A 72,089-nucleotide genomic window follows, 5' to 3' on the forward strand; every position below is an offset into this window, starting at 1 on the left:
ATCAAGTCCATATTTAATACCCCAACATCAGTTACGCAATGCTACTGACTGTCTGTTATATAAACTCACACAAGAAAGCAGCCAGCAGGTATTTAGACCATCCTATGTATTGAGCGTCCTGGCCCACGCCTACTTCCGAATTAATACATTCAGCTGTTCAGTAAGAAGTGATCGCCACAGTGTCTCGTTAACTACACGTAACAGGCCAAGCGGAGTTTATGTACGGCATGAAATGTTCAAAAGCGAATGTTTTCTAAAATAAAGCGCTCACAAAGGTCAAACTTTCACAAAATCTCAATACCGTAGTCGCTTTTTGCTAACGGCACGATAACCGATCCAACACGCCAATTTCTTCATTTTGGTGCAAATTTGGTCACCGCGGTTTAGCGTAGCTGTTAAACAGAAGACGGCTTGCGGTCGACTCTCTCCGATCAGAGATCTGAGGCGCAAAGCCCTACTCGACCGCACGGGACATGTTGAATTGCCATTGGCTAGTATGTTAAGCAACCAATCAGATCATCTCGAGCACTTCTGAACTCGTGGTATTTATAGTGTCATCCTATCAGATTACAAGTAAATTAGACTAGAAATCTCGTAATTTCAAAACTAAATTAAGTTCAGTGAAAACAAAATACGATTCCTTTCCACAAGATAAATTACTAGTAAATGTAATACTCATCTCCACTTCTGGGAGCCTTTTACAAAATCCCCACTCGAACTTAACGTCAAAAATTCCCTAAAGCACAACAACTTTCTCATGCGTACATTTACATAGTTTTAATACAATATCACTTTCCTACTTTACAAATGTCCTCCATTCACTCTTTTAGTCCCTTCAAAATACGCACACAACCACTAAACGATGAAATAATAATTTTCCAAAGCACTTTTAATTACATCAGAAATCGGTGGTAATGAATGCAACAAAAATTCCAGAAAATTAGATTACGTGAACCTATTCTCCTGGCAGTAGTTTCAATTGATACTATAGATGAATACATTACAGTCAAACTTTTGTAGGCCAGTATGCCTCAGTTGCATGTAATATTGCGTTATATTGATAATTTTTACTTTTGGACCGTCTAACTGATAAACGAACAGAATTACTTTCAGTTCGAGAATGAATATTACCTTCAAAGTGATGGACTGCCCATGGGATCCCCAATATCAGGAACATTAGGAAACATTTTCATCAGTGATCTAGAAAATCAGATATTTGAAGAGATAACCACTAATGAAAGATTTAAAATCATTTATTAGTTCAGATATGTGGATGGCATTATTTGTGTGGTTGATGAGCAAAATGAAAAAGTAGATGAACTCCACTGGGAAATCAACAAAGCACATCAGAATATAAAATTCACTCTTGAAAAAGAAAAAGAAAATCAAGTAAATTTTCCTGATGTAACCTCAACAAAACAAAATGGTAAACATACATTAACGTCTTTAGAAAACCAACAGCCACAAACACAGTAATACATTCCACATCTAATCATCCACACAACCAGAAGCTTGCAGCACTAAGACGTATGTTATATACACACATAAAAAACGTTTTGCATCCCTCGGTTCCGAGAGTTGGAGAACCTGTACCGAAAATTGGAATACGGGTCAACACAAACATGATTTCCACCCTTCTTATTACTCATGGAAAGCACACATGGCATGTTGTACCACCATACACCGAGACCTTCAGAGGTGGTGTCAAGGTCCATGGTTCATGCAGGGCAGTTTGAAGCTACCCGTCTGATAAATCACTGTATTCTGCTGCGTGAAGAGTTACGTAACTGCCTGCTGCACATCCGCGTCTGACAGAGTCGTCGAGGCTCCAAGACCTTTTTTAAGTCACCGAAGCCAAGATAACTGCACAAAGAGGGATCAGAACTGCAAGGCGTGTGCTCCAGTGTCGCCCACTTGAGTTGATGAAACTTCTGCGTTACGAAATTTGCGATATGGGGACGTGCGTTATCATGAGGCAGCAGCACCCCTTGATGCAGTATTCCCAGACGCTTCGCCTTAAAAGCACGCCGTAATTTCTCCAGCGCTGCGCAGTATTGTGTCGAATCGTGAACAGCACGGAACTTGGCGCACCATTCCACAAGGTGGTTTTCGACATATGTCGTGCCACGTAAACATTCTTCATTCTGCAATGGATGTCTACCTACGTTTGTCCTTTGGCAGCCAAGAAAAGAGTTAAAATTCGTGGCGAAACCTTCAGTTCTCATTTATTTTGCACAATTCGATATTAGTTTCGGTGAATGACCATTATCAAGGTTAGCTGGCTCAACCGGCAGGAAAGTTATGTCATAATTTGAACAAATGTACACTACAGGCCATTAAAACTGCTACACCAAGAAAAAATGCAGATGATAAATGGGTATTCATTGGACAAATATATTATACTAGAACTGACATGTGATGACATTTTCACGCAATTTGGGTGCATAGATCCTGAGAAATCAGTACCCAGAACAACCATCTCTGGCCATAATAACGGCCTTGATACACCTGGGCATTGAGTCAAACAGAGCTTGGGTGGCGTGTACAGGCACAGTTGCCCATGCAGCTTCAACACGATACCACAGTTCATCAAGAGTAGTGACTGGCATATTGTGACAAACCAGTTTCTCGGCCACCATTGACCAGACGTTTTCAATTGGTGAGGCTGGCCAGGGCAGCAGTCGAACATTTTCTGTATCCAGAAAGGCCCGTACAGGACCTGCAACATGTGGTCATGCATTATCCTGCTGAAATGAAGGGTTTTGCAGGGATCCAATGAAGGGTAGAACCACGGGTCCTAACACATCTGAAACGTAACGTCCAATGTTCAAAGTGCCGTCAATGCGAACAAGAGGTGACCGAGATGTGTAACCAATGGCAATCCATACCATCACGTCGGGTGATACGCCAGTATGGCGATGACGAATACACGCTTCCAATGTGCGTTCACCGCGATGTGGCCAAACACGGATACGACCATCATGATGCTGTAAACACAACCTGGATTCAACCGAAAAAATGACGTTTTGCCATTCGTGCACCTAGGTTCGTCGTTTAGTACACCATCGCAGGCGCTCCTGTTTGTGATGCGGCGTCAAGGGTAACCGCAGCCATGGTCTTCGTGCTGATAGTCCATGCTGCTGCAAACGTCGTCGAACTGTTCGTGCAGATGGTTGTTGTCTTGCAAACGTCTCCATCTGCTGACTCAGGGATCGAAACGTGGCTGCACTATCCGTTACAACCATGCGTATGAGATGCCTGTCATCTCGGCTGCTAGTGATACGAGGCCATTGGGATGCAGCACGGTGTTCCGTATTACCCTCCTGAACCCACCGATTCCGTATTCTGCTAACAGTCATTTGATCTCGACCAACGCGAGCAGCAATGTCGCGATAAGATAAACCGCAATCACAATATGCTACAATCCGACCTTTATCAAAGTCGGAAACGTGATGGTACACATTTCTCCTCCTTACACGAGGCATCACAACAACGTTTCACCAGGCAACGCTGGTCAACTTCTGTTTGTGTATGAGAAATCGACTGGAAACTTTTCTCATGTCAGCACGTTGTAGGTGTCGCCACCGGCGCCAACCTCGTGTGAATGCTCTGAAAAGCTAATCATTTGCATATCACAGCATCTTCTTCCTGTGGGTTAAATTTCGCTTCTGTAGCACGTCATCTTCTTGGTGTAGCAGTTTTAATGGCCAGTAGTGTAAATTGCTATCTTAAGCCCACCATAGTTCGTAAAAAATTCCTCATAATAATAACTCTGTACGAAGATTTTCGTGAAGAGGCAAGTCCACAGCTAGTAGCCAGCGTATTACTAGCTAAAGATTTCACTTTGAATTTTAAAAATTATTTGGCGGCTTAATATCTCCACCTGCAAACATACAACAAAAGAGTAACAGCATATTCGTCTTGCCTGCACGCATTTGGTAATAACGTCTCCATTATTAATGTTTCCGCATTTACCGTACTCACATCGGAAAGACACAAATGCCACGCTAAACCCTTGCCTACATGCCGGCGCTTATATACCCTCATCAGAGTCGCGCGACGTTGCGTATACGCTGCAGCAATGCCCTCCAACAGAAGCATTCGATTGCCTCTTACACATCTTGCCTGGAGCTCCACTGATTGTTAGCATGGCTACAATTTTTTGTTGCTTCCCTTCGCGGAGCAGCAGAGAGGGGCACACCAACAGTGGTGCTCCCAGCGACAATACTTGAAATAGGGGTGGCACCACGTCGTCTTTCAGTCAAGTCCCAGTTCTGTGTACGGCATCAAGGTAAACACATCCGTGTGTTTATGGCTCCGAAGAGAGTAGACAGGCAACCCTGTCGGAGCGACATCAGCAACTGGACATTATAGCAGAAGTTGAAAATACCGCTTCGGTTGTAAGATTCTTTTTTATTTAGAACACGACCGGTTTCGGGGTCACCCATCATCAGATGTTATAACTTTGTGCTCTGACGGCCAGCGGCATGGTGAACGAGTACTGGACGCGGTGTTTCACCAGCGAGCACAGCACAGAGTGATCTGGGTAGGCCTACCTGTTCCTGGTGCAAACATATCATCAAATGGGAGGCCACAGACACATGCTATCGAAATGCCGCAAACTCTAGCAACCTCATTATCTCACTGTTGGCCGAAGGGGTAAGGTCTCTACTGGATATGGACCGAGTGCTCTGGCACTGACTAGTCTTCAACCTAGCAAAGGAAAAAGAAGCACTGTTTCGAATTCAGTTGGACATTCAGGAATTAGGAAAACAAAAGGTAGAAATGTTTTTAAAAAAATCGAGTAATGAGGACTGGACTTGTGGCACATGCAGAGGCCAATATTCAATGAACGAAACAGAAAAATAGGAAAAGAAACGATCACAGTGCTCATTCTGCTTCACTCCCTACCATCAACTCTCCCACAGCGAGTCTGCAGAGGAAGTATTTATATGTGAGGTCTCTGCAGTATCACCAACGATTTAGATGATACTGTTTAGGCATGAATGAGTAGGCTAGTTTTTAACATGTACTTTTAAATTAATGTGATTCAGTTCTTCTTTTAATTGTGTTAACTTTGAACCTGAACAATTTGTTATTTTTAACATAAATATGCAATTTTTGCTAATATTCTTGGTTCAGTAAGTTCCTTTTGAACAAACAGAGAATTTACAGCTCCATAATCGTCATCCAGCCGACAAAAAATAATAGATGAAGCTCATCAGGATAAAAACTACTATAAATGACTTATGCCGAAGCAGGAAAGCTACCACATCTAGGAAGCTATAGCATAGAACAAAAGGGTGATAAATGACCATACAAACACAAAATCTGTGCTACCTTGCTAAAAGAAACTAACTAAAAAAGTTATCCATGTATGCATGTAACTTTACTGAAATGCATACGAATTCACACACACACACACACACACACACACACACACACACACACACACACACATACAAACACAAACACACACCACAGATATCAGATACAGAAATGGGACAGTTGGAAATTGAAGACCACACGGATAGAAGGGGTAAGTCCATTTTATAGATTTTTCAGGAGAGCAATTTTAAAGTTTAAGATGTTGCAGTTTCACTGTTTATTGAAATATGCTCTTGTAATTTATCCAGTACATTCAGCGACCTTTTCTTTAGAATTCGAAAGAACGGAAAAAATATTACTAAAACTTGGAACCTGTATGTCTTTTTATCTGAACCTCTATTTTTTTTATTTCTTTGTATAATGCACTAATTAGATAGTAAAAATCAAAAAGTAATATGATATTGCGATGATACTTCACTATAAAATTTCCCTGCAACTCGTTTGACAAAGCTCTATTCATCTTTGAGTCTAGTCATTACTGTACAGGATGTTCATGACTAATCAGGTTTTAGGAACAATACTGTTTATCAATATTCCCTTTTTATTTTCATTGAACTCATGTAAATTATAATGATTAATAAGCCAATGTCACAACTTTTGTATCTTTAAATCACCTGGTATACAACTACCAACAATTATTCAATAAATGGTTACAACACATCGATTAAAAATATAGCTAATAGGTTGTAATTTCAGTTATCAGCATAAATCACAGTTATTATAACTCACAGTCTTCATTTCTCACTTTTTACTTACTACAAACAAATAACACAAAACACGTTTGTAAATTCACTGCCAGAAGGAATATTTGTATAGTACTCTTGGGCTCCTGTGTCACAGAACACCTTCAGTTCTTGCAGATCATGATACTTTTTCTCAATGATAGGTAGCAGTCCTGAAACGTTGGACATGGGGCCTATTATTAGCATGTTATCTCAATAGGTTAGTTATAATAAAGCAGGACCCACTATTTCACACACTGATATGATCTAGTTTCATTTAATTATTGTGACTAAAGTCTTTACCAGCCTACCTTCGTAACAGGGTGAAAAGAACAAAAACTCTCCTTCTGCAAGTTCTGGTGCATCTTCCATTCGCCCAGCAGGAGCAGTAACAACTGATGTGATCCAAGATCCATTGTAATTGTCACAGTGTGTGATAAGCCTTGGATGGTGACGTTCCATCTTCATCTCCTTATAATTCAAGATGGGAATGGATATTTTGGTCGGTATCTTGGTTGCAAGAAATCAGTCTAGTCACGTATCATTGAGCCATCAACTTCAACAATCTGGAAAGGAGTGGGTTTCACATGCACATCTTTAATTATGTCTGTCTAGTCCTTTGGCATCTCGGCTTTCATTTTACTTCTGATGAGGCCCATGTCTTTGTCGCTTACGGGTATGAATGTCCTCTTACTCGGAATGTCACACAAACTGATTCAAATCGCTGTGCATGATGGAGAAGATAATGGATGAACCTGAAAAGGCTGTAGTTTTTACTTTGACCACCACATGAGTCACAGAAGATTTCCAAATTTTTGACCTCAGGATCCAGAAACGAGGTAACATAGTGATGCAGGAAAGAAACTACTTCATTTGAACAATTCTTGCCTATAGTTTCAGGGTAAACATAAAACACTGCATTACTGTCTGAGTGTTGTATGTTAAATAAATATAGAGAAGCTGTCGCTTATAATAGAAAATGTTGCTGCTGAGGTTTGGAAATGGAAGATTTCGTTGGAGAACCATACATATCGATTCTGTGTTTGTAAACTTTCTGCTTTTCTGTCGAGATTGTCTTTTATGCTGATAGAATGCATCAATTCTACAGTGGTGCAGTTCATATTCAGTCTTCTCTCTCTTATATTGCTTTGAACGTCTGATCTTTCCTTTCCATCTGTTGTATGTGTGAGTTGTGCCTCTAGAGCTTTGAAAGTTACAGAAAACTTATCACAATTACTGCATGTATCACTTTGAGGAAAAGCGAATGAAATGATGTTACATGTAACCAAGTATGTCAGGACAACAGAAGTTAAAGAGGTGTAACACTGTATTTCTCTCATCCTTTTCAATCTCCACTGATGAAGATGTAATGATGAAAATTAAAAAAAAAAAAAAACTTAAGGAGTGTGATAAACATGCAATGCTGAAGGTTATCATTCATAAGTTTCATTGATGACATTGTGAAGGTGGCGAAGAATTACCAGATATTTTGGGCAGAATGATCACTCTACACAGCACAGAATATGGACTGAGAGCAAACTGAAGGAAGATGACTGGAATTAGAAATGGTATTAGTTATAAGCTTCACATCGAAACTGAAGACCACAAAGCAGAAGAAATGAAGGAATCCTACTACCTTAGAAGCGAAACATCACATGACAGGTGAAGGAAAGGCGATGTAACAAGCAGCCTAGCATGGGAAAACGAGGACATTTGTCTTCAAAAGAAGTCTACAAGTATCAGAAATTGATCTCATTTGAAGAAGAAATTGCTGAGAATACATTTAGACCACAGAATTGTATGCAAGTGAATCATGAACAGTGGGAAAATTGGAAAAGAAGATCAAATATTAAAAATTAGGTGAATTGAGAAGTTAGGGAATGAGGAAATTCTTCACAAAATCGGCGAAGAAAGGAACATAAGGAGAACATTGATAAGGATAAGGGACATCATGATAGAATAGGTGTAGAGACATCAGGGAACAACCACCATGGTACCAGGGTGTAAAAAGTATGGGGAAGACGAAGATTAGAAGACACTCAACAAATACGAAGAGCACAAGATGTGGATTTTACTCTGTCATGTGGAGAGGCTGGCACAGGAGATGAAATGGAAAAAAATGGCTACATGCTAGCCACATATGGATTTAATGATTTAATAGAATTGAATATATCACTCTTTAATACTGCTCAAGTAACTGGTGTCACACTCTAATTTTATTTTTTTCTATTTGCACTTGCTACCCATTTGTAATTAAAAATCCCAATGTAGATCAGAAATACTAGGTCAGAAGAAATAATTTTAGGCTGAATTTAAAATTCGGACTCCTGCTTGTCATTTCTTTGATATTCTTCTTTTTATTCTTTTATTTTTTCTTCTCTGATGGGCCAACTAAGGACTATGTGCCAGTTTCAGTTTCTTAGTTATTGGTCTTTTCTTTGCATCCAGTACTCATTCATGAGTTCACTACATTATTCTTCCTGTGTCCTGAACACATCATACAATTTCTTTTCACCCTTCTAACATGGAATGCTTCCATATTCAATACATTTTTCCTAAACTCATCTCTGTAAGTTTTTCTTCAGCTTTTATATTATTTTCTCTAGAATTTTTAAATTCATGCAACCAGTGTGTTGTTGTCTTCTTATCCCACACATATTTAAAGATCTTTCTGGTTAATCTCCAATCCAGCATTCGATATAAATGTCCAAAAAATACGAGTCATGTCAAAATCTGATGAAATCCGCTGGTATTCCTAAAAGACAAGATATATCTGAAATTGTATGGGGCAATACTAAAAATAGTACTTATCCTTCATCTTTAACTGTTCCAAGAAATTGTTCAAATTGTGATAGTTGGGTTATTCCACAAGATAAATAGAGAAACTGGAAATACATGCTCAAGTGGAAGCACTTAAGGTTCTCCATTCATAATCAATATTTACCATGTGATTCTGTAGATATTTCAGAATTTTAGTTGGTCTTATTATGTAAAAGTAAGTCCTGTAAAACCAACTCATAGAGCTCATACGTATGTTGAATTACAAGATCCTTATTTCATTGGATCTACTGTTGTGCCTGGAATATATAATGATATAGGTAAAAGTGGAAAGTTTATACGTATGTTGAATTACAAGATCCTTATTTCACTGGATCTACTGTTGTGCCTGGAATATATAATGATATAGGTAAAAGTGGAAAGTTAGGTGCAACCTGTATCACCTTGTGTCACAAACTTTGCATATGATATGGATATTGAAAAATCTGGATTTATGGGTAAGTTAAATGACTCTCACTTAGTCCTTGTTCACCATAATTTACATTAGGTGCAAATCCTCTGTCTAATAATGCTACTGGTGATCTTAATTTATATCTAAACTTTAAAATGATTTCTCAATAACTATGCAAATTTTGATTGGTTCTAATTTTCAAAAACAATAATCAAATAGATGGAATATCTCACAGAAATGAATTATGGTATGATCAAAGTCTTAAAGATTTTTGAGTTTTTTTATCAGTTTCATGTGTTTCAAATTGTATGTTTGGAACTAGTGTCAGTGCAAGTACAAGAAGAAATGCACATGTTGACTAGAGGGACTCCAGTATGTGTTATACCAAGAAAACATATAAAGAAAAATATTAATGGATCCACAACTGAATCTCCACCTCATGTTGTTAATAATGATGTGGAGATATTAGACAACTGAATAAATAAACTGTATTTCATTTCAATAAATTGAAGTCTTCAAATACATGATATACAGTGTTTATATTTATTTGTTTTTCAATTTTACGATTGTATTCCTTCTATATATAACTAACATCTTAACATCCCCTTTAAGCATTTCTAAATTTGCATGTGTAATATGAAGTGTTTTATTTAAAGTAAAATTGTGTTTATATTTAACTTGAGTATTAATTGGATCAGCAGTAAACACTGTTCTTTAACTTTCAAGTCATCCAAGCTAAAATTAGGATCATCCATTAAAATTAATGTCTTATTTGTACATTCTCTAAGACTAAAATTAAAATGGCTATTACTTTTGTTGGGTCACCCCATATTAACTAAAGCGCTTGGAATCATTTTTACAAGTGCTGGTTAGTGGGGTGCTCACCCTCCAATTATTTCCTTAGCCTTCTTTTACCAGTTGGTTCATTTAATAACAAGTTCATGCATAGCATCCCAGTCATTTTGAAATTAATGACACATTAATTCTTTCATAATATATATTGAGATTTCAGTATTGTTATAATAAGAACCAAAATCATAACAATGTGCTTTAAAATATACATGTTTACTATTTTAAAGATAAGCTTACATGTTTTCAATACTTCAGGAAGATAAATGTATTTAAATGGGTTCTAAAGCATTTCAAAACTTTTTTCACTTATAGAATGAAGATAATCTTCTGATATCCAGAACTTAGTATTATTAATTTTATTTAATGGACATACTACATTATTTTTAGAGATTTCAGTTTAAAAGAAGATAATCTTTTTTATTGTTGTTCTTGGAGTAGTTTGAATTCTGTCCAAATACTGTTGACTACTCACTTTGAAATTACGAATTGTTTGTGTCAAAGAATCCTATTTGTCTGGCTACTCATATAAAAAATAATTTTATTTTCCTCTTTCTTGCTTTGTACTATGCATTCAATTTCAAGTTTTGAATAACTGTAACATGATATAATACAATATTTGTTGTTCTTGGAATGAGGAACATATATAACCATTCTGTTTCATGACAAATACCAGAAATGTTTGTTTCTCACTGACATTACTGGCGCAGGACACTTCAATGAACTTAGGTCTCCCAATCTATTGTGGATATATTGTTTGTAGGAACATTTACATGATCCACAGTGTCTGTCACACACATGGATGATGTCCATGTGTTTGCTATGTTTGGTTTACAAGTAAACAAAAAGAAGTCTCATCTTTTGTTTTGTTCAATAAAATGAACTGAACTGTTCATATGACAATGATCACTGGGAGTCCACAGCAGGGGAAGTTTGGCCATCATGTTGTAAGTCTTTCCAGTTTATAGTTCACAGAACCCGGCCCCAAGTGGAGAAAATCTCCAAACAGGCTGGGAATCAAAATGATCCTGTTGCACAGCAGTCAGATGCACTGACCACTCAGCTAAGGAGACGGAATTCGTCCGATAATTGATCCTACACAGTACATAATGTTTTTCTATAAGTTTTATATTGGCCTTTGATGTACACTTGATGTGTCCAATCTGTTTCTCTTGTGAAAGAACAACAGTGTTCAGACAGAGGTTCTGCATATCTAAAGGTGCTGCATTATCCAATATTAAATTGTGAATTTCTAGTATTGTATGTCTCACACTTTTGCTTAAGTTTGTTGCAAACTCAAATAAAGTATTTATATATTCTTGATGACCTTTAATAATGTAACAATTTTACATAAAAGAGTGATGATATCACACACATTTTATAATATTATACTGTCTGGTTGATCGTTTTTTGTTGTTGAATTTCTTGAAATTGTTTTTGCTGATTCTTGTTGATATTCTGAATGAGAGCAATCACTAAATGAAATTACTTCATCAGACATATTTAAAAATATTTTTAAATAGTCTATTTCTGTTACTTTGATTTGGTTTTCCATGTAAAATTGTCTATTCAGCTCCTGTTGATAGTAATCTGTAGCAAATTGTTCATCAGTTTGTATATTAGAATTACAGGAAAACTTACCTGTATAAGGTCCCTTTACTTTTTCTCCAAAAATTGCTTTCATACACAATCTATAAAATAACAGTGAAGTTTTGCAAATTTGTATGTTGAATTTGTCTTGATTTTTGTGTATAATGGCCCTGAATAGGTCATGAACACATAATCTATTTCATGTACCATGCCTGCAATAATACTGTCATCATCAGAAGCAATTGTAAAATATCAGTAACAATCATCACAAATTATGTTAAAAGATAATGGTTGTCTACTTTCATCAATATGTTTCAGACAGTAAGTATGCTTCATGCTAGTAATTATCAGAGTGTAAAACTTGTTGTTATTACAATTTCCTAGTTTATTTCAGAAATTTTTCTGGTACATCCAAGCAAAAAGAAATTTTAAATTTTACCATCCTGTGTCGTAAGTCTCATAAAATGTTAAAAACACCTCCAATGTGAATTTGACCAATTAAAATACAATAAGAATTTATTTTTATATGGAAACATAATTTCTGCTGGAATGAGATTTGCTTTATGACACAGATAATCGTTGTTACAAGCTGTATATTTTAATGTAACATGTAAAGTAGTAAAGGAGTTTTGCTATTTGGGGAGCAAAATAACTGATGATGGTTGAAGTGAGAGGATATAAAATGTAGACTGGCAATGGCAAGGAAAGTGTTTCTGAGGAAGAGAAATTTGTTAACATCGAGTATAGATTTAAGTGTCAGGAAGTCGTTTCTGAAAGTATTTGTATGGAGTGTAGCCATGGATGGAAGTGAAACATGGATGATAAGTATTTTGGACAAGAAGAGAAAAGAAGCTTTCGAAATGTGGTGCTACAGAAGAATGTTGAAGATTAGGTGGGTAGATCATGTAACTAATGAGGAGGTATTGAATAGGATTGGGGAGAAGAGAAGTTTGTTGCACAACTTGACTAGAAGAAGGGATCGGTTGGTAGGACATGTTCTGAGGCATCAAGGGATCACCCATTCAGCATTGGAGGGCAGTGTGGAGGGTAAAAATCGTAGAGGGAGACCAAGAGATGAAAACACTAAGTAGATTCAGAAGGATGTAGGTTCCAGTAGGTACTGGGAGATGAAGAAGCTTGCACAGGATAGATTAGTATGGAGAGCTGCATCAAACCAGTCTCAGGATTGAAGACCACAACAACATGTAAAAAAGCATTTAATCCTTTTGATCATCATTAATAAAAGTTACTGTTTCATTTAAACATTATAATATGTTAATAAATTGCTCTTGTGGAAAATATCCTTCTTCTGAAGTACTTTCATCAGATCTATTAGGAGTCTCAGGCATTTGACTCACATTTCAATTGTAAATATTGTGAGTAAGATCTTCTAATACATTTGGATCTATTAGACACAATTGTATAAATTCGGTAGAGTGCTTAGTAGAATGCATGTCAGTATTACCACTATTAGTACCAAAGTCGTCCATTTTATGATCAAAATAAACTAGAAAATAAATTAAAATTTACCTGTTCGCATAATGTGAAATAATCATACAGTAGAAGTCATAAAATAAGATCAACTTACCCCTATGATCGTCTATAATAGATTGACAATTTCAGTAAACATTTCATGACTAATGTATCAACTGACACAATTAAACAAGTGCTCCACATAGTGTGAACAATTGTATTACTTTTTGAACATCTGTGTTTAATCAACAATAAAATAGATTTGGATTGGTAACTTGCCAATGACAACCCCAATTGGCCCTCAGTGGTATGACACTACGTGCAAAGCTCACTATGTGGCCAGTTTCTCTAAGACAGATTTAAATTCCATTGCATACCCTATTACACATAATGAGCTGTACCAGTAATGGCAGCCATTTCATAATTCTGGTTACTGGTTTGCCTTTGAAGATTCTGTAGTCATAAGTATCTGTTACATTTTCTTACAGATATGTGATTTCTTGAACTGCTAGATTTTGAATTTTATTTATCTCTAAAAGTATTTCCTGTTCTTTTTGTTCATCAGATTTTGGTGAAGAATTTATATCCAAACTGTCTAGAAAGCGTTTTTTTTATCAATATTATAAGTATTTCAGGTTACTTCAACTCAAACCTCTTATGTCACTTGTTGGGACTCCACAGAACCTTTTATCCCAGGGCACTGCATGTTGCAGTGGTGGGTTTTTCTTTCGAATTACCACCTGGAATAGTGCGTTAATTCAGTAGACTTTCCATACTGCATTTGAAATTGTATGAAATACAATGTTACGAATTTAATTCCAGGACATGATAAGACTGTTATTCCAAAACTGATTTTTTGTTTGTGGTGTACTACATCAGGCTCTTCCATTATCTCCAACACTGGGAATTCGAATTCTTCTTCCACCAGTATCCCAAGGCAGTGGCCCTTGCTGGATGTCTACTGTCTGGAGACAGATGGACCCAGATTTTCTATGAGGTCGTTACTCCCCTCCCCACCCCCTCCTGCTCCCCAATCACTTGTGACATGGGCACCAGATGTGGGACTGGTATTAGCTGAATTTGAATTTATTCTTCTGTTCTTTTTAAATCACAAGTTACCCCAGAAAATTATGTTGTGAGACATTAAGGAGTGGAAATATTAAAAGATGTTCATATGTTGATTTGTTTGTTTCCAAAATTAGCAAGTCTATGTAGAGCAGGAGTTGCTGAACTTAATTATTTGAGCAGCTCAGTAATGTATTAGTTCAAGATTTCATCAATATGCACTTTCCAATATGTTGAATGTTCTTCTGTATTTACAGCCTAATGCTAACTGTTAGTATTATTTGTTCTAATGAACTCATAAGGTACTGTCTTTTTTCTTAAAACTAAATGAAAGTTTAATAAATTCAAAGTAGGCTTTTACAGCTGCTGTTTACTGTAGTTAAAACTTCTGGGCTGAGAGGCCTCTCGGCCAAGAAACTTTAAATGAAGTAAGTAAGAATTTATTTTCAAAAAATCGCCCAATAATTGTTTGAAAAGTATTATTAACAACTTCTTCTGCTATTTCCTCTTTAGCACAATTGATTAAAATGTCTGTATCTGCAACAAATACAAACTCCTCTTCATTTACGCTAAGAAGGAGGTCATTTACAAGTATAAAAATGGGTAGTGGATACACTATTGTATTTTGTGGAACAGCCTTAATTATTTCTCCACAACTCCTACTATTTTCCCCCCTTCTCTGCGTGATTGCACATCACAACATTTTCCATTTCGTTTGTTATTATGATCCAAACCAGTTTGTAAAATCCTAAATTCCTTAAAAGCTTCAGAAATCCAACAAAAGCAACACCATACCGTGGGAAGAGCAGGCACCACTCACTAAGCTTGCAAAGACTGAACTCATAAAAACTGCAAAGAAATGTGGTGTGTAGCTGAATTTTAAATCAATTCATTTACTGACACATTAGGCTGATGAAACTGTGTTGTCTGCTAGTTAGGGCTGGCAGCTATCCAAATGTGTTCAGTACTAACAACTTTATTTCAGTTTCTATCAATTCAGCTGTTCTAGCCAGTTAGCTCGCCGAAATTCCTCTTACTGTACGCTAATAATACATCACATCATTCACACTAAGGTTACAATTTTGCACATAGCGAAACACATAATATGTTAAATAAATTACCAGTTGCAAATTAAAATTTTGTTTGTCTTGATGAAATTTAGATGGAAAAAAACGTGAAGCACTGGGACCATTTCAAATTAATACAATTAAACGAAACTAATGTTTTGTAAATATGCTCCTTTGATGATCACCTACTTGTGATTTGACTGCACACCTCGAAACCATAGGTGTCAGTTGGAGACTCCCTTTGTAGGATTTGCTTGATGGGTCACATTAGGCATTGCTGGTTGCCCAGTCATGGCAGCTTAAATTAAGGTCAATCACGCAACTGGGATGTTATCTACGACCAGATGGAACAGGTTTTCAGAAACAAGCAAACAAACTTAGTTTTTTGTCACCACCACCCTGCAGTCCACCTCAAATACTGTACATCATCATCAGCTGTAAGAAGCAGTGATGTAATTTTGGCTTAGTGATGGTTTTTCGCATGTGCAGCAATGACCAGCTGGCATCAGACACTGCGATAAACTGGACCAAGCAATAAATGATGTACTGTCTCACAGAGAAGACCCACGTCTGATGGTTTTAATTTACAAATATTTATTCAGTCAAGTCTGGAGCACTACAACAGATTTTTTGACAATATAACAATGCATTACTTAAGAAATATTTTATTTTACCTTTTCCATGCATGTGACGTTTTAAATTTCTTTTACCTTTATAATCAGATTCAGTAGCGCGTAAAAATAGCAAATTAAATATGAAATATGATTTTATTATAAATGAAATATTATCTGAAATGGTTAAAAACAATATTGTAAAATGTGTACAGTAGATACACTGCTAATGTCATGGACTTTGTATTGGGTTGAGTCAGTGAAACTGAATCGTTAAAATGAAATATTTGGAGTACAGACCGTCTCTGATAACACCAGGCTATTACAGAATTAGTACTTAGGTATGCTGACTCTTCAGGAGAATAGAAGGAAGATTCCTGTTTGGTCATAGCAAGTATAAGGAATACTTTCATCTGAAGATGAAATATTGTATTTTAGAATAATGGAACATTGTTGCCACTGAGCTACTACGTCGCGTTTGCAGCATTCAAAACTGTAAGATCGCATCACTTTAAAATTTCGATGTAGGAGGCTCGTCAGTGTTTTCACTCACTGGAAGAAAACAACTTTCATGCAAACTTTAATTATAACCGTCATTGTCATCACTGTTCTAAATCATGAAATAAAATCCATGTTAGATTGTGCTATATCCCAAGTGCCACACTATGAGAACTCTAAATTTAGTTTTGTAAGGACAGTAAATTTTACAGGCAGTAGCAACAAACTTTTACTTGAATTTGAAAATTTCTACTGTTACTAGTCACTAACTAAAGTTTGTGCAAGGGGGAGAAATAAGACTAAGTGTTAAAGTTGACATTTAAAAGAACTGTTGAAACCGCTGAATTGGACAAATCATAGTATATTTTCCTTCTTATTAACTAGTGCACATTAATTAATTTTCTGTGATTTTGCTAGTCGTTTTTGTCGATGTCCTGGCTGTTGTATTCCGGGGTTTCTGTGGCATTTTGCTGTTGCTTTCAAGTGATTAATGTTTAAATCAAATAATACTGAGAATGAATTTTAAATATTTGAAAAGGTTTGTGTATAAAAATTCATAATAGTAAAGGCATAGTGAGGTTACACTACACCATTGTTATCGCAACATCCATCTCCCTAGCTGAGTCGCCAGTCTGGCTGAAGGTCATGCAAAGGGCCAGGGTTCGACTCCTGGCTGGGTAGGAGATTTTCTCTGTTCGGGAACTGGATGATGTATTGTTCTCTTTATTATTTAATTACCATCGACGTGCAAGTCACTGAAGTGGCGTCAAATAAGAAGACTTGCATCGGGTGGCCTAACTCCCAGAAGGGGACTCGCGGCCGAAATGTGACATATGCACATTTTATTGTTGTGTAAGAGAGCATTGTGACCCATTTGGTTTTCGTTTGGTTTATAGTTACATTACCAATTCTAAAATTTTGAGTTAGATCTTTGATATCATAGATCCTGAGTGTTACTTGAACTTAGGTGTGATTACAACCAACAGCATTCAGAAATAAATTGTCGGCTTTAGGACTCGCGACCGAGTTGTTTCACTGGATGATGGCATCTTCACTAAACTGCAAATTTCTATAAATAGTAAATTCGGCTAACCTATCTCATCACTGTAGTTACATTTCTTTGCACTAAGTTTTAATTACAGCGTATTCAGTTGCATTTTCGGGCCTAGCTGTGCACTTTTCCACATCGCTTTGGTTAAACAACTCGTACTTTGGCTTCTATGCCTTTGCAACAAAATATGTATGCGTAATCACGGTCTATAACAGCGTATACCGGTCGAAGTTGGAGCTGAGAGGGTTAGAAGTTCTCAACGGTAGTGCAATTACGTCCTGTTATGACTTTCTTTTGATGATGATGATGATGCTTGGTTTTGTTGGGCGCACAACTGCGCGGTCATCAGCGCCCATACAAAGTCCCAATTTTTCAAACAGTCCAATTTCTTTACTCAGTCCAATTTAGCCAGTGTCACGAATGATGATGATGATTAAATGATGAGGACAACACAGACACCCAGTCCTTGGGCAGAGAAAATCCCCAGCCCGCCTGGGAATTGAACCTGGGACCCCGTGATCCAGGGGCAGCAACGCTAGCCACTAGACCACGAGCTGCGGACTTTCTTTTGATGAAACCACTTTCCTGTTGTATTTTCTCAGATGTAACTTTTACGTAGGTAAAACACATATTTTGAGAGATACAAAAATTATAAATCCTATCATTTTAAATACTGAAAAAAATATTTAAGTGAAAGCACAACACAAAGAAGCTAAGAAGGTGAGAGTGGCGATAGTGGATGAAGGATGATTAGGAAGACTAGAATTTAACGCCCCACCAACAACGAACGCATTGGGAACAGAGCACAGGTTCGGACTGAGGTCGGTTCTAGGCGCTTCAGTCCGGAACCATGCGGCTGCTACAGTCGCAGGTTCGAATCCTGAATTGGGCATGGATGTGTGTGATGTCCTTAGGTTAGTTAGGTTTAAGTAGTTCTAAGTCTAGGGGACTGATGGCCTCATATGTTAAGTCCCATAGTGCTTAGAGCCATTTGAACCATTTGAGACTGAGATAGAAAGGGGAATGTCACCAGCCATGAAAATTCAAGGGAAACATCTCTGCCTTCACTTCAGGCGATTTAAAGAAATCATGGGGTAGCTGGATCTAGGCCGCCTGATGGGCGTTTGAACCTTCGTCTTTCTAATACTGTGTCACCTCATTGGGTGATACTTAAAGAGTGTGCGATATAACTAAGGACACCTTAAGTAATGCCTTGTTATATTGTCACAAACTGTGTTGTAGTGCTCCAGACTTGACTGAATATATATTTGTAAATTAAAACCATCAGACCTGAGTCTTCTCCGTCAAACAGTGCTTGCACCCCATCCCGTGGATATGGGACAGCGGCTGGTCAAGTATTTCCTACAGAAAAATCACCGAACAGCCGTATGTTTTTAGAAGTTATTATTTTATTTACACGACCAGATCTGGCATCTCTTTAATGCTATCTTCATGCCCCTATGCACTTCATGTACAGAGAATTAGATACTTCGATGTATGCATAAATGGAGCCATCAATAACTGTGTTCCGTGAATTTTTTGCGGAGTGTGCACTTCGAAAACTTTACAATAGCTCCAAGTCTTCGAAAGGTACACTTCCCAAAAAAGTCACTGAATCTAGTTATTGACGATTCTGGTTATGAATGCATCGATGTATATGACTCTCTGTATATGGAGTGCATAGGGTACTGAAGGTCGAATTAATGAGGTGCCGAAACTGGTGGCGTAAATAAAATAACAACTTCTGAAAATGTACGGCTGTTTGGTGATTTTTTTTGTAAAGAACACCCAAAGCTGACACCGCAATACAGTTTCCAAAGAAACATTTGCTTATATTGCAGTATGAGTGTTCACAGTGATACCAGAAAAAACAGAAAAGATAGACAAAAAGAAAACAGAAACAGTGAGAAAATTTTTGAAACGAAATAAAATGTTCGCCAGCACAAGGAGAAGGCGAATTCTGTTGTTTAGAAATTTAGTGAGGAGTTGTCTCTCCTAATAAAATGATCAGTACGGTTTTGGAGCGTAAAGGAAGGTAGCTAGAGTGTGCAATAAACACACAAAGATATGACTTAAAAGGGTAGAAAGGCATCATTGTACAAAATAATGGCTGTCTCTGAGCACTATGGGACTTAGCTACTGTGGTCATCAGTCCCCTAGAACTTAGAACTACTTAAACCTAACTAACCTAAGGACATCAAACACATCCACGCCCGAGTCAGGATTCGAACCTGCGACCGTAGCAGTCACGCGGTTCCGGACTGCGCGCCTAGAACCGCTAGACCACCGCGGCCGGCACAAAATAATACTATTTTTACTTAATGTAATACGAAATTCCACTGGTGACTAAAAGTATCAGAAGAGAAAAGACTGCTTTACAGAGGAACTGAGGAGATAAAGAAAGATAGAAGATGAGAAATTGTTCAGAAACGAAAATGAAAGAAGACAATAGACGAAAATACCTGCATTGGGTCATTTTATGTCGTCCCTAGAGAGAGAAGATCGAAGTAATGAGAGGCGTACAAGGTGTAAACATTAACATTAGCACCATAATCTTTACAGAACAAAGCAGGAACTAAAACACTGGCAGACCTTCGCAGTACAGACCCCACACGTCAGTGAATCTCAGCCACCGCCCACGTCTCGGCACTCGTTACAAATTAACTGGGACCATGCGAGGCTGGCCACGTAACGTGGGGCCCGTTGAACGTCAGCCAACGTGGGGGCGCGGCAGTGTTTCAGACACCAGATAGCGCGGGGGGGGGGGGGGGGGGCGGGGGGGAGGCAGTGGCGCAGCTGGATCCGTACATCAAGCGAACCCGCATCGCCTGTGTCGCAGGCACCGTGCGAATCTACACCTACACTTAACTACAGTGCTAGCCATTAAACTGCAACACCTTGTAGGCGGCATCCAACTAACGCACACTACTGGCCATTAAAATTGCTACACCATCAAGATGACGTGCTACAGACGCGAATTTAACTGATAGGAAGAAGATGCTGTGATAGGCAAATGATTAGCTTTTCAGAGCATTCACACAAGGTTGGCGCCGGTGGCGACACATACATCATGCTGACATGAGGAAAGTTTCCAACCGATTTCTCATATACAAACAGCAGTTGACCGGCGTTGCCTGGTGAAACGTTGTTGTGATGCCTCGTGTAAGGAGGAGAAATGCGTACCAACATGTTTACGACTTTGATAAAGGTCGGATTGCAGCCTATCGCGATTGTGGTTTATCGTATCGCGACATTGCTGCTCGCGTTGGTCGAGATCCAATGACTGTATGACTGTTAGCAAAATATGGAATCGGTGGGTTCAGGAGGGTAATACGGAACACCGTGCTGGATTCCAACGGCCTCGTATCACTAGCAGTCGAGATGACAGGCGTCTTATCCGCATGGCTGTAACGTATCGTGCAGCCACGTCTCGATCCCTGAGTCAACAGATGGGGACGTTTGCAAGACAACAATCATCTGCACGAACAGTTCGACGACGTCTGCACCAGCATGGACTATCAGCTCGGAGACCGTGGGTGCGGTTACCCTTGACGCTGCATCATAGACAGGAGCGCCTGCGATGGTGTACTCAACGACGATCCTGGGTGTACGAATGGCAAAACGTCATTTTTTCGTATGAATCCAGGTTGTGCTTACAGCAACATGATGGTCGCATCCGTGTTTGGCGACATCGTGGTGAACGCACATTGGAAGCTTGTATTCGTCATCGCCATACTGGCGTATCACCTGGCATGATGATATGGGGTGCCATTGGTTACACGTCTTGGTCACCTCTTGTTCGCGTTGACGGCACTTTGAACAGTGGACGTTAGATTTTAGATGTGTTACGACCCGTGGCTCTACCCTTCATTCGATCCCTGCGAAACCCTACATTTCAGCAGGATAATGCACGACCGCATGTTGCAGGTCCTGTTCGGGCCTTTCTGGATACAGAAAATGTTCGACTGCTGCCCTGGCCAGCACATTCTCCAGATCTCTCACCAATTGAAAACGTCTGGTCAATGGTGGCCGAGCAACTGGATCGTCACAATACGCCAGTCACTACTCTTGATGAACTGTGGTATCGTTTTGAAGCTGCATGGGCAGCTGTACCTGTACACGCCATCCAAGCTCTGACTCAATGCCCAGGTGTATCAAGGCCGTTATAACGGCCAGAGGTGGTTGTTCTGGGTAGTGATTTCTCAGGATCTATGCACCAAAATTGCGTGAAAATGTAATCACATGTCAGTTCTAGTGTAATATATTTGTTCAATGAATACCCGTTTATCATCTGCATTTGTTCTTGGTGTAGCAATTTTAATGGCCAGTAGTGTAAAATTAGGGTGCTGTGTGATACGTGCCTCGATATTGAATTTATTAGCATTTCAGTGAAACCACCGTAAGCAGGTAGAAATAACTCCATCTCCGTTCTGTTTACAAGGAAAGTTCACGCAACGGGTTTATCAGACAAAAGTCGCATTTGTATGTTACTTGCTTCTGTGAAGACGGCACTATGCCTCGTGTACGAGACGAGAGAAGTCTATTAGCGTGTGCTAGGATTCGACAGAGCCTTGGGACGTCGCCTATTGGCAATGTGGTTTATCGTTCCGTGAAACGGGACCTGATGTTGGTTGGGAAACGTCGAATATCAAGCTAACATGGAATCGAAGCTTTACCGTAGTCAACTCCACACTGGATCTCAACGGGTCTATGGGACTGGCACCTGTCAAGACAGACGTAGACAGAGGTAGGGCAAAAATATTGAGTCACCAATACAAGACATTGCTTCTACGCCAAAGTGCCAAAAAACTGTAGTAGGCATGATTATTCAAGTACAGAGATACGTTAACAGACAGAAAACGGCGCTGCCGTCTGCAACGCCTACATAAGACAAGTGTCTGGCGCAGTTGTTTAGATCGGTTACTGTTGCTGCAATGGCGGGTTGTCAAGATTTAAGTGAGTTTGAACGTCGTGTTTCAGTTGCCACACGAGCCGTGGGACACAGCATCTCCGACGTAGCGATGAAGTGGGGATTTTACCGTGCGACCATTTCACGGGTGTTCCGTGAATATCGGGAATCCAGTAAAACATCAAATCTCCGATATCACTGCGTCCGGAAAAAGATCCTGCAAGAACGGGACCAACGACGACTGAAGAGTATCGTTCTAAGTGACAGAAGTGTAAGCCATCCCCAAAATGCTGCATATTTCAACGTTGGGCCATCAACGTTGTCAGCCTGCGAACCCTTCAACGAAACATCATCGATATGGGCTTTTGGAACTGAAAGGCCACTCTTGTTGCCTTGATGACTGCACGACACAAAGCTCTACGCCTCGTCTGGGTCCCACAACACCGACATTGGACTGTTGATGACAGGAAACATGTTGCCTGGTCTCGTTTCAAACTGTATCGGGCGTATGGACGTGTACAGGTATGGAGATAATCTCATGAATTTAAGGACCATGCATGTCAGCAGGGGAATGCTCAAACTGGTGGAAACTCTGTAATGTTGGAGGAGTGTGCACTTGGCGTGATATTGGATCCCTGATACGTCCAGATACAACTCTGACGGGTGACACCCATGCAAGCATCCTGTCTGATCACCTGCATCAACTCATGCCCATTCTGCAGTCTGACGGCTTTGGGCAATTTCAGCAGGACAACGCGGCACCCCACACGTCCTTAATTGCTAAGGAGTGACTCCAGGAACGCTTTTATGAGTTTAAACACCTCCGCTGTCCCCAGAGATGAACATTATTAAACATATTTGGGATACCTTGCAAAGTGCTGTCCAGAAGAGATCTTCACCCCCTCGTACTCTTACAAATGTATGGACAGTCCTGCAGGATTCATGATGTCATTTCCTTCCAGTACTACTTCAGACATTAGTCGAGGCCATGCCACGTCATGTTGTGGCACTTCTGCGTGCTCGCGTGGGCCCCACACGATATTAGGCAGGTGTATCAGTTTATTTGGCTCTTCAGTGTACATAAATGCAGATACTAGCCAAGCTGCAGGGAGCGCAGTCGTATTTGACTACGAACGACAGTTATGCAATGTCCTCATAACACTGCAAATGGTCACAACAGTGTTCTGCGTAGCTGTAAGTGCATTATGACTGAGCTAAGTGAATTCGAACCTAGCCAAACTGTTGGTGCCCGTATAGTGTGTGCGTCCGTAAGCAACAGATCCGAAGTGTTTCGGGTCTCAACAGGCACAGTTTCAAAGATTTATGCCGCGTACAGGAAAAACTGGGAGAATATTTTCAGCTAACACCCAAACCTCCAGATGTCAGACACTCAGATCGGTACCAAACATTGTATGTCGATAGAGTATTAACCAAAACACTGATTTAGTTCGTGCTATGTGCTGATGTCCAGTACAACGTGCGTAAACTGTAATTAAAAGTAATACCACGACTACGGAGCATATGAAAAGCGTATCTATGAGTAACTGTTTTGTAGATCTCGGTGAGCGAGTTGGTAGAGAGTAAAATCGTCTTATTAAAGGCTCCGCGTTCAAACCACACCGATAACAACTTTGTTTAACTGCTTACTTGTAAAACTATTATATGGGAGAACACCCGTGGCATGTAAAAGGACTGTTCGGAGTTTGTAGCAATATTCTATTGGCAGTCTGCTTTCGCTTCATTAGTTGAAGGTAGCAAACCCATAGAGTGCATTTGCATAACAGGTGTGGTTTTCTCCACGTTTTTATAATTCTCATCACCATGGGCCGACAATGGTTAAACTAGTTGATGGGCCCAGACCATTTGAAACTTCGACAAAGTTCTGTTTCAGGCACAAGCTTTCATTGTGCAATCTACAGTGTGGCTGCATAACTGTGGGGGTCATCAAATGTGTTTGGTGCACCAAAGCAATTTGCTTCGCACACTTCTTCGTTAGCAGCCATTATTGTGAAGTATTTGTTCCTGAACGAGCGACTCTCTCTCTCTCTCTCTCTCTCTCTCTCTCTCTCTCTCTCTGTGTGTGTGTGTGTGTGTGTGTGTGTGTGTGTGTGTGTGTGTGTGTGTGTGTTTGTGTGTGTGTGTGTCTGGGGGGGGGTCGTGTTTGCATTGATATTTGAATGTTATGTATTAATAATTGATCTTATTAGTTTATTTACTAATACAACTATTAGCTTTATTATTATTATTATTACTACTATTACTATTACTTCCGAACGTGTCATCCAATCTTTTCTGTGTTTTCCGGTTCTGTTTGTATATTCTGTGAAACTACAAATGTGCTCTGTAGTTTTACTACTTGCAAAAATACGAAGCGAAAGCCGACTGCCAAGAAAACATTGCTGTAATCTCTAACTATCCCTTTTACATTTAATAAACATGTTGTCCCACTTAACACTTTCAGGGATAATACAGTAAAAAGAATTGCCGTCATTGGAATTTGAACCCAGGACCGCAGGTACGTCCACTTCCCCACTGTGTTAGTTCTATTGGTCAATTGCGGAATAACCGTGCTGGGAGGCAGCCCGACAGCTAACACAAAGACTATGAATCGGCATGAAATTTTCGTAATGATAGATAATTACTACTGCAGCACTGGAATTAAAGCATGAATTCTTGTTGAAACTAAATTTGGTGCCATGAACAGTCTTCTTCGCAATGTAAGAAAAATACAATGCAACACACGAATCCTGCAGTCATGCAAACCGTATTTTGCAGGAAATTGGTGCTTAACAAAAATTCAGTTGTTCTGATTATTACATATACACTATGTGATCAAAAGAATCCGGACAGGCGCGCTTCATCGGTAATGCTGGAATTCAGTATTGTGTTGGCCTACCCTTAGCCTTGATGACAGCTTCCACTCTCGCAGGCATGCGTTCAGACGGTTGCTGAAGGGTTTCTTGGGGAATGGCAGCACATTCTTCACGGTGTGCTGCCCTGGGGAGAGGTATCGATGTCGGTGAGGCCTGGCACGAAGTCGGCGGCCGGTCTTTGTGGCCGAGCGGTTCTAGGCGCTTCAGTCTCGAACCGCGCGACCGTTCCGGTCGCAGGTTCGAATCCTGCCTCGGGCATGGATGTGTGTGATGTCCTTAGGTTGGTTAGGTTTAAGTAGTTCTTAGTTCTAGGGGACTGATGACCTCAGATGTTAAGTCCCAATGTGCTCAGAGCCATTTGAACCATTTTTTGAACGAAGTCGTTCCAAAACATCTCAAAGGCATTCTGTGGGATTGAGGTCAGGACTCTGTACAGGCCAGTCCATTACAGGAGTGTTATTGTCGTGTAACCACTCCGGCACAGGCCGTGCATCATGAAAAGGTGCTCGATAGTGTTTAAAGATGAAGTCGCCATCCCCGAATTGCTCTTCAACAGTGGGAAGCAAGAAGGTGCTTAAAACATCAATGTAGGCCTGTGCTGTGACAGTGCCACGCTAAACCACAGGCTGCAAGCCCTCTCCATCAAAAATACGACCACACCGCAATACCAAGGCTTCCGAATTTTACTGTTGGCACTACAAATGCTGACACATGACGTTCACCGGGCATTCGCCATACCCACACCCTGCCATCGGATCGCCACATTGTGTACCGTGATTCGTCACTCCACACAACGTTTTTCCACTGTTCAATCATCCAATGCTTACTCTCCTTACACCAAGCGAGGCGTCGTTTAACATTTACCGGCGTGATGTGTGCCTTATGAGCAGCCTCTCGACCATGAAATCCAAGTTTTATCACTTCCCGCCTAACTGTCATAGTACTTGCAGTGAATCCTGATGCAGTTTGAAATTCCCCTGCCATGGTCTGGATAGATGTCTACCTATTACACATTACGATGCTCTTCAACTGTAGGCAGTCTCTGTCAGTCAATAGACGATGTCGACCTGTACGCTTTTGTACTGTACGTGTCCCGGCACGTTTCCTCTTCACTATCACATCGGAGACAGTGGACCTAGAGCTGTTTAGGAGTGTGGAAATCTCGCGTGCCGACGTATGACACAAGTGACACCCAATCACCTGACCACGTTCGAAGTTCATGGGTTCTGCGTAGCGCCCCATTCTGCTCTTTCACGATAATACTTACTGAGGTCGCTGATATGGAATACCTGGCAGAAGGTGGCAGCGCAATGCACCTAATATGAGAAACGTATGTTTTGGGGTGTCTGGATACTTTTCATCACATCGTTGTAACATTTCCTAGGCCGATGAACCAACTTGTGACATCCCCTCTGTGGAATGACAAACCCTAACTTATGACATACTGGACCCCTTGGACTGTCTGGTACAGTACAGTGGTAGATTTACAGGGGTGCGTCGCAGGTCCTCTTTGTGATTTACCTGCGCGGTGAGCCAGCTGCGGTGGGCGAACGGTTCTAGGCGCTTCAGTCCGGAACCGCGCGACTGCTACGGTCGCATGTTCGAATCCTGCCTCGGGCATGGATGTGTGTGATCTTCTTAGGTTAGTTAGGTTTAAGTAGTTATAAGTCTAGGAGACTGATGACCTCAGATGTTAAGTCCCATAGTGCTCAGAGGCATTTGAACCATTTTGAACCTGTGAGGTGACAGAGTAGTCAGCCTCCGCACTTTGTCGATCTGTAATCTTTCCTGCCGTTACCTGCAGATCAGCCACTCGTACGTTATTCGGCACCCTGTGAATTCTGGACTTAGCAAATACGTAGAACTAAGGTTTCGGAGAGGAATTCCGGAGCTACTAAATAATGCAACGCAGCTATGATGAAAGCAATTATATTGTAGAGACACGTTGGCCTCAAAGTCCTTCGATACAATTTATTTCAAACAAATTGCAAAATCATAGTTTGCACTCCAGAATACAGCCAGATAGTGGTCAGACGGATATGCACCTCTAAGTGGGTTTAAGACCACTGTTAGATACCGATTGCATTTGGTTGTTGTCTCAATCAGACTCATCCCAATTGTGACCGTAACATAATTCACTCAGCTGCCACGTGGGTCTTTTAACGCACAAGGTGAGGACGTTCTATTACCGGATGCCTTGGAACTCAGTCGTCACACTTAATACCCCCCATAAAAATAAGCATGATTATGTAACCAATTGGTCATAATGATCATTGGCAGAACACAATAACAGAATTGCAATAGCAGGAGGAAGCACAGCAACTAACTTACCGTGTTCAGTAACTGTCATGCTGTTGCATGCACTAAGCTTTGCTCAATTGACTGTTTGCGTCTATGCCTCAGTAATTGTCGCATATTGAGATAAACATTCATTCACAGTCAAAATAACTTCACCACCTACGTGAACATTACTTGATCACAGTCTCATTCAGATTTAGCCAAAAAGCAAAGCTTAGTTGGTAGTCTTGCGGAAACGCAACTGCCGGCCATCTGTACTGTTCCCCGATCTAACTGCTAGTCCTCAACAATGGCGAGCTGTGCGCCCCTTCTCCCCCATAAAACCGCTTGGGGCATCAGCCACCATCTCTTCCTTTAAAACAGACACATTTTACCTTATACTTTCACTGTTGCTTTCTGCAGTTATACCCTTTTGATTTACCCTCTTCCGCAAATTTTACTCTGGCCCTCTGTTCTAATTTAATGTTTTTTCAAACGAACTACTTTTTTACCGTTCGGCAGCCTCTGGTCGGACCGGTCCATCTTCTCCATCCCCAAGAAATGTCCGCCTGTGAATGCTGCGTCGTGTTTCTAAGCTGCACCTGGCTTTTCTGGGAACTTTTGCCTTCACGTTCTTGCAAGTCACCGTGCTGGTCTACCGCACCCGACTCGGCTCTCATCGTAAACCTTCGGCACACTACCTCCGCTCTAACCGTCCGTCTGTCTGCCATCTCGCTGCATTCTAGTCGGCGCTCGCTTAATTAAAAAGGTTAGAACTTTAGTTTCATTGCCCATAAAACAACCTGTTTTCTCTCTGAAGCCACCTGATATTCTTAGCTATCAAATGGCGTTCTTAGAACCATTGCTTATCTGAAAGCATGGTCACAGCATATGCACAGCATATTGCCACGTTTCATAGAGTGTATATATTTAATACAAGTAACCATTAAGTTACGCTAACTTCTTAGATTACCTCTAATTTTCTGCGGTTGCCAATCATACAGTCCATCCATTAAATCTTGATGATTAACACATATATATTTTTATGTCCTGCAGGATGGAAGAAATTACTGCCTCTTCTTATGATTGCAGGTGAAAGTCATGCTTGGGAGTAAATCATGGCGTAATAAATGAAAATATTCTTGAGTTTATGATTGTTGTTGTTGTTGTTGTGGTCTTCAGTCCTGAGACTGGTTTGATGCAGCTCTCCATGCTATTCTGTCCTGTGCAAGCTTCTTCATCTCCCAGTACCTACTGCAGCCTACATCCTTCTGAATCTGCTTACTGTATTCATCTCTTGGTCTCCCTCCACGATTTTTACCCTCCACGCTACCCTCCAATGCTAAATTTGTGATCCCTTGATGCCTCAGAACATGTCCTACCAACCGATCCCTTCTTCTAGTCAAGTTGTGCCACAAACTCCTCTTCTCCCCAATTCTATTCAATACCTCCTCATTAGTTATATGATCTACCCATCTAATCTTCAGCATTCTTCTGTAGCACCACATTTCGAAAACTCCTTCTCTTCTTGTCTAAACTATTTATCGTCCATGTTTCACGTCCATACATGGCCACACTCCATACAAATACTTTCAGAAACGACTTCCTCACACTTAAATCTATACTCGATCTTAAACAAATTTCTTTTCTTCAGAAACGCTTTCTTTGCTATTGCCAGTGTACATTTTATATCCTCTCTATTTCGACTATCATCAGTTATTTTGCTCCCCAAATAGCAAAACTCCTTTACTACTTTAATTGTCTCATTTCCTAATCTAATTCCCTCAGCATCACCCGACTTAATTCGACTACATTCCATTTCCCGCGTTTTGCTTTTGTTGATGTTCATCTAATATCCTCCTTTCAAGACACTGTCCATTCCGTTCAACTGCTCTTCCAAGTCTGTCTCTGACAGAATTACAATGTCATCGGCGAACCTCAAAGTTCTTATTTCTTCTCCATGGATTTTAATACCTGCTCCGAACTTTTCTTTTGTTTCCTTTACTGCTTCCTCAATATACAGATTGAATAACATCGGGGACAGGCTACAACCCTGTCTCACTCCCTTCCCAACCACTGCTTCCCTTTCATGTCCCTCGACTCTTATAACTGCCATCTGGTTTCTGTACAAATTGTAAATAGCCTTTCGCTTCCTGTATTTTACCCCTGCCACCTTCAGAAGTTTATGATAACTCTTACATATATATTCATTTTTTAACACACATAGCATTCACAACACTCATTGTTGACGGATGAGTAAAATACACGTCCTTTTTGTGTGAGTTCTAAAACATAAGTATTCCCAAGCGAGACTGAAACGAAAGTTCTTAAAAAAATTGAATATTCTTCTGACATTGTTCTTTTGTTACAAAGATAATTTTAAAAGCCTGTCTTTGCCGCCTTCTGCGGCGGTATTACACACCACGGAAGCTATAAAGATCAATTACAGTTACGCTTTTCCTGTGGTCCATAGTTCTGGTATTACTTTTAATTAACGTTTACGCCCGTTCTGCTGGACGACAACACATAGTACGGACTGAGTCGGAGTGTTTGGTTGACACTCTGTCAACACACAACTTTTGGTGTGTATCTTAGTGTCTGTCATCTGTAGGTTTTTGTATAAGTCACAATGAGAACGGAAGTGTGCGTTGCTGGATCGTGGCAGACGAAAAATAAGTGGATGACATGAGCAGAAGTTACTGCAGAACTGCGAACGCAGTCAGCACAAAAACAACGCAAAGGTTGGTCCATGAGCAGGGAACCGCAGGGTGAGCTGCAGTTTCGAAACCATTCACCATTGATACGGATGTCCGTAACCGGAGAAAGTGGTGCGGAAACAATATAAGCTGGACAACGGTGAATGGAAGAAAGCAATTTGGTCGGATGTGTCTTGTTTCACGCTGTTTCCAATTTCCGTCCGAGTTTACTTTCAAAGAGTGAAATATGGCGGGAGTTAGGTGATTATTTAGGCAGCCATATCGTGGTATTCCACGGGCACTGGCTACTCTGTAAGGCCGCATTACTGCCAAGGATTACGCCACCATTCTGGCTGATCGGGTCTGTCCCAAGGTACAATGTTTGTTACCCAGTGGCGACGGTGTGTTCCGAGACGATAGGGCCTCTATTCGCATCGTTCGCCTCGTCTAGATCTGGCTTTGGGACCAAGAAGATGAATTGTCACATCTCCCCTTGCCACAATACTCACCAGATCTCAATATTATTGAGTCTTTGTGATCTACTTTGGAGAGAATGGTGCGAAATAGCTATTCACCTCCATCATCATTACCTGATGTTGCCACTATTTTGCGGGAATAGTGGTGCAAAATTCTCTTGATAACCGTGCAGTGCCTGTATTTATCCATTACGAGGTGTCTACAAGCTGTCCTGATTGTCAACTGCTTCCCTACACAGTATGTAATATTTCTGGCTTTAACAGCCATTATATTTATCCAACAGATTCTTTCCTCAAAGTAGTAGTGGTTGCAGTATTATGCATGTGATGTACTGAGTGGTGAGAGATTCCAGTAGCAGGCGGTAGCTCTCTCGCGGGAAACAGCACCAGAATCGTAGCCTGTGTTATTGGCTGTGCGCATCAAAATGCTTACTTTCTCTCGTTAATATTTTAATAGCGATGCATTAAACTTGCTTAACATTCCGTAATACGTGTCTCCAAATAGTAAGCTCTCACCCACGTATTTCGAAAGTCAGAATTACGTCTTAAACGAAGATCAGAAGTTAAGAACTGCATTTCGCAATACACAGCTATAACGGTAGATTTCATTAGAGACGATCGATGGTCTGATCGTAGACCGAAATCGATCGTCTCTAGCAAAATATACCGTTACAGCTGTGTACTGCATACTTTTTAAAGCTGTGCAACACCAGCCCCATAAAATACTTCTAAAAACAGAAGCTAAACGGAAAAGCAGACGAATATCTTCTGGTGTTTTCGGTGCTCCGTCTAGAGCGGTCTCCCGAGAGAAGTGCCTAATCACCTCGGAAGGGGCAGTCGTGGTGGACAGACGCATTGCCACGCGAGTGCGGTTGTATTTCAGTGTAAATTCATTAAAATGTAATTAAACGCCCCGTTTATCCGCAGAACATGACAGGTAGTTTAAATTGTGGAAAGAGCCAAAATAAGGGGCTGTCAGTTACACTCGAACATACAACTACATTATTTGATCAAACATTAGAAGAGCCAAAAAAAAAAAAAATTAAACACACAGTTTAAATTTTTGGGACTTAATTACCGGTTGAAAGCCACCTTAATTTAAAAACGGCTGAAGGCCAATAACTTAAACGCAAGCATAATCAGAAATTTAAAAGGCAAACCTTATCTTAAAAATAGTTCTTTAGTTAGGCTGAAGTAAAAAAGTTAAATTCAAATCGGCTAAAGGCCTAACACTTAAAACTCCATAACATTAATTTTTTTTAAATACCAAAGGCCTTACATGAAAGTTCTTTAATTTAGGTTGAAGGCCTTAAGAGCAAACAACTCAAACTCAAAATCGGCTGAAGGCCTAAGACTTAAAATTTTGCAAGATTAAAATTTTTAAAATGTCAAAGGGCTTACGTGAAACAGTACTTTAAACTATGCTGAAGGCCTTAAGATCAAAACAACTCTAATTTAAAAGCAAAACTGGCTAGAAGCCATACAAGTACAAACAACAAGAGCAAATTTAAAAAAATAGGGCAGTACACCCAAGGGAGCTCAGGTGTTCGAGGGTAGGCCTGGAATTCAAACACTAACGCTCGCTTGGGTGAGACAGGCAGTCGACCCAACCATTTTCAATCCGCTGGGAACCCAAGCGACAGACAGTCAACAGACCAATGATCAAGATCAGTTCCGCTCCACACTTGCACCAAAACTCAATCGATGCTAACAATGGAGACTGGAACAACAACCAGAACGGATCACAGACAACCCATAAGCCGGGTACGACCCAAATACACGTCGTCTAATCAGAAGACCGACCAAACGGCCAAGCAAGGTCGTGGCCTCTCAAACGTGTGTGTGCAATAGTGGAGCGAGTGACGGCTATCCTGTCCTTCCTCGCTACTCCACGCTAACCGACCAACTCAGAGCGACAACCTTTAAACAACTTGTCAGTCAAACCACATAAACTACACACAGTTTCACGAACACTTGCACGAAGAACTAGACAATGCTAACGGCAGTGACTGAGCAAAACAAGGACGAATCACGAGTTGGCACAGACAGCCAACCCATAAGCGATCGCCGGCCAAATATACGTCGTCCGACAAGACGACCGACCGACGTTCAACCAAAGTTGTTCCCACTCAAATCACGTATGTCGGCAATCATCGGCGAGTGATGGCTATCCGCGCCTCCCTGGCGCTGCATGCCCCACTGGTTCTACGACGCGACTGCGCCAACCGACCAACTGCTATACATTAGCACTAAAATAACTGGGCAGTGAACATCACAGGCTTCACGCAATTTCACCAACATTTGGACGAAGAACGCGACCAATGCTAAAAGCAGTGACTGCGCAATCACCAGGACGAACCATGAGTTGATACACACACCGCCAACCCATAAGCGATCATCGAGCAAATACACGTCGTCCGGTAAGACGATCAACTGACGATCAACCAAGACCGTCCCCAGCCACGCGTGCCGGCAACGGTCGGGCGAGTCGTAGCTATCCGAACCTCACTGCCGCTCCAAACCGACCGAACTCATGCCGCGTCCCAGTTGTCCGACTGCCAGGTCCGAACTCCACTGCTGGAGTGTTCCAACTGACGTCATCCCGGTCCGAAGTGCACTGCTGGCGCATTCCAACTCGTTGGACGACACACGACAACCAGGAAGTAAAAGCAGTCCAGCAAAGATAATACAGCAGGGCCTACATCGGTAAGCGCTGGTGCTGCCGCTCACGGACAGGCAAGGCAGCAACTCAGTGACACCAGTAAGTGAAAATTAACATGAGGCTGCAGTACGGTAAAAACAGGGTGTTAAATAAGAGATGGCATGAACACGAGCCACGCACGGCTCATATAAATTCATTAAAATATTACATCGGAAGTGGTCGTGGGCGAGAGACGTGTGTCTGATGCGATCGATCTTAATTTTGAGCAGAAATAATGGCTTTAGAACTGTTCCAGAACAAGAAACATCTAATCGTTGAATGATGTTGCTTCATAAAGTTTGTAAATGCGTTCATGACGTGTGACTAGTTGAAACCAGTAAATAAATGTTTGTAACCCGCAGTTCTTCATGTTCTGCTAAAAGAAACACGAGTGGTATCGCTGAAAAAGAAGTCAACAAGCCACTTACCTACGTAACGACAGATCCTCGCTAACGGTTTATTACTGCCGCAAGACAATGGATCTCGACCTACGTGTTGCTGTCTGCTCAGGGGGCATCTTTAGAAGACTGCAGGTTGGTCAGATCATTAGAACTCCATGCATTTCACTTAGGACAGAGAAAGCAACTATACACCTGGCGTGTAATGCATTCTCAGAACAAATGGGATCTTCAACACGTTATCTATGCTAACAGAGAGGAGGTTGAGGGAAGCAAAATCATACTATTCCTACCTTAAATCGGCATACGTACGGTAGTGGAAGTCAGTATAAAAGAATGGTTCCTACAAAAGCAATAGTACAATGTCTGTAGTACACTGTATCGATTATCATTTCCTGGCTGGAAACTGGTATAAAGGCACTCACTGTCCTGTTATGTTATTGCATTGTTAGTACTTTGACCAACCTCTGTTCTTCCTAATTACCTAAAACGTCCCTACCAAACAGAGGTCGGAGAAACGGTCACCAAGCAACGAACTATCAGTTTACGTGGGGGGGACACATGTCCACTTCTGCCGCCACTCACCCGGCATACTGGTTACTTCGCTAGTGAGTCATACAGGGAGCGCCACTGCTGGGACCAGCCCTTGCATACACAGGCAAGAGCCGATAGGTTGGAGCATTCTTTGTCAATAATCGCCTGACACAGGCTAAGCTAAGCCGCGACTTGCAGTCGACCAAAGCCTCGTGCCCCACTTGTGTCGCCAGCCGTGTCGCAAACTGAGACAAGCAGGCGCCATTTGGATGTATAGTCGACACACACTCTTCCCAGTTTAAAAAATCCACTTCATACAGTTCGGACACAGAGCTGCTTTTGGTCATTCACCTCAAATATCTCACACGAAATGTAGATTTCTCCCTTTCATTCGAGTTATTTCCGAAATGAGGGCATACACCCGTTTTCACAACAAATATTGTAACTTATTGTAAAAATCCTGTAACCATATTGCATAGGCTATATTTCCTCTAAGTATTCTCTCATTAGATAAAAAAATCTGTTATAATCCGCTTAGTATTTGTTACTTCCTGCATCACAGGACTAGAATGTTAAACCCATTTTTGGCTCATGATGCAGTACTAAAAGCATGCCTTACCTCCATCACAGGGTGCTTCTACACTTTCGAACCCCCTTAAAGAAACCGAATGTTTCGTCGCATATGAAGTCTTTTAAGGTAACAGCACAGAGAAGTTGTAAATATTTGGTTTTGTAACGTCCCTTAGAAAAATTATTGAATTACTGTGCTGATAAACCTCTTACATTATTTGATTTTCAAACAGCTGAGCAGAGCTGAACGTACTCAGACATTCACTAAAGTGACACACAATATTTTTAGCGCAACGCAATCTGACTTTCAAAAAACCCTACAAAAGAATGGCCCTGACTAAATTAACCTGTACCTTTCACAAATCATTTAACTCACAAAAATCTTCGTTACTCAGACTACTGCAATACAGCGAGCGCCACTACTGCCAGCTAAATAGAAGATTCAAACTACTGAAGGCACTAACTATTGATAGGCATAGTTAGCAAATGAAAGATTTTGATAGAGAACAAACAATGTATTTACCTTAATAGTGTTCAAAAGTCATAATATATATATATCAGTCCATGATATCCAATATTACAAATTTACTCTTTCTGATGGACACACGTCCAGATCATCCGCTCTCAAAATTCCGCCATCTCTCTCCCCACATCCACCACTGCTGGCGGCTCACCTCCAACTGCGCAACGCTATGCGCTGTTAACAGCCAACTGCCCAACACTACAATAGCAAATTCCAACAATGCCACCCAGCCACAGACTGCACACAGCACAGCCAGTGATTTTCATACACAGCGCTAGGTGGCGTTGGCGTTACCAGTATATAACCTAAACAGCCTACTTACAGTTTATACTACATATCAGATTATAATATAACAACGGATAGCTTTGAGAAATGAAACAGTGAAGGAAGCAGTGGATCAAGAAGATAAAAAAGCTGAGGGCTGGCAGAAATCCTTGGGTACCACAAGAGATATTGAATTTGATTTATAAAGGGAGAAAATGTAAAAATGCAGTTAAGGAAGTTGGCGAAAGGGAATACAAACACTTAAAAAATGAGATTGAGAGGAAGTGCAAAATGGCAAAGGAGGAATGGCTAGAGGACAAATGTAAGGACATAGAAGCATATATCACGAGGGGTAAGATAGATGCTGCCTAAAGGAAAATTAAAGAGACCTTTGGGTAAAGGAAAACCAACTGCATGGATATTAACAGCTGAGATGGAAAACCAGTCCTCAGTAAAGAAGAGAAGGCAAAAATGTGGAAGGAATATACAGGGGGTCTCTACAAGGAAGATGAGGATAATATTATGGAAATGGAAGAAGATGTAGATGAAGACGAGATAGGAGATATGATACTATGTGAAGAATTTGTCAGAGCACTGAAAGATCTAAGCCGAAACGAGGCCGTGGGAGCAGACAACATTTCATAAGAAGTATTGATAGCCTTGGGAGAGCCAGCCGTGACCAAACTCTCCCAGCTGGTGAGCAAGATGTATGAGACAGGCGAAATACCCTCAGACTTTAAGGAGATTATAATAATTCCAGTTGCAAAGAAAGTAGGTGCTGACAGGTGTAAAAATTACCTAATTATCAGTTTAATAAGTCACAGTTGGAAAATACCAACATGAATTCCTTACGGAAGAATGGAAAAAATGGCAGTAGCGGGCCTCGAGGAAGATCAGTTTGGAATCTGGAGAAATGTAGGAACACGCAAGTCAATATTCTCATAGAAGACAGGTTAAGGAAAGGCAAATCTATGTTTATAGCGTTTGTAGACTTAGAGAAAGCTTTTGACAACGTTGACTGGAACATTTTCTTTGAAATTCTGAAGGTAGCAGGTGTAAAATAGATGGAGCAAAAGGCAATTTACAACATGTGTAGAAACCAGGTATCATTAATAAGAGTTGGAGAGCATGAAAAGCAAGCAGTGGTTGAGAAGAGAGTGAGACAGGGTTGTAGCCTATCAACGATGTTATTCAGTCTGTATACTGAGAAGGCAGTAAAGGAAAAAAAGAGAAATTTGGAGAAAAAATAAAAACATTGAGGTATGTTGATAACATTGTAATTCTGTCAGAGAGAGCAGAGGACTTGGAAGAGCAGTTAAACGGAATTATAGTGTGCTGAAAGGTGAATATAAGGTCAACATCAACAAAAGCGATTCTCTGACGAAAGGGGGATTGAGAGGTGAGCTGTATATCGCTCCTTCTTAGTGTTGTGGGCAGACGTATTACAACCTCTCGCATACATCCTGCAAAGAGACTGCAATGAGATTTTTACTGGAAAACAATCAGTAGCAGACGTTTTGTCTCTTGTTTGCTCGATGAACAAAAGACAACATCCTTCCATGAATTCTATACACCTATAAATGGATGGAGTGACATCTTAATAGTTGCATTAAATTTACATTTACACTGTATGGTGTGTTGCAGAGTGTACCCTGTAACAATACTATTCACTCCATTTTCTATTCCACTCGCAAATAGAGCCAGGAAAAAAGACTGCCTGTGGGCCTCCATAGGAGCGATAATTTTTCATATCTTATCTTCGTGGTGAAATGTATGTTGGCAGCAGTATAATCCTTCTGCGGTCAGCTTTAAATGTTACCGAATTTAGAAAGTAATACGTAGTATCAATCTGATTTTTACAACTTCTCTGTACTGTTACCTTAAGAAATTTCGTATGTGATGAAGCATTTGGTTACCTTAAGAGAGTTCAAAAGTGAGTAAACATCCTGTGACATATGTAGAGGATGCTATTAGCACTCCATCATGAACCAAATATGAATTTAATATTCTATCCCTGTGATGTAGGATGTAAGAGATTAGACAGAGTTTTTTATGTGAGGGGAAAATACTTAGAGGAAACATTGCTTATGCCTCACAGGGTTTTCAGAACAAGTTAAAATACTTTAGAAATGTGAAAACGCTTGTATGCCCCGCTTTCCGCTGTCTCCGAAATTATCTCGTACAAAATGGAATAACCTACAAAAAATGGCTCTAAGCACTAGAGGACTTAACAGCTGAGGTCATCAGCCCCCTAGAACGTAGAACTACTTAAACCTAACCAACCTAAGGACATCACACACATCCATGAGCGAGGCAGGATTCGAATTGCGACCGTAGCGGTCGCGCGGTTCCAGACTGAAGCGCCTAGAATCGCTCGGCCACTACGGCCGGCGGAGGAACATTTTGCATGAGAAATTTGAGATGTATGGTCAGTAGCATCATTGTCTCGGATTGAGCAAAGTGTATTTTTTAAACTGGGAAGAGTGTACGAGGTGCGACAATAAAGTAATGAGACTGATTTTCTTTGCAAGATGTAGCAACCCTGCAGACTTGCAAAGGCACAATAACTTTGACCTTGGTCTATAAGCTGCTTCTAGTCGAAGTGGCACATCGGTGCAACTGCTCAGTCGTGAGTCGTGCTTTAATAAGTTAACACGTGTTTGTGTCTCTCGTCACGGAAATGGAACCGCATAATATTGCGCAACGGTATGCCATTTCTTTTTGCGTTAAATTGGGTGAGAACGCGACGACAACTTACGGTAAGCTTCCGAAGGCCTTTGGAGAGGAGTTTATGTCAAGAGCTCAAGTTTTTCGCTGGCATAAAATGTTTAGTGAGGGCAGAACGAATGTTGAAGGTGAAGACTGCAATGGACGACCATCAACCTCACGGATGGATGTCAACTTGGCCAGGGTGCGTGAACTCGTACGATCTGATCGAAGATTATCCATGAAAATGATTGCAGAAGAACTGAACATCAATCGAGAAACGGTTCATAACTGAAATGATAAGTGGATTCTACATCAAGATAATGCACCATCCCATACTGCTATGCCCGTACAGCAATTTTTAACCTCAAAACGAATTTCAGTACTACCACAGCCACCTTATTCACCAAATATTGCTCCGTGCGTCTTTTTTTCTATTCGCAAGAGTCAAAACGTCGGTCAAGCGACACAATTTTCAAACAACATAAGATGTCCAAAAAGCTGTGACGAGGGTCTTGGATTTCCAGAAATGTTACCATCAATGGCAGAAGCGCTGGTAAAAATGTGTGCAATCAGAAGGGAACTACTTTGAAGGAGACAACACTAAACTTGACTAAAACAGTAAGCAACATTTTTTTTTCACATCAGTCTCATTACTTTATTGTCGCACCTCGTATGTTGGCATGGAACTGCAATTGAAACTATATGAGCAAACCGTGCCTGATCGTCTTGTAGTGCTCCATGGCAGGCAGCAAATGTGGGCGTTGGGCAACTAGAAACCGTAGCTTAGCTTAGCCTGAGTCAGGCAGTTATTTACAAAGAATGCTCCAACTCATCGGCTCTTGCTGTGAGGAAAAGTCCCAGCAGCAGCGCTCTCTGGATGACTGGCTAGCGAAGCAACTGTAAGTAGGCTATTTAGGTTTTCTTATTGGTAACACCATGTAGCGCTCTGTATGAAAATCACTGGCTGTGCTGTGTGCAGTCTGTGGCTAGTTTGCATAGCTGTCTGCCATTGTAGTGTTGGGCAGCTGGATGTTAACAGCGCGTAGCGTTGCGCAGTTGGAGGCGAGCCGCCAGCACTGGTAGATGTGGGGAAGTGAGATGGCCGATTTTTGAGAATGGATAATCTGGAGGTGTGTCCATCAGAAACAGTACACTTGTAAGAATGGATGTCATGAACTGCTATATATATTATGACTATTAAGGTAAATACATTGTTTGTTCTCTATTAAAATCTTTCATTTGCTAACTATGCCTATCGGTAGTTAGTGCCTTCCGTAGTTTGAATCTTTTATTTAGCTGGCAGTAGTAGCGCTCGCTGTATTGCAGTAGTTCGAGTAACGAAGATTTTTGTGAGGTAAGTGATTTGTGAAATGTATAGGTTAATTTAGTCAGGGCCATTCTCTTGTAGGGATTACTGAAAGTCAGTTTGCGTTGCGCTAAAAAAATATTGTGTGTCAGTTTAAGCACAGTCATGTATAATTGGTCTAAGGGGACGTTTCATATGTCGACCCTTAGCCGAGGATACTTCACTGGAATCTTCTGATTTTTTCTTGTAGTTTGTGTAATTAGTGCAGCCTTTGTTTATTGTTAGAGCGTAATTCTAGAGAGAATTTCCTTTGTAGTTGTAGTTTTTCATTCTTGTACAGTAAAACAGTTGTGGCATGCATGTAGATTTGCACCAGGTATTTCGTAGCTGCGCTTGCAATTAACGAGATATTATTTTCAATGCTATGTTAATGTGTTTTCTCATTTTGCTATTCAAATTGTGCTTTTCTGTGTTGTCGTGTGAAAAATTGTGACAATAATGGCGTGTGAAAAACGTAACACTAGGCTCCAAAGTAAACTGAGAAATAATAGTGACGACGAGTGTAGCTTCAGCGCCGTCGAGTAATGAATTAACTAATGTTCAAAGTAGTAATTTGGTAATTGAGCATAGGGAAATGGAGCGCGCTGCAAATAATGGTGTAGGCAGTGAAACAATTAGTGAACAGGGAAGCATTATCGATCGATCGGTCGGCAACAGCTCGCCTCAGGAATCCGAAATGACAGGACACAATCTTGCAAATACTGTAGATTCGGGTTTTGCGTCCTCACCGATTTCTCAAATAAGTCAAGACACATTTTCTGCTTGCCAAATGTGAATGTTGCCGGTGCAAATGCACTGCCGAAAAGCATAGAGGAACAGATTCCAGACACTAATACATTATTATTGCAATTAATGCAACAAAGGAACAAAATCAGAGGCAAACACAGCAAAAGCTTCAAAAGTTAGACACAATGGAACAAAAGCTTCAAAAGTTAGACTCAGCGGAACATACGCTTGAACAAACAGGTGAAGATTTAACTACTGAGTTACATAAAATCGAATCGAAATGTCAAGAAGTCTGTAATCATGTAAAAACACAAATTTGTGAGCATTTCCAACCTATTTTTCCGCGGCATGAAAACACATTACAGAATCACGAATTAGCCGTAAAAGAACTGCAAACTATTGTTCATGAAAATCATGAGACCTTGCAAGCTAAAATTGAGTCGGTTGCATCTACCGATTCGGTTACGCAACTTGCAAAAACTCAGGAAAATTTAAAGGACCCAGTAGATACGATTTCCACACAAATGGACACTCTGAAATTTGGTTCAGAAAAACACATTGAGGAAATAAGTACACTATCGGATAAAGTAGCCGAACTTTCGGATCAGTTCACTAACTTATCTGCAAAGGTAGATGATGATCTGAATGACACAAGACCTGTAGCCATCACTGACACAGAAGAGTATGAACAAATGAAGAAATTCAAACAAAATCAGAATCAAATTAATACGCAACACTGTAGAGAAATCCGGGAAGTACAAGATCAGTTGGCACAGGTAATACAAGAATTACATATTTCAGGGGACACTCGCGCTCCAACGCGGGAAGAGGGACTTAGAAATACGGAAAAGTCACAAAATAATAACACAATACGTTTCGGAAATTATGAAAGAAATTGGCAAGGTGCACCAAATTTTGAGATGGAACCGCCGACACGACGTAACAGTGACCGATATGCGACCCGCCGACACAATGATTTTGACTATAAGCTGTTCATTACTACACATAAATTCAAAACATTTAAGAATTCTGGCAACGACATTCATCCACAAGCATGGCTCCATCAATTCTTTCATTGTTTTCCTCCCAACTGGTCATTAGAGCACAGATTAGAATTTATGTGTGGCTACTTAGAGAATGAACCAGCTGAAAGAATGCGATCGGTCATTCACGATTGTCACAGTGAAGGAGAATTTTATCATGCCTTCCTCTCAGCATATTGGTCTCAAGCTACACAAGACCGAGTAAAACATAGCATCATAATGATGAAACATTTCGAACAATCTGAATTTTCCAGTCTTGTGAAATATTTTGAAGACATGTTACACAAGAATCAGTACCTGTCAAACCCATACAGCCCCTCAGAACTCATCCACATTTGCTTAATCAAATTACCTGAACATTTATGACATATTATTTGGCAGGACGTTGCAAAGACGACATTGAAGCTTTTCAGGGACTGTTACAAGAATTAGAAATTGACACTGACAATCGCGGAACGCGAAAACAGGAACACAACAATTACAGGTCACATCCATCACAATTCCGCGATGACAGAAATAATAAATGGACACGACAAGGCTATTCTTACAACACAAATCGTGACCAAAACGGACACCACGCATATGACAACCACTGGCAGAATAATAATAGTTACAGAGAAAGATCGCATTTCTGTAGTAATGAGTATGACAGAGGCAATCATAGAAACAGACAATATGGCAACCAGAACTATTATTATGATGGGAGACAGAATAACTTCAGATGCAACGGTCCACCGTGCAGTGATAATTCATGGAGAAATTCTCCACCATTTAACCAAAAAGAAAGAAATTACAGGAACTACCGACATGACGACAGACGATATAATCATAACGACAGACCTGAACTGCGTCAGAACTGGCGGGATTTAAACAGGGCTAGGCCCTCTCGGCAAGGTGAATTTGTAGAAGTTAGGTCTCCTTACCCCAATAACGAAGCACGCCAACAAAGAGATAGCAGACAATGACTCGCACCCCAGGCAGCCACGTGCCCCGGCTGGCTCAGAGAAAAATAATATAGACGCTAACCTTGAGAAAAATTTAAGCATTCTTTACCGATGTACCATATACCACGTGATAATTCCATTGAAGCTGGATCTCCGCATTGTAGGACGAGTAAAGGCTTGCACCACATTTCACATGTAAAACCGTTTATTGAAGGATAATCTGCTTTTTAACTTAGTCTTTGCTATAAAATTTTTCACTTTACATTTCTAGTATGCTTTGTCAGACTTAGAATCTGTTAACATGCAATAATTTTTGAATTTAAATATCCAGTCAAGAACCAAGAGAACTTATTTAAACAGAAATTACGAATGCATTGTTATAGTGAACAGAGGACACGGTGTTATTGTGTGTGTACATTCTTGCTTGTTAATTGCACGATTATGTAATGACTATAAGGCTTACGTACTTAGAACATATACTGCTAATGAGATTTTAATGCAACATTTTGGTTTAGTTGAAAAGACATTCTTTATTTGAAGTACTTTCTGTGAGATTAAAGATGACTTAGTATTTGGTTTCTTTGACAGCTACACGATTTTATCACGACGCTACTAATGAGTGACCATTTACAATGTTCCTTTTGAGGAGTTTCTGTTTTATATCTGCACAGTTTTTCTGAATTCTTCTGGAAAGTAAAACATGTTTTAGTAGTAACTTTTGTGGTATAGCAACAATAAGACAGCCTTTTTCGTAGCACAACAATATGTTACATTATAGTACTTTCTTGATCACGGTAAGGTACGTAATAACTACGATATCTATACGCAAAGCATTTCACTTTCGTTTATGATGAGGTAAGTACATTGATTTCAGCAGAACTTTGCTTACAGAGGATGATAACTACAACACTTCCACAGAGATTATCTTACAACAAGACGCACAGTATAGCGCTACAGTACACTTATTTGAGTGATTAATTTTGTACTTAAAACATTTATTTTTAAAGATTTTTGAATTACAAAGATACAAAGGTTTTCCGTGATACATTTCATTCCATTGCTGTAATCTGTAACACCTGAGGGTATAATTACATTAATCCTCAGGGGGGTACACGCTTACTTTGTGTACCATGTGTTTGGCAACACAAGGAGCCCTAGCTAATATGGTATTTGCTTATACAACTTTACACATCGGTACCATATTTCTGTAACACAGAATTACACAGATATCTGATTATTTGACTGAGAAACAAACATTCTTTTTCCTACGTCAGTGACACATGATTACGGAATTACACAGTTGGATAACTTCACACTTATGAAATTGTATTTTGTCTGTAGTTTGTGAACTGTTCATATTTTTTCGGAACCATTGTGAGCTTTGAATGTCGTATTTGATATGGGATCATGATTTTTAAAGTACGTTTGAGGTAGATGACACTATTGACATGCGCAGAGAATTTTTTTAGGTTTTGAAACTATTGGAGGAAGCTACGACGATTTTGAGATTTGGCTGAGGTTTTATGATGTTATTATTACGATGACGATGTGTATTATGCTGTTGAGGTATGTTTATGATCAATAAGCTGATGCTACATGAGGAATTTGATTATGCTACGTATTTATTATGATGAAATATTGAAGGAGTGGCTACGAATATGTATATGTGTAATAAAGTAAGGAATAATGAGTAGTGGTTAGGGACTCTGGTTTGTGAAAAAGGATGTTGGAAACCGAGAATCGTACTTTAAGAGTTATGAAATGTGTTTATATGCTCTAATGTATCACAATACCATCGAAAACTTTTTGGACACTGTTATATTTTCAGGATTTTGTTTCTACACATTTGTAACGCAAATTCTCGACCTGTGAAAATGCTCTGTGATGACCTACCTACCAATATTCTTTAAAACTTCGACTGACTCCACTGTGGGTTTGCTCTGTTGTGGCCCAGTACCTGTCTGCATGTCGAGAGTCAGCACTGTCTTTCCGTTGGAAGGACAACACTACTTCTTCAAGACTGCATGGAAATCCACTGCTTCCATGTGCATTTTCTTTTACTGCTCAGACTTTGAGAAAAACACTGCTATTTTACTGTGATGAACGATCAGGACTGTCTTTATCGACCGTGAGAAAATTTTAGCTTTTGACCAATATTGTATCAATAAGTGTGTGCATTTGATTACTTTCTTATTGTAATTGTAAAAAAAAATATTTTAACAAACATGTATTGGCCAGTGCCCAAAACAATATGTAAAATTTTTTGTGGGGAGCATGGGGGCTATGTAAGTAGGCTATTTAGGTTTTCTTATTGGCAACGCCACGTAGCGCTCTGTATGAAAATCACTGGCGGCGCTGTGTCCAGTCTGTGGCTAGTTTGCATTGCTGTCTGCCATTGTAGTGTTGGGCAGCTGGATGTTAACAGCGTGTAGCGTTGCACAGTTGGAGGCAAGCCGCCAGCAGTGGTGGATGTGGGGAAGTGAGATGGCCGATTTTTGAGAATGGATAATCTGGAGGTGTGTCCATCAGAAACAGTACATTTGTAAGAATGGATGTCATGAACTGCTATATATATTATGACTATTAAGGTAAATACATTGTTTGTTCTCTATTAAAATCTTTCATTTGCTAACTGTGCCTATCAGTAGTTAGTGCCTTCCATAGTTTGAATCTTTTATTTAGCTGGCAGTAGTAGCGCTCGCTGTATTGCTGTGTTTCGAGTAACGAAGATTTTTGTGAGGTAAGTGATTTGTGAAACGCATAGGTTAATTTAGTCAGGGCCATTCTCTTGTAGGGATTACTGAAAGTCAGATTGCGTTGCGCTAAAAAAATATTGTGTGTCAGTTTAAGCACAGTCATGTATAATTGTTCCAAGGGGACGTTTCACAACCATTATGCTCGGTGAGTGGCGTTAGAAGTGATTATGAGTGTCAAGGAAGAAGATTCAATATAATGGGTGTTTGCACTGGATGAAGTATTCCCCCAAAGTAAACTGATCAGTTGACTGATTGGTGATTGTTTCTCCAACTTTTGAGTGTTTGGTATGGCTGGTGTGTGGATTCTGGAGGATGGAAGTGTAGGTGCCAGTGTGGTAGATGCAAGTGGAGATATCTCCCAACTGGTGCCCATGCGACGACATGATGATATGGCTGGTAGCGTGAGGATGGTTCCGGCAGATGGCAGACAGTGCATTCTCCACAATGGCAGGTGTGTGTGTGACTGGAACGGTTTTTTATTCAAATATGTTAAGCAGGAATGTGGTGTAGGAGGCTGCTTGTTATGTCAATCGTCGGTTCATATGAGACCTAGATATATTTGTGGTGGAAATTTAATTACTTGATTTGCCAAATGTTTGTGTGTGAGTCTCAAACATTGAAAATATGTTTTATAACGAAGGTGAATCATTGTAAAGTGGTGGTGAGTGTTTTAAATTATCAGTTTGACTCCTGTAAATTGTTAAACAGGTAATTTGATAGGGTAGTGCAAGTGGACTATTTCTCTCTATTTTTGATATCGAAATTGGGTCAGTTCTCCTTTTGTACTCAGCATTAGGCAATAGGAACACTGTGTTATGAAGAGTGATGAAAACCTCGGTTCGTTGGAGATCTTTGTTCACACACAAACAGGAAGAAGCCACTTGAGACAGACAGAGACAGGGAGCGAGTCCAGAATTTCCCAGTCTACAGAATGCTGCCACTTTATGCATTGTTGGGGCTGCTAGGTCAAAGAAGATTGACGTCTGGTCAGTGTTCGGTGGCATGTAGTACCGTGATCCGTCATTAGGACTCTGGGTGGTTTTTGGCCTCTGTGGCGGCGCTCAAACGACAGACGATACTTCTGGGGACTCCAAAAGGCAGCTACTATACCACACTTCGTTTTATTCCTCTGTGCTTATAGTTATTACATAATGGAAAGCATGGGTGAGGATGCAGCCATGAGCTCTACTAAAGAGTGGGTGCGTTGTCTCCTGAAAACTGATTAAATAAAGAATATACATCAACACATATTATTGACATTGATTTGAATTTCCTGTCATGAAATCCTTCCTCTCCAGCACAGATTAAATCTTTTTCCTACATTTCTTTCTGGGAGTGATAGGGAATGAGGAGCAAGGGTTGGTGGGGTGAGATGTCATCTAGAGGTGGTATTGTGCACTAGCTCAGTCGATCCCTGCACATCAAGATGAGCACGCACATGAAAATTTTCCAACAACACAACACACCAACGTGCAGCATTGTAATTATGTTTTTAGGACATGTAGTTTCTGAATGTGAGCTTTTTCTGCCAAATAAAGGGAGTCAACCCTTAAAATTGAATTTTGTAAATACACAGTATATCCTCTTATAAGTTTTTCATATTGCGGGGCCACAGTCATAATATATTTCTTTAAAGTCAGTACCGCCATTACAATGTTGTTTATTTACAGTGTTACATTAACATTCACACAATCATGATTTCGGCTTCAAAATGCCATTATGAAGCATTGTGAGTGCTATAAATTGCCTGAGATGGCATACTGTCGTATTAAAATACACTATTAGACACATATGGACTCTTTGACAATGTGTCTAGTAGTGTATTTCAATATGACAATATGCCATCTTAGGCAATTTATAACACTTAAAACACTTGATAATGGCACTTTGATGCCGAAATCATGATTGTGGAAGTGTAAATATAACACTATAAATAAACAAGTCTAATGGCGGTACTGATTTTAAAGAAGTATATCCTCTGCTATGTAGTTGCCATTGACTTCAGTCTCGTTTCGTGAGAACCTTCCTCTTCTGTGCAGATTGAGGCTTTTTACCATCAATTTCGAGATGGGGGATGGGGGAAGAGGGTGAAGGGGAGGGCTGTGATATTTCCCTGAGGGGGAGGGGTAATTAATTTATCGACTTAATTAGTTAGCCAACTAATTTCATATCAAAAGTGCACTTGAATCAGTGAGGGGGGGGGGGGGGGATGGGTTGGGATTTCCCAGAAGAGTGGCAAAGGAGGGTTGGGTTGTTTGGGGGAAGAGACCAAACAGCGAGGTCATCGGTCTCATCGGATTAGGGAAGAATGGGGAAGGAAGTTGGCTGTGCCTTTTCAAAGGAACAATCCTGGCATTTGCCAGGAGTGATTTAGGGAAATCACAGAAAACCTAAATCAGGATCACCGGACGCGGGACTGAACCGTCATCCTCCCGAATGCGTGTCCAGTATGCTAACCACCGTGCCACATCACTCAGTGGCAATGGAAAATCAGGTGGTGGATATCTGAGAAGGATGGATTATCCCCACAGGGTCATAAAACAACCTCCAGCGGGTCGTAAATTATTTAGCTTAAGAATTGGTTAAGGGAAGGGGTAGAGGTAAGGGGAGGGGGAGGATGTGCAAACCACTTAGCAGAACAATAGGTTAAGTTCATAAGTCAATCAGGTGTCACAATTTAAATAATCTGCATATTAACATAACATCTAAAGTATGCCAGAATTAACTTTTCCCTACTACTCACTATGAGTATAAAATGTGAATGAACGTTTCAGATTGCTAAATAATAACATAATTCAGTTGAATTAAATTCACTGAAATGATGTGAATAGAATCACAACACATTCAGTCTTACAGAATTTCTCCTTGTCACGTAAAGTATATCGTTTATAAGTTACTGACCTCCTACATGTGCCGAAATGTATGGATTTCTGTACTGCATTGTATCAGTGCGTCAGCACTGTGCGGCTTCGGTGTTTGATTACAGTGAGACATACGAGATGGAATGGCAATCCAGGAGAGCTTACGGGATGTAATAAGGTGGAATTACGAACGTGTTACATACAGGCCCAGTTCTGGCGGAAAGGATTTACGTTGGAAGTGGACACCGAATCAAATGTTTGCTAGCTGCACTTATAACGTGCCGCGATCGTAAAGGTCACACAGAGTCGCCTCGTCCTGCGAATATTAGTTTCCGCGGTTCCTATAATGCCTCTCCACGAGATGTGACCAGTAGCCGACTGCTTTGTACCATTTGCCTCCAGCTATGCAGCGACATTAATAGTGTAATGTTTGTGCCACATTTTGTTATAATTTTTTCACAAAAGTTATCAAATACTGCGCATTATTGTTGAAGGGTACACGCCTTCCAGTCTTTTATGAAGGACACAAAGAAACCGAGTGGCGAAGCTAAGATCAGAGAAGAAACCTGCGGAGGTGGAAAGCCAGAAACAAAAATTCAAACACAAACATGAGAACTTTTCTTGGTGCGGACAGAAGTGTAGTTGAATACATCAGAGAACGTGGGTCCTTTATGAGAGAAGCAGGTAGAAGATAGTGAATGGTGGAGGGCTGATACTGGCGAGATGTGCGACGGTGTAGCAACCGGCGAGTCTTAGGCGCACTCCGCTGAAAGAGGAATGTGACGCCCTGTACCAGGGGCTACCGCTCACAGACAAGTGCTAATTGAGCTCTTAGCACTTATAACTGACAGATTAGATGAGTAACAACGTCAGAAGTAAAGATGGCTTACATACGATGGCCGGCCATATTGAGGTAGGTGCCGCCAACAGGTTCAGAAAAGGCAACTGTAGCTTCAAAGACTTTGCTGGAAGGACGTATTTGTTAGCTACTACATTTCCTAATAATACGTCATTCAAAAAAAACAGGAAATCCCGATCCTTTACAGAATCGAACTTTCATATGTAAAACAAAATATCTGATTACTTTACAAATGAGTTAATGTGTTAAATATTTGATTTTAAGCATGTAAGCAAGAAAAAGTTTAGGAAACGTATGAAATTATGGCTAAAGTTCTTTGGAAATCGGTGCATCTCATTGTTTATGACGTGATGTGTGTCGTCCAATTATACTTCAGTGATATGTGTACGCCGGCTGCGGTGGCCGAGCGGTTCTAGGCGCTTTGGTCCGGAACCGCGCGACTGCTACGGTCGCAGGTTCGAATCCTGCCTCGGGCATGGATGTGTGTGATGTCCTTAGGTTAGTTAGGTTTAAGTAGTTCTAAGTTCTAGGGGACTGATGACCTCAGATGTTAAGTCCCATAGTGCTCAGAGCCATTTTTTTTATATGTGTACGTACTGTCTTCGATGTGTGTTGCGAATAGAATTATCTGTAAACAAGTAATAAATTAAAGTGAAACTTCCTGGCAGATTAAAACTGTGTGCCCGATCAAGACTCGAGTTCGAGTCTCGGTCGGGCACACAGTTTTAATCTGCCAGGAAGTTTCATATCAGCGCACACTCCGCTGCAGAGTGAAAATCTCATTCTGGAAACATCCCCCAGGCTTTGGCTAAGCCATGTCTCCGCTATATCCTTTCTTTCAGGAGTGCTAGTTCTGCAAGGTTCGCAGAAGAGCTTCTGTAAAGTTTGGAAGGTAGGAGATGAGATACTGGCAGAAGTAAAGCTGTGAGTAGCTGCCGTTAGTCGTGCTTCGGTAGCTCAGTTGGTAGAGCACTTGCCCGCGAAAGGCAAAGGTCCCGAGTTCGAGTCTCGGTCGGGCACACAGCTTTAATCTGCCAGGAAGTTTCATATCAGCGCACACTACGCTGCAGAGTGAAAATCTCATTCTGGGAATAAATTAAAGTGTCAAGCGTGATACTGGTTTTAAGCAAAAGCCCGTTTTTCCCGCATATAAATGTTTATGACATCATATCTCCTAATGTACAGTGTGAAAAGTGTTTAAACCGACAACCTCTGGGAGGTTGTAGGGGACATCAGAACAAATGTTTTTCCCTAATGTCATTTTTTTCCTATGAGGATTATTTAAACCGGTGGATGCCGTCAGTTGTTAGAGGCCGTATAACGATCTTCAGTTGTTAGAGGGCGTATTGCGCTGTTCAGTTGTAGGCAACTGCTGTCCACCAGCGTAGTAGTGCATTGTCTGTGTTTACTAATGGAGCGATACACCTGGAGTGAGAGCACTGATGTGGTTGCGTACGTAGCGCACCACAACGGACCAGCTGCACAACGGGTTTATCAACAACAATATCCTAATCGTCATATCCCGCATCATACGACCTTTGCTGCTGTGTACCAACGTCTGCGTGAGACCGGGTCATTTAGCAGATTACCTGGACAGGGACGCCGTCGCACGGTAAGAACGCTGCAATTTGAGGAAGCTGTCTTGCAGCATGTGGAGCAGGATCCTTCAATCAGTGCGGTTCTTCGTTAATGTGTGTGTCGGTATTGTTGGGGACTGTTTAATTGGGCCCTATCTGCTACCTAAGCCATTAAATGGCAGGCACTATTACAATTTTATCGCCAGAGCATTGCCAGAATTGCTGGAAGACGACCCGCTCCCTACAAGACAACAAATGTGGTTCCAACATGACGGGGCGCCGGCATATTTCAGTCGTCGTGTGCGTCGATTCCTGGACCGGCGGTTCCAAGAAACGTGGATTGGCAGAGGTGGTCCTGTACCATGGCCTGATCGATTCCCAAATATGTCCCCTCTGGACTTTTTTGTGTGAGGCTAGATGCGCAGCCCTGTTTACGCAACTCCTGTTGCATCAGAAGAGGATCTAGTTGCCCAGATAGTAGCAGCAGCAGGAACAATTCATTATACTCCTGGGGTTTTTGCCCGTGTCAGACAGAACATGATCCAACGGTGTAACCTTTGTTTACGTGTCAATGGAGGCATTTTTGAAAATGTACTGTAATTGAAACTGGGTTGTGGTAATGTGTTGTCTCTTGGTCATAAAAAAATGGAAAAGTGTTTGTTGGTTTAATTAATATGCCTCCAGAGAAATCTTCCTCTACCGGTTTAAATATTCCTCATAGGAAAAAATGACATTAGGGAAAAATATTTGTTTTGATGTCCCCTACAACCTCCCACAGTTTGTCGGTTTAAATACTTTTCACCCTGTATGCGCTGTACAATGATACAACTTTGGAGGCACATGCAGTAGTGTGTGGATACTATCTGCAAGCAGTGTTGCGAATAGAGTTGGTAGTAAAGAAGTAAATAAATTGACACGTCGTATCATATGCTAAAGTTTTACTGCATGAGCGCGAAAAAGTAGTAAACGACAAATTTTTTCACTCCTTTGACATGTTGTGGGGGGTGGATGTACCGGCGTAACGCTGAGCGCCGGCCCGCCAGGCGGGGACATTAGAGCATAGAGGGCTATGAGACGACGTCAGCCAATTGCACAGTGACCGACCCCTCTCCAGGATGACAACGCGGCGGCAGTGCCGTTTACACGAAGAGGACATAAGCGGCTGGTCGCGGCCTAGATCTACGAGTTCTACAGAAGCATCAAGACCAGCGACCTGGATAGAAGCATCCACTATTACTTAGCTTGTATTGGAATCGTCATAGTGAAAGACATTGATTACATCACATGTCGCCCTTTGCTTGCGACTCGTCAGTGTTTCTCAAAGTTACGTACTGTCATTTATTTTCTGTAGTGAAAAATTAACACCATTCGTTTGAATTGTTGTCTAGCGATCCGAGGAAGCTAGACATCCAATATTTGACGACCTGGTAGGGTACTATAGTGGAGGGTCTCACCGAGAAAAAGTTTCGTAAAGGTTTATACGTATGTGTAAAGTTCGTTGCATATCGCTCGGTACTGTAATTGTCGAGTCCTTGATGAAAAAATTCAGGGTATATCTGCGCTGTCAGATTGCTGCCCCAAGGAAGGCACATAGCGTTTCTAACTGTAATATTTTTACTGGGTGTTGTGTGCTGTCCTTAGGTTAGTTAGGTTTAAGTAGTTCTAAGTTCTAGGGGACTGATGACCATAGATGTTAAGTCCCATAGTGCTCAGAGCCATTTGAACCATTTGAACCATTTTTGTAATATTTTTCTTGTTGAGTTAAAGTCTTAGCCTGAGATTATACCTCTTAATGAGTAGATGATGACAGTATTTTAAATTGAGTCAGTAACTAAGCGAAATACCGAGATTCAGATTTTTGTTTCCTTCGGAAGCCGTTAGAAAGAAAGTCTGCAGCTGATATTGCGTTCCGGGATGGCGGTTTAGCGAAACGCTTACTTGAACTGCGACTTTTTTCCCTTGAGTTACTGTAAATTACTGCCTGTAACTTCCTCGCAGATTAAAACTGTGTGCCGGACCGAGACTCGAACTCAAGACCTTTGCCTTTCGCGGGCAAGTGCTCCACCGACTGAGCTACCCAAGCACGATTGACGCCCCACCCTCAAATCTCTAATCCTGCCAGTACTTCGTCTCCTTCCTTCCAAACCTCACAGGCGGAAGTAAAGCTGTGAAGACGTTACGTGAGTCGTGCTTGGGTAACTCAGTCGGTGGAGCAGTTGCCCGCGAAAGGCAAAGGTCCCGGCTCGGCGCGCAGTTCTGATCTGCCAGGAAGTTTCATATCAGCGCAAATTCCGCTGCAGAGTGAAAATTTTATCCTGGAAATTAGTGGCTGTCCACATAATAACCTTCCTTCTAGAGAATTTAACGGGGAACGATGACAAAGCATGTAGGCAGCTGCCTGACGTCATCTCGGTGAACTCAGTTCTACAAAGACATCACAAGTAAGTGGCGTTCCCAACTACACGGAATTGTGATCAGCATAATTCCAAAGAGTAGACTTCATTAGCACTGTCACAGTCGCAACTTGTTGTTGAAACGCAGATAGTTAATTACTATATTCTTATTAATATTGTAATACAACACTGAGAAGAAACTTTGATTTTTCGTTTGTTCAGATACTTGTTAGGATCGATTTCTCCCATGAAGCTGAGAGCCGCTATCAGCGTTGTTGGTCAGAGCTCAGCTGAATGTGGAGCATTGAAAGGAATGATTTTTACTTTGTTTTGGCCGGCCGGGGTGGCCGAGCGGTTCTAAGCGCTACAGTCCAGAATCACGCGACTGCTACGGTCGCAGATTCGAATCCTGCCTCGGGCATGGATGTTTGTGACGTCCTTAGGTTAGTTAGGTTTAAGTAGTTCTAAGTTCTAGGGGACTGATGACCTCAGAAGTTAAGTCCCATAGCGCTCAGAGCCATTTGAACCATTTACTTTGTTTTGCGACATGTCTGTGTTATATATGATCCTTCCAAGTGCCGTCGCAGCGTGTAGCAAAACGAGGGCGATACGGGAGTGAGGGTTGACAGGCCACAGTTGGCAATTGGGGTTCTGCTGTGGCAGTAAGTTTTACGACCGTGGTAGCGGGCAACATTTCGGAGAGGAATGAACAGATGAAAGAAAATGAAACGAGAAAGTTTCTCGGGTCGATAGCTTTAATTTTGCGACTGTTGGATGATAATACTGAAGCTGACGCGATACTATTAAAAATGAAGTACGATAGCGTAAAAATTATTGCGCACTGAAAGAAAGAAATCTTTTGTGATAACTAGCGCTCGGTCATTACAGGCTCGCGATATAAATATCCCAAGTGTTAGCGAACATTGCACTACGCTATTAGTCTGCTGCAGAGGTCACCAGACTTTTTTCACAGCAGGCCGGATAACTGGCAAAATGACGAGCGCGCACTGCATCATCATTCTGTACAGTGCTTAAAAGCCAGAACCAAAGCTCCGGGGAAAAGGGCGAAAAACTAAATTCAGCGTTCCATGTTAATCATGGGTGAGTGACATGTAATGCACGAAAAAGGACAATTAAGAAATTTAGTTATTTATTTATTTATTTACTAAAATGTTATCAGAGAAGGCAGCGTTAGCAAAAATATAGGTACGTCAGATCTAGTGCGCTTGTATCCGAATCTCACAAATAAAGTACCAAAAACCGTTGGTTATATTTGTGCAACTGACGTTTGGCCTTCTAGATATCAAATGGTTCAAAGGGCTTTGAGTACTATGAGACTTAACATCTGAGGTTATCAGTCCCCTAGAACTTAGAACTAATTAAATCTGACGAACGTAAGGACATCACACACATCTATGCCCGAGGCAGGATTCTAACCTGCGACCGTAGCGGTCGCGCGGTTCCTGACTGAAGCGCCTAGAACCGCTCGGCCACAACGGCCGGCTTCTAGATATCGTTTGGTTTGGTATTACTGCACTAGTCGAAGTAAATGGTTTCAAATGTAAGTTAGACATCTCGTCCGATATGCTGACTTCACATACTTCGTTTCTGAAAATGACTGCTTACAGACTAAGTTGTTCAAAACACTGAAAATACCAGCAGCAAATTTCTTCAGTTTCAGAAATACAATATAGGTACCTCTGGTAAAAACCAGAAAGTTTTCTTTCTCTGTGCTTCACTTTCAACAAGGCATTTGTTTGCAAATCAATGAGCTCTGACTGTAGATCAACTGCCGTATCATCCAGATTAGAATCTAATGGATTCTGGAATAGAAGAACGTCGCTCTCAGTGTTATCAAGAACCGAAAATCTCTCAAAAAAATTGCTTCTTCAAGTCACGAATATGTAGCATGTTGGCGGCAACACAAATTTAGAAACAGAACTTATTGATTTGCTGAAGTATAAACGAAGTCGGCCACGTCGTTGCTCGAAAGAAGCTAGGAAATCTGAGTAGTTCGGATTCCGCTGTACAAGCTCCAATATCAGGCTTAACGACTACACGTAGTCCTAGTAACACCAGCAATAAAACAGACACGTTTCGTGCTAAATACGTTCAATGAAGCAATCTCGATTACCGTTTGCGCGTCGGGTGAAATGTCGTATTTAGCACGAAACGTGTCTGTTTTATTGCTAGTGTTACTAGGACTACGTGTAGTCGTTAAGCCTGATATTGGAGCTTGTGCAGCGGAATCCGAACTACTCAGATTTCCTAGCTTCTTTCGAGCAACGACGTGGCCGACTTCGTTTATACTTCAGCAAATCAATAAGTTCTGTTTCTAAATTTGTGTTGCCGCCAACATCCTACATATTCGTGACTTGAAGAAGCAATTTTTTTGAGAGATTTTCGGTTCTTGATAACATTGAGAGCGACGTTCTTCTATTCCAGAATCCATTAGATTCTAATCTGGATGATACGGCAGTTGATCTACAGTCAGAGCTCATTGATTTGCAAACAAATGCCTTGTTGAAAGTGAAGCACAGAGAAAGAAAACTTTCTGGTTTTTACCAGAGGTACCTATATTGTACCGGGCCATAGTTTGAAGACCCCTGGTATACTGCATCCACATATACACTGACGAAAAGAATTGAAGCACCCAGAAGACATGGTGGATATTAAACACAACTACATATACGTCTACACCATCGGTGAGAGAGTAAATGACTTCAGTTACAATTCTGCAGAGTGTACTACACTGAAGCGCGAAAGAAACTGGTATTGGCATGCGTACTCAAATACAGAGATACGTAAAGAGGCAGAATACGGCGCTGCGGTCGGCAACGCCTATATAAGACAACTGTATGTCGCAGTTGTTAGATAGGCTGTTGTCGTTACACTACCAAGTTATCGTGATTTAAGTGAGTTTGAGCGTCTTACTATAGTTGGCGTAAAGGCGATGGGACATAGCATCTCCGAAATAGCGATGAAGTGGAGATTTTCCCGTACGACCATCTCACGAGCGTACCGTGAATATCAGGAATCCGGTAAAACATAAAACTTCCGATATCGCTGCGGCCGGAAAAACATTCTGCAAAAACGGGACCAACGACGACTGAAAAGACTCGTTCAATGTGACAGAAGTGCGACCCTTCCGCAAATTGCTGCACATTTCAGTGCTGCGCCATCAACAAGTGTCAGCGAGCTATCCATTCAACGAAACGTCACCGATATTGACTTTCTGAGCCGAAGGCCCACTTGTGTACCTTTGATGACTGCACGACACAAAGCTTTACGCCTCGCTTGAGCCTGTCAACACTGAAATTGGAACGTTGATGACTGGAAACATGTTGCCTGGTAGGACGATTCTCGTTTCAACTTGTACCGAGCGGATAGACCCTGCATGACAGCAGGGGACTGTTCAAGCTGTTGGAGATTCTGTAATGGTCTGGGACATGTGCAGTTGGAGTGATATTGGAAATTTGTGGTAAGTTCCGTGGGACCAAACTGCTGAGGTCATCGGCCCCTAGGCTTACACACTACTTAGTCTAACTTACACTAACTTACGCTAAGGACAGCACATACACCCATGCGCAAGGGAGGACTCGCACCTCCGACGGGGAGGGGGGGGGGGGAGCCGCGCGAACCGTGACAAGGTGATCCAGACCGCGCGAACCGTGACAAGGCGCTTAAGACCGCTCGGCTACCTCGCGCAGCTGGAGTGATATGAGACCCCTAGATACGACTCTGACAGGTGACACGTACGCAAGCATCCTGTCTGATCACCTGCATCCATTCATGTCCATTGTGCACTGAGACAGGCTTGGACAATTCCAGTATAAAATGCGACACTCCACACGTCCAGAATTGCTACAGAGTGTCTCCAGGAACGATCTTCTGAGTTTAAACAGTTCCGCTGGTCACCAAACACATTACTGAGCATATCTGGGATGCCTTGCAACGTGCTGTTCAGAAGAGATCTGCACACCCTTCTACTCTTACGGATTTATGGACAGCCCTGTAGGATTCATGGTGTCAGTACCCTGCATTTCCCTCCAGCACTACTTCAGACATCAGTCGAGTTCATATCACGTCGTGTTGCGGCACTTGCCTGCTCGCGGGGCCCCTACTCGATATTATATAGGTATACCAGTTTCTTCGATTCTTCAGTCTAGTGGAGTGGCAGATATTCAGGGTGTATCAAAAGTGGCCGAGCGGTTCTAGGCGCTACAGTCTGGAACCGCGCGACCGCTACGGTCTCAGGTTCGAATCCTGCCTCGGGCATGGATGTGTGTAATGTCCTTAGGTTAGTTAGGTTTAAGCAGTTCTAAGTTCTAGGGGACTGATGACCACAGAAGTTAAGTCCCGTAGTGCTCAGAGCCATTTGAACCATTTGTATCAAAAACAATCATCCGATTTGGCACGTCTATATTTCTCAAACTAATGAACATATACAATGAATTTTGTTTTTCGACGAACGGGAAACTCAAAAAGTGTTTTTTCATACCTGTTCTTATGTGTTCAATACGCCCCCCTTGAAATCCACGGCATATGTCAATGCAGTATTCAAATTGTTCCCACATTGCAGCGAGCATTTCTTGAGTTACAGCTTCCACAGCTGCTGTTATGAGGTATCTCAGTTCATTCATTGTTGTTGGTAAGGGAGGGACATAAACAGAGCATCTTATAAACGCCCACGAGAAATAATCACATACAGTAAGGTCCGGTGACCTTGGAGGCCAGTAACGTAAGGCTGAAGCATTTAGTCTAGTGCGACCGATCCATCGTTCAGTAACCCTTTGATTTAAAATTTCTCGCACTTCCAGATACCCTTGGGGCGGTGCCCTATCCTGCTGGTAAATGAAGTTGTTCGAATCAGTCTCCAACTGTGGAAAAAGAATGTTGTCAAGCATATCGAGATATGTGCTTTCCGTAACAGTGGCGGAAGCTTTCGACGTCTGTGTCAGACACTCGGGGATGGGCCGGCGATTTTCCTTTGCACAGCCAACCTGTCTCCCGGAATTGTTCGTGCCATCGTCTAATGCTCTGTGCTGTGGAAGGATTCACACCATACCCAGTATGAAAGTCACGCTGAACAGTTATTACTGACCCGCACTGCGCACAACGTGGAACACAAAACGCTTTCTGTTGTCCCGACACCAATTTTACTACAACTGAAGTGGGCGCACATTGCTGCTACCTAGCAGGAACAGTGTAAAACTCGAGAGTTTGCTCTTCTCAACAGTACGTTGTTCACGCACGTATCTCAAATAACATAATACTTATGACTTTTTAAAAATCCGATGATTCTTTTTGACAAACCCCATATAGCGGGTGCGAGCAGAATCAGTCATTGAGTATGACTGTGAAGGGCACGGAGATGCTTGTTTTCGTGTGAACAGGGTTATCAGTACCTGATAGAGTTTGAAGAGGCCTCACTGTGGTATGCACTTGGCCGGCTGTCGAACCATACTGTAGCTAGTTTTATAGGGCATTCGAATGTGATAGTGCTCTGACGTTGGACTTCGTGATGACAGACATAATCGTCGTCAACGTTGCGATCGACTTAGAACATTCTTTTTAAAAAAAATAAAAACTTATTATTACGTTGAATGAATATCTGAACTGTGTAATGGGTACTGAACTCGAATTATCGTGTAGCGTGTCGTAAGTGCAAGTGGTGTGCTTACTCTGTGTTATAGTTAGCAAAAACTTTATATGATTTGATTGGGCAATGCAACTCCCAATACCAATAAAGAAATACAGTCACTGCAAAAACACATTCAGCCCCTTAGGCACTGAATCCTCTGCCCCTGTTCAATACTGATAACATTGGTCCCTGTGCGGATAATAAATTAAATTGTCTTACCTGTAAAGCAGCAACAGTGGAACGCGATATATTCTGCTCTCTCACAAAAAATACAAATATGCTAGCTACAGGTTCAGCGATGTGCAATGCTGGCTGTAATACTTTGAAATTGTTTTGGCTGATAAATGAAAACAAAAAATGGGAGTTAACAGCTGAGGTCATAAGTCCCCTAGGAGTTAGAACTAATTAAACCTAACTAACCTGAGGACAGCACACACATCCATGCCCGAGGCAGGATTCAAACCTGCGACCGTAGTAGAAGCGAGGGTGCAGACTGAAGCGACTAGAACCGCTCGGCTACATCGGCCGGCTAAATGAAAACATTTATGAAAAATCCAGCTTCTTTGAAAAACATATGACGTGGACAGGGAGGCGGCACTGATTATGGTGAATTAGTAACACTGAGTTTTTTGAGCAAAATTATACTGCAAGTTAAGTTTGTCTTTTCAAAAACATCTACAATTGAAGTTACATTACTCTCAATTGATTCACAAACAATGAGATTTAAAAAGCAAATATTATCTAACCTCAGCTAATCCAACATAAATGAAAATCATCAAATTACATATAGCTGTGTTAACAAATCTTAGAATCATTACAAAAGTGAAATATGTAACTAGCCGTTTTATCAAATCAGTTTACGTACATTCTGGGGTTACTCAACAATTACAAATTATCAGCTAACTCATCTATGCTAACGCTCTGGCATAACAAAAATCATAATTATTTAACATCTTTACCTTCCTTGTGTGACGACTTTTGCTTACATGCTCTCGTAATTCCTACATTAATCTAACAGTTGGTGGTATCAACAGCACACAAAAACTGCCTACTCCATCGTCTGTCGTTCAGAGACAGCTACCGACAACTGTGCGCCAAGCACACTCTTACTCCAGCACCTCAATCCCAGACCGGAAATAGTATCTTTGGCTCTGCCGCCGTGCGCAGTCAGCAATCCGCTTTGTAAAGCCTATCAGAGACATAACTAGTTTATAATATCATAGTTTCAGTTTATATTCGTGTGCCACATACAACTGTGCCCCAGGTTGAGCGTATTGAAAGAAAGCTTAACCGCAACAATGAAAAAGACGAATTTGACCGTGTACATTCATGTTCAGAAATCATACAAATTTGTGGCGTTTAGGCGATTTCCCAAGAGAACAGTACCACACATTCAGATACGACGATGAATTTCCGATGTGGTGCAATAGAGAACAATCTGGTTCATATAGAAATGGTAATTCCGATTACAAACACTTTTTGACAGTACATAAATTCAAAGTTTTCAGGAATTACTGTGACGAATTCACCCCCAAACGTGGACTGATGAATTCCTATAATCTTTACCACCAAACTGGCCAGTTAAACTCAAATTAGAATTTCTCTGCAGTTATTCGAAAAATGAACCTGCGGCAAGAATGCGCTGATTGCCATATTGTAAATTATTTCTAACATGCATTTTTGTCAGCTCACTGGTCTCAGGCCACACAAGATCGAGTAAAACATAGCATTGTAATGACTTTGCGCAGTCTGACTTCTCGAGCCCAGCAAAATACTTTCAAGACATGGCACGCAGAACTCAGTACTTATCAGACATACAGTCCGTCAGAGCCTATTCGCATTTGTTTAACGAAGTTACCTACACATTTGAGACATATACTTTTTGCCGGCAGATGTAAAGATGACTTACAAGCATATCAAACATTACTGCAGGAATTGGAATTGGACAGTGCCAACGGTTTAATGAAAAGACGCAATACCAATCACAATATGATGTATGACAGGTGTGACATTTTTGCATTACGTGAAACCAAAAACTATAGTTACTCGCATAACAAACAAAACTACAGAAACAATCAAAGACATCGTCCGTATGACGCACAGTTATCGCAGGTGAGTAATGACTATTACGATACCGGTAATTTCCGGAGCTCTGACTATGAACATAATTACAGACATCACAGGAACTACGCTAACGAACTAGGGGTAACCATATATATCATAGCAATCAAATTAGTCACAGGCAGTACCCTCACACAGGTAATAATCATACAGATTCTCTTAGATACACTCCATATAGATTGAGTCCGGAAAATACATGGAAGAACAACAGTTATGCAAATAGAAACTAACACAGTCAACACAATCACATCATAATTCACATTGGCAAAATTCTGGAAGGGCAAGCCCAGATAGAAATAGGTGAAGTTAGATCACCAAATCCACGAGATAATCAATGACGAGGAAGCAATACAAGACAATGACTCGCGGTTCCGCCAGCAGGCAATTTTATGGATCACACTAAACACACCGCTGTAGAAACTTTGGACTTAGTGGGTTTTGAAGACATTAGAGAATTTTACGGAAAGAGAATGGTGTAGTACATCCCATAATGAACATTTCAGTAGGCAACAATATCCTTCCCTCTGTCCTTGACTCTGGTAGACCTATTTCTGTGGTCAGTGACACTGCATTCTACAGATGTGTGACAACAGATTGTCCGACTTTACCTTCACGTACGATTAACATACAAGGAGCGGTTTCTGGAAAAAGTGTTCAAGTAAAGCATCAAACCTACAGGGTGTTTCAAAAATGACTGGTATATTTGAAACAGCAATAAAAACTAAACGAGCAGCGATAGAAATACACCGTTTGTTGCAATATGCTTGGGACAACAGTACATTTTCAGGCGGACAAACGTTCGAAATTACAGTAGTTACAATTTTCAACAACAGATGGCGCTGCAAGTGATGTGAAAGATATAGAAGACAACGCAGTCTGTGGGTGCGCCATTCTGTACGTCGTCTTTCTGCTGTAAGCGTGTGCTGTTCACAACGTGCAAGTGTGCTGTAGACAACATGGTTTATTCCTTAGAACATAGGATTTTTCTGGTGTCGGAATTCCACCGCCTAGAACACAGTGTTGTTGCAACAAGACGAAGTTTTCAACGGAGGTTTAATGTAACCAAAGGACCGAAAAGCGATACAATAAAGGATCTGTTTGAAAAATTTCAACGGACTGGGAACGTGACGGATGAACGTGCTGGAAAGGTAGGGCGACCGCATATGGCAACCACAGAGGGCAACGCGCAGCTAGTGCAGCAGGTGATCCAACAGCGGCCTCGGGTTTCCGTTCGTCATGTTGCAGCTACGGTCCAAATGACGCCAACGTCCACGTATCGTCTCATGCGCCTGAGTTTACACCTCTATCCATACAAAATCCAAACGCGGCAACCCCTCAGCGCCGCTACCATTGCTGCACGAGAGACATTCGCTAACGATATAGTGCACAGGATTGATGACGGCAATATGCATGTGGGCAGCATTTGGTTTACTGACGAAGCTTATTTTTACCTGGACGGCTTCGTCAATAAACAGAACTGGCGCATATGGGGAACCGAAAAGCCCCATGTGGCAGTCCCATCGTCCCTGCATCCTCAAAAAGTACTGGTCTGGGCCGCCATTTCTTCCAAAGGAATCATTGGCCCATTTTTCAGATCCGAAACGATTACTGCATCACGCTATCTGGACATTCTTCGTGAATTTGTGGCGGTACAAACTGCCTTAGACGACACTGGGAACACCTCGTGGTTTATGCAAGATGGTGCCCGGCCACATCGCACGGCCGACGTCTTTAATTTCCTGAATGAATATTTCGATGATCGTGTGATTGCTTTGGGCTATCCGAAACATACAGGAGGCGGCGTGGATTGGCCTCCCTATTCGCCAGACATGAACCCCTGTGACTTCTTTCTGTGGGGACACTTGAAAGACCAGTTGTATCGCCAGAATCCAGAAACAATTGAACAGCTGAAGCAGTACATCTCATCTGCATGTGAAGCCATTCCGCCAGACACGTTGTCAAAGGTTTCGGGTAATTTCATTCAGAGACTACGCCATATTATTGCTACGCATGGTGGATATGTGGAAAATATCATACTATAGAGTTTCCCAGACCGCAGCGCCATCTGTTGTTGAAAATTGTAACTACTGTAATTTCGAAAGTTTGTCTGCCTGAAAATGTACTGTTGTCCCAAGCATATTGCAACAAACGGTGTATTTCCATCGCTGCTCGTTTAGTTTTTATTGCCGTTTCAAATATACCGGTCATTTTTGAAACACCCTGTATTTAGACTTTTTGTGTCAAGCCTACAAATTTTCCATGAATTTCTTGATTGTTCCTCTATTGTCCACTGAAGTAACAGCACGAGTAGATTTTCGAAACAAATATAAAGTTTTTCTGAATTTCAACGGCGCCGAAGTAGGAATGTAAGTGGAAGGTAAGTCAGTTTCGTTAACATTTCAAGACTGGATCTCAAAACAAGGAGAAATAAATTGTTTATGCATTGGAAATTCCATACGAGTACTTTCGTAAAGACACAAGGTCAATGTGTGCACATACCTTTTACGGTGAAGTGTATCGCGAAATCGATATACAGACTCTCATTCGGGATGGTTGGCTGCGCGAGAGGGGCAAGGGGGGGGGGGGGGCAAACAGCGATGTTATCGGTCCCATCGGATTAGGGAAGGATGGGGAAGGACGTCGATCGGATAAAAGAAACTGACAGAAATGATGTTCTTGACGTTCTGGGCACACATTCAACTGTTTTTACACAAAGTGCAGGAACTATTAAGGGTTTTCAATTATTTTCCAGGTCAAAGAGTGCAATAAATTTTGCATTAAACTGTACATGATTCCAGCTTGCTACAGAGAAAAACTGAAGGAAGAAATTTAGTCTGCGCTAGAACAGGGAATCATAGAACTCGCAGTAAGTTCATTAACATATTGAGAAGAAGAAAGATGGCTCTATCACACCTGTATTAGATTCTAGACACACTATCACTTTCACAAAAACAGGCAGACCACAAACATTAGAAGAGCTTTTCCAACATTTATGTTCTCTGCAAATCTTCTGTAGACCTACGCTAAGTTTTTGGCAAATGGAGTTACACCTAAATTGTAGAAAATATACTGCTTTCTTATGTTTCGGTGTGTGTTACCAGCTTCTTAAGTTATCTTTTGACCTCAGCATCTCGCAGGTGTCTTCATTCGAGGTTTTAACACTATTTTACCTGACTATGACTTCTTGAAAAGACACATAATATCATACGTTGACAATATACTGACAGCAGAAAAATCTTGGTCACAGCATAATGTATTTTGAGAAGCTTATTGTGCATATTTGAGAATTCGGGAATCACTCTCAACTTAGAAAAATCAGAGTTTGCAAAAACAAGAGTGAACTTTCTTGGTCATATAATTCCATCAGAAGGTACTGAACCAGACACAGAGAACTTGAAGCAATTAGGACATTCCCCACTCCTACAACAAACGTCAAAATCGAAGTTTCCATGGTCTGGCAAATTTTTGTTGCCTTTTTTTAAGTATGAAAATTCTTGCTACTCCTAAATTATGTTCACTTACTGGAAAAAACACCAGTGGCACTGGGATGAACAAACACTGTTAGAGTTTAGCTGTTTCAAAGATGCACTATTTGATGTTCCAGTACTGGATCATCCTGATTTACCTCGACACTTTAGCTTATCAACGGACTCGTAAAAAATTTGGCCTTCTTCTCATCTGTTTCAAGAATTTGAAGAGGATGGTGTACTGTGCAGAGAAGTGAACTCTTTGCCAGTCGTCTATGGTCTAAATCTGTAAGAAACTGTTTTGTAACCGAGTTGAAAGCATTGAGAATTATTTGGGCATTTTCTATATTTCGGTTGTTCTTATTTGAGAAACATACTAAGATGTGCGCGGATCGTCGAGCACTCTAACTTTTAATGTCATCTAAACTAAACCATGATAGTTTGAAACGATGGGATTTGTATTTACAAGAGTTTAACTTCACTATTCTACTCATTCCTGGTACTCAAAATGTTATAGCGGATTCTTTATCCTGTGCTGATATTTGTTTTGTTAAGAACGCTTCTCAAAATGATTTGGAGAAAAAATTCAGTTTGTTGTATATACGAAAGGTAGCATTTCCAGACTTTATCTCTTTTCTTCTTTACGAGAAATAGCACAGGAACAGGATAAAAATCCTATCTGGAAAGACGTAAAATGTAAATGCTATGACGAAAGAAACCAAGCAGTAAGACAATTTTATTTTGTAACTAACAACATTCTTTTCAACAGATGTATAGCAAGTGACTCACTTTGGGTTGCGTGCATACCTGATGATTTTGTAAATAAGCTTATTTGGTATAAAGTTCTCAGCCTTGCTCATTTTGGTCCAATAAAATGATTTCACCAATTCCGTACCACATGTTACTTTAATAACATACAAAGAAGACTACAGAAAGTGTTAGCAAAATGCAGAATGTGTCAGAAAGCCAAACCATTAATTATTAAACATCGAGCACCATTATTTCCTATAATTCCTTCTAAAATAAAAGAGTTGGCTGCAGTAGATCTGTTAAGACCTCTTGTCAAATCACTCAGTGGATTCCCATACATTTCTGTTGCTGCTGAACTGATTTGAAAATTGGTTTCATTCACTTCTTTACGAAAAGCTACAGTAAAACCAGCATCCAAAGCCTTTGTAAATAATTTTCTACAAGAAATTGGTCACATTGATAAAGTCATTTCCGACAACAGTCCACAATTTCGCCCAAATATTTGGTTACCCACTGTACGACGTCACAAAATTAGACCTGTTTTCATTTCACTCTATCGGCCTGAGTCCAAAACTTCAGAACGCGTTATGCGAGAAATTAACAAGCTGTGCAGAATATATTGTCATTATCAGCACCAGAATTTGGACAATCACATTCACACATTCCAAGAGATTGTCAGTGAATTACCACATGATTCCACATCGTTATTTCCGTTACTTGTACTCAGAAATCAAGAACCACCAGATCGTATCAGGGAGTTAATACGATATCCAGCTTCGAAATATTACGACATAAGGAAGTAGCAGATATTGCACTAAACAATATCAAAAACCCTGCCCGAACCAGATGAGGATAGTCTGCTTTGACTTCTCTGAACACTTGAACAAAGAAGACAACACGTGACTCTCAGATTTCACAGATCATTCTGTAGACACCTTGCCTCCATCTTGTTCAAACCAGTCTGTAGAGGCTCCTATGCCCAAGGATGCCTTGTGACTCTCTGGCGTCATGGAATTTCTTGTGAATGGAGCATTCTTACAATTTACCCACCATACCGCTACTGCTGCGAGCTGGAGCACTGTCCGCTATTTTCTGCACACAGACAAATTACGAAATTTTCTCGGCAAAACTATTGTGTACAGATCAAAAGAAAACATACTTCAGTAATATTGTACTCGTAGTTAAACCCTGCAAAAGAGGTCTACAGATGATGAAATATGGAAACTACAACCAAAGACACTTCTTCAATTACACTGCTCTGCTACTGTCAGTATGAAACCGATCCATAACCGGGCTATATCACCACATACCATACCAATGTAGTAAACACAATTCGTATCATGAAGCATATAAAATCATCACTTCTGCAACCTGCATATAGTTATCGATCACCAGACATTCGTACAAACAAGATGAAGATAGACAGATAAAAAAAAATGCACATACATAGTCTTTGCAGCACTAAATATTTCCCATGAGGTCAGTCGGTTATCCACTGTGACCCCGCACACGCTTGCCTGACACACGATCAGAGAGCCCTCAGTGGTCTGCAGTCACTCTCCGAACTGGTGTACAAAAGCTAGGCGGCTTCCCCGTCACCCCACCCCCACTACCCTGGCTCCTGACGGAAAGGCGTAACTGTTTCTGGCGCCATCCTGCATCCTTGCTTGCTGCCATGGTTTCTACAGACATCTTCAGACTCTGGGATTATAAGAACATATGTGTTTTCTCATGGTTTGCTCGAGCATCATCCACTTGCGCGATAGTTCTCCATATAAGCCACATAGCAGTATGCTACCAATCACTTGCACAGTATAATTTCGAAAGGTAAAGAGTGAAAATTATATCTCTAAAAACCCAAAACCTTAGCGAAGTTTAGCAAGGTGGGACATCCTGCAAACCACCGAGTAACTAAAAACTTCTCTTGTCTGCGTTGATCTTTATGCGAAAACTCGAAAAAATAGAGGAAACTGGAACTCATCCTTATACTTCGCAAACGTAACTAAGGTGTTTCTCATGCCCAGAGAACCAGCAAAGAGTCCACCCGTTTTTCACCATCTAGATGCACGTAACACACATCACAATCGATGATCTCTCCACCAAATAAAGACGAGAAACATGTATAGGCAGTCAGTCGGTCAGCCTACATGGGATGCAGCAATTGTCCATCACAAATACACGTCCATACCGCATGTTCTCAACTTTACCCAGAGCAGGGGCAGATCCAGGATCTCGGTGAGGGGGGGGGGGGGGGGGGCAAATTTTTTGGTACCTGCCTTCCAAAAAATTAATTCCAAATAAAAGCATTAATACCCTACACACACACACACACACACACACACACACATATATATATATATATATATATATATATATATATATATATATATTCTGCTTTAGTTTAATTGTGTATCGCTATGTGTTAAATGTTTTTAATGAAATAACTTACTGCATTACCTAAAAAAATATTCTTCAAATACGACACGTCCACTTGAAAAACTCCGTGTTTGTCTGCTAATGTAAAATAATCTATAAACATGCTAATGTTCGTTTCCATTCTTAAATCTTCGAAATTAGTTCACCAACTGCTTTCATATGACAGAATGTTGCCATCGAATTCGCGCATGAGTTTATACGCAGCAGTGACGATACGACTGCGATAAGTTATAATAGGATATTTGATTGTGATCAGGAAAACATCTTATATTGTTAATTACGTCAGTATCTGTTTGAATCTGCTGACCGTAACATTTATATTCTTACTGTATGAGAGAATGGATTGTGAATGAACCCACAGACGTTATTTTCGTGTACATTATTACATTTCGCTATTTAATGTTTGTTCACATTCCGCATCAAAGTGAGAAGAAAGCCAAAATGGGGGAGAAGCGTTCATCCAGATCGAAAACTTGTAATTGCAGAATAAAAGGGACTGTCGTAAGGTTATCACTCTTTGCAACTAATGAGAATATTTTCAAGTATTCCTTCGGTGTTCATCGCTTAATTATCAACACCATCTCTTTGCAGATTGCCACTAGAACCAAAATCTTACCTACGCACTGCAGGGAAAGTGCTAAAAAAGGGACACAGATCGCTCATGCCTCAGCGAATATTATCATTTTATTCGTAAGTATAGTTGTTTCTTCTGTAGTTTATTCACTAAATGGAAGAGGCTTCAAGGTCTCTTTTTGAATTGTTACATAAAACTGCGTGCCATTGTTTACATCTTCGACTTCAAGTAAAACATACTAGATAGGCCGACGTAATCAGCCCCTAAAGCAGTCGGAAAAAAAAGATCGGTCACGCACCAGGGGGGGCGCAATTGCCCCCATTGCCCCCCCCCCCCCCACCCTTCCTGGATCCGCCCCTGACCCAGAGAACACATGTGATCATAAAGGCTGCACAATACATACTGAATATTAGTTCACTGTTCACCCACCTAGAGGGCGACACGATTGGGTCAGCTACATTCTTGCAGTGTAGCCCATCTAGTTCGGGCCGCTCCGACCGAAAGCCGGAAATGTCAGTCTTTCTGGCCACAGGCAATGCCGCCACACATTCCCCACACGCTAGGCAGAATCGTCCTAGAAAGCTAATCACATATTTATTACTGTACTTACAATTAAATATTAGGATTGCAGTCTCAGTCTGACCCACTCGACAAAGAGCGAAGTATCCGAAATCCCCCGCCTGCCTGGCTAGCCGCGCAATCTAACGCTCAGCTTCCCAAGCGGGAATGCGTGCCAGTCCCCGGCACGAATCCGACCGGCGGATTAGTGTCGACGTCCGGTGTGCCGGCCAGCCTGTGGATGGTTTTTAAGGCAGTTTTTCATCTACCTCAGCGAATTCTGGCTTGTTCCCCTTATTCCGCCTCAGTTACAATATGTCGGCAATTGCTGTGCAAACACCGTTTCCATGTATGCATACACCATAATTACTCTACCACGCAAACATTTGGGGTTACACTCTTCTGGTATGAGACGTTCCTGTGGGGGGTCCACTGGAGACCAAACTGCACAAACTCCCCGGGTTAGGTGTGGGGTGGCGGCGGCGGTGCTGTGGGTGGACTGCTGTGGCCTGTTGTGGGGTTGTGAACCACTGAGGACTATGGTGGGATGAAGACACTCCACCGTTTCTAGCTCCCCGGCGTAATACATACATATGGACATGTGATATACGCCACGCTCATTGCTGTCACCCTGGGAATATGACAATCTATATCCTTCTTATGTCTCAACATAATTGTATACGTAAAAAAGTGTTTCATTCCTATTACAGCTATCCCTAGTTTAAACATCAAGTCCATAACTCTTCTTAAGACAGGACATAGTTATTCTCTTTGCACTTGTCAGTACACTGAAGACAGTATACATACTTAGTAAGCCCACTGATCACAGCGAATCTATCACACGTCCCTCACTGAGTGTAATACTACGCCAATAACTGAATGCTTTCGATATCAAACAATACTGAGCGAAAATCCTCGATGGATGGACATGCTTCCATTGTTTTTCTTGCAAGTCGTTCCACTGTGTCTTAGGAAGACGCACGTAATCGCCTTACAAGCCACCTGAGGTAAAAAACATGATCGCAACGGCTCTATTACCGTCGCCCTGCACAAAAAGCGGTCTTTGTTCTATAGGCACATACAAGTATCGCTAACGATATCCATGTTAAAAACCATGCAAGCATTAAAAAACGTTGTATGATATTGCTTCAGGATGAAGTGGTCTTCAACACAAATACCGAGACATTGAATGTAGACGGTGTTAATGGACTGTGCACTAATAGACTGAAAGTGAGAGTGCACATCACTAGTGGTGTCATCATCATCATCATCATCTTGGACAGTTTCCAGCCACTGGCTGTGTCTGTCGGGAACACAAGCCTCTCCATCGTGTTCTGTCTTTCCACCATTCCCCCTCTTCCACCTTCGTCCAGTTCTCTCCTCTTCTCGTCACACATTCCTTCACTCCCTTCACCCATCTATCTCTTGGTCTTCCCCTGGGCCTCTTCCCCTCCAGTTGCAGATCAAACATCCTCTTTGGAATTCTTCCCTCATCCATTCTCTTCATGTGTCCATACCACTGCAGTCTTGATTTTTCTATCCTGTCCTGTACTGGTTCCTCCTTTAGTCTTTCCCTCACATACACATTTCGCAATCTGTCTCGTCTTGTTACACTCAACCTGCTCCTCTGGAACTTCATTTCACTAGCTTGTATTCTACTTTTGTCGCTTTTGTGCATTACCCATGTCTCACTTCCGTATGCCAATATGGGGACAAAGTAGGTTCGGTATATAATTCCCTTGGATTTCTGTGGCACCTCCTTGCTCCAAATAAGCCCCCTAATGCATTTGAAGAACTGCCCTGCTTTTCTGCACCTTTCATTTATTTCCATTGCGTTTTCCCCCTTACTTTCAATCACGCTTCCCAGGTACTTGAAGTTCTCTACCACTTGTAGTTTTTCCCCTCCACAAGTTATATCCACATTTGGCCTATTCTTCTTCCTTGTTGTGACAATTATTTCACTTTTCTTTGCAGAGAAATGCATTCCATATTGTGCTGCCGTTGCCTCCCATACATCTAACTGCTCTTGTACCTCCTTCTCGCAATTTCCCCATAACATCAGGTCATCGGTAAAAAGCACTGCTTTCATTTTATGATCTCCAATTGCATCTGATACTTGCTGTAGGATTTCATCCATAACAATAATAAACAATAAAGGCGAAAGTGCACTTCCCTGTCGCAGCCCATTTTCCAGCTTGAATCATGCAATACGTTGTAACCTCCCCACAAAATTTTAAAAGAAATGAAATGACATTACTTAATACAAATGGGAGCCGAGTGTAACCTCCCCACAAAAATTTTAAAAGAAAAGGACGATACTAATTAGAAATGCTGATGGACATTGCTCTATGCGTAACCTGCCCACAATGAAATGTACTGACAATGGCAACAAAAATGTGAAATTCGCAATCTGACTCAAATATAAATCCTTCAAAAAATTAAAGTCCATTCAGTGACAAGAAAATTCAATTAAACCGAAATATCGGTCTTTGGCCCTGTGTAAAACAATCAGAATTAAAGTCTTACCTCAGAATAAATGGATGTCACATATCTGCTCTTGTTGTTGCGCACAGCTTGGAGGAACTGCATTGCAAATAATAATATTCTCTTTTTTTTGTAATTCTAGTGAAATTTTTCTTCAAAGAAGTGGAATGAAATGGGAAGTGCAACGAGATCTTTAGTTCAATAAAAAATTAAATTTTTGAAAAAAAATGCTTTTGAAATAAAAATTATTATTGGGGAACTTGTTGGAGAATAATTACAATAAATAAATTTTTACATTATCTAATGATTATATTAATTAATGGTATACCTTATTCACCATCTTGACCAGTGTTGTCGACCGCCTACATCACACAACCGCACTGGGCTGCTACTACTGACCGACCGCTCTGCATGACGACTAAACCGAGCTACCGACTCGCAACGACTGAACTGACAGACTCGCAACGACTAACTACTGACAGACTACTGAGAACCGCTCGCAACACTCGCGCGGTCAAGCGCAAACTCTCTGGTCACAGATGCTACAATGCCTCGCCATCGCTGCTATGTTACATACGTGTTTCATAACCCTCCACTGGGGGGGCAAAAATTTGGCAGCGATGGTGAGTCATTTGGACTTGCCAAGCGCGGCAAAATTTTTCTTTAATTAACAAAAACCTACAACTTACAGAATATTTAAATGTTGTGCACACGCACTAAGTACAAAATATATCAGACAAAGACAAAATGTGAATACTAAACATAGTAGCAAATCAGAAAAATGTATATACAAATTATTTGACAGATAATAAAGTGCACAGGCACTGAAAAAAAATTCTTTAGCATATGCAGAACAAATAAACAGACCGGCAAGAATAATTAGATGTAGTACATAAAGTAAATGTTGTGCACACGCACTAAGTACAAAATATATCAGACAAAGACAAAATGTGAGTACAAAACATAGTAGCAAATCAGAAAAGTATATACAAATTATTTGACAGATAACAAAGTGCACAGGCACTGAAAAAATTCTTTAGCATATTCAGAACAAATA

This window comes from Schistocerca serialis, chromosome 9, assembly GCF_023864345.2.
Source record: "Schistocerca serialis cubense isolate TAMUIC-IGC-003099 chromosome 9, iqSchSeri2.2, whole genome shotgun sequence".
Lineage (NCBI taxonomy): Eukaryota > Metazoa > Arthropoda > Insecta > Orthoptera > Acrididae > Schistocerca > Schistocerca serialis.